This window comes from Rattus rattus, chromosome 5, assembly GCF_011064425.1.
Source record: "Rattus rattus isolate New Zealand chromosome 5, Rrattus_CSIRO_v1, whole genome shotgun sequence".
In the NCBI taxonomy this organism is placed as follows: Eukaryota; Metazoa; Chordata; class Mammalia; order Rodentia; family Muridae; genus Rattus; species Rattus rattus.
Window position 1 is genome coordinate 105727517 of NC_046158.1, and position 72089 is coordinate 105799605.

The following is a 72089-nucleotide window of genomic DNA, read 5'->3' on the forward strand; positions in this document are numbered from 1 at the left end:
GTCTACAGAGCAAGTTTCAGAACAGCCAGGGCTACACGGAGAAACTCTGTCTCGGGAAAGACGGGGAGGGGAGAACAATAGACTTTTATGATTTGGGCTTTGAATACTTCATCGAAGCATAAAATTTTAAGAAACGAAGAGAGCCACAGGGATCTAGGTTGAGGGGCAAAATTCTCCCTCCTCCTATGCTCCAGCCATCTCTCGCTCTCTCTAAAGTACACATATCCTTCCAGATAGATGGACTAGTGGGATGAGGTTCCTCCATATCGGGGCATACCTGCAAGAAATGAATTTCTTCATCATCCTAAGACTACAGGCTTCTTAACATCTGAGCCATTCCTTCAGCCCTGAGCTGAGATACTTTCTTAAAGCATCAAATCAAACCAGACAAACAAGCAGAAGTGCCCAAGGCTGCCCAACGTGATGGCATACGCCTGAAACCTCAGTACTTGGAAGGTGAGGGGCTGTGAGATCCAGAGTTCAAAACCAGGCCCAGCCACAGAGCAAGTTTCAGGCCACACTGGGCTACGGAATGAGACACTCGGGACAGTAACTACTAAAAGATCTTGCTGGGTGTGGTAGTGCAAGCCTGTCATCTCAGCAGTTCAGGGGCCGAGACACCAGCATCTAGGGTTACAGACCAGCCTAGGTTAAATAGCAAGCTCCTGTCTCAAAAGGAGTCAGGTGCTATTAGGCATCAATATAACTTTCTAGTAAGTATCACATTCCCAATCTGGGTTTTAAAAGGTAAATTGCCAAAGTTAAATAACAGGAAAATCCCATGCTGGTCCTTTGTGTGGGCATGATGTGTGGGCTAGTTTGTTGTCCATTCATTTTCAATGATTTTTTTTTGCCATACAAAATAAAACAAATTCATTTTTATTTTAAAATAGAATTTATTGAACACAGCAGTAAATTTAATACACTGGAAGGTCTTTTTGTTGTTGTTTTTCTTGTCAGAATTGGCACATGATAAAAAGATCTTTACTTACTGCTAAATTAACACTCCAAAAATTTAAGTTTTAAATCATGTTCCATAAAAATTCTAATAGTGTTATAAAAATATTAATTTACACTAACTTACCTAGAAAAGTGTTAGAAAAAGAATCTCATATTCAAACCAATCATCTAAGAAGTAAAAATACAATTATGCATTCTTAAAAAGGTACTAATTTGAATACAATGTAGAAGGGAGAAAAGTGGACAAAAGCTACTGAATTTACACTCACTGTCCTATGGGGAAGTTGAAGACAAACCAGATGTACACTAGGCATTTTTTAATGTATATTTTAAAGGAATAGGAAAGCTGTTTATAGTATTTTTACTGTCTAGTCAAACCCACTATGTGGTGAACTGATCATCCACTACAACCTTGAGTTGATCCAACCTACCTTTCTCATTTATAGAAAACTACAAAAGCTTCTTTAACTAGTGTACTCTACCCATCAGGAGTACACCTGCCATCTCTGAAGGGTCACTGACAGGAATCAAAGCGAGTTCTAGAGAATCCGTTGAATAGACTAGATGTATTCTCACCCAATGTAAAGGAAATCCTACCTCTGCCTGGAGTAGAACTTGAGGAAAATAGTTTTAGAAATGTAGACATTAAAAGAGCAAAGGAATTTAGAAAGCTCACACTGATAGTTATTACAAACATGCCACTCTACTCAAACCTGTATGCACATGTAAATAAAATACGTGAATGCCAGTAGCATATGGGAGAAAAGTATTTCCTTCAAAAGGGCATTAAATCACACTCTAGTAAAAAGTATAATCGTGAATCAAAGGTAGCTACAAGCTAGAAGAAAATAAAAATGCATTTATGATTAATGATTTCGCCAGGCGTCGGTGGCACACACCTTTAATCCCGGCACAGAGGCAGGTGGATCTCTGAGTTGGAGGACAGCCTGGTCTATAGAGTGAGTTCCAGGACAGCCAGGGCTACATGGAGAGACCCTGTCTTAAAAACAAACAGACAAACAAACAGATCAGTGATTTCTATTCGATAAGCCACAAGTGTGGAACTTTCTAGAAAGTATTTTATTTTGCAATAAGTACTAATAAATACAATATACTTTGTTTTAAAATCATGTTCAAGGGGGAAAAATTCCATCTTCTCTACCTCTTAAAAGTTATTGGTGTTAGGTTAACAAGAAAGGAAGAGATAACACATTTTCAGAGCCAAATTTTCAACTCTGGTATCTATTCATTTTGATTTCCAAGACAAAGTATTTCTGTATTATATTTTCTCTATGAAGATCTTTTCAACTGTGTTGCTAGGAGGGAAATTCTTTCTGTTTTTATTTATTTATTTATTTATTATTTATTTTTTTGGAAATTGGCTGGGGTGAGGGTAGAGGTAGAAGCTAAGAGCCCCTTTCTGTTATTTATAGTTACTTAGTAAGTTGTTTCAATGGCAGTGCTGGGGAAGGCAATTTGAAGATGGCAGGCAAGTACTCAAACACTGAGCTACACTCCAGCCCACATATAAGACTTTAATTACAACAATATGATGGTTGGGTAAAATAGAAAGTGTTTCAAATAAGTCAGAATTCAGATTTGCAGATGTGTTCATGTTTTCCTGGAGCAGAAGTTTAGATTAGATAATTAAGAATTAGCTACAGATTAATAAAACCAAATTATTTTGAGAAATTGTTTTATTTCAATGTGGTTTTAGAAAGAATAATTTCCATTAGCGTTCTTTGTAAGATTGTAACTGGTGCTTTTGAACATCGACTTGAAGAGAATGCAGATGTTTTCCTAACAGCTGTGTCTGGCAGGTGTTTACTGACATTTTAAGTGAAAGCACAGTTAGAAGTGTAAATGGCACTTATCTCCTCCAGACAGATCTTTTCTGTAAACAAAAGACCCCACACCTGTACCTAGAAGAATGAAGGGGCTGGCAGTCCCTCTTATTTGTCACTTACTTGGTAAAAGTTAACAATTAAACAAGAAGCATTTAATGTGAACTTTAGTTCAAATCTCAAAGGTCTAACCCATTTCAATACTCCTTTTACTTTGAAAAGCTGAATCAGCCTTAACATGGAAGGCTGGACTTGCTCACATCTCCTGTGCAGCAAGATTTACACAGAAATACAAAATCCTGAACTTCTGCAATGACTTGTCACCTGGTACTTTCTTTAGAGAAATTAAAAAAGAAAAAAACTGAAAAATAATTTTCACCTCTAATTTCTAGAAAAACACCTGAGATTTTGCAAAGAACCAGAAGGAAATATTTTTTTTCCAGGTTGCAAGCTAGCAAAGTGATTAACTGCTCTGACCACTCATCTTGGAGGTGAGACAAGGGATGAAAAAAGTATGCTTGCTTTTGGCAGCGCTCACTTATACAAATGTGCTGGAACTCAGGGGTCAGTGGTGATGTGGGGATTGTCAGGATGGCAAGGCAAGTAATACGCTATATCTGGTCACATAAGAAAAACATTCAAAAGAAGAAATCTTACCTAATCAATGGAATCAAAGATCAGAAAAAAAATGAAACTTAAAAGTAAATGCAGAAGTTTAATGAGTATCTTCATATAAACCATGTACCGGCAGAAACTAGGTTCAGCTTTTGTGTCCTCCTATCTAAAAATTAGTCTAACGATATGTGTATGCAGATGAAGTAATTTAGGTCCTCAGGTTTAAAAGGGAGTTACAAGTTTTTAAAAACTTAGACTAATGTTCACTGCTGAACTGCCTTCTTGCAGTCTTAAGTATTTATTTCTGTAGAGGGGTTAAGAATTGCATAAATCGGGGTTGGGATTTAGCTCAGTGGTAGAGCGCTTGCCTAGGAAGTGCAAGGCCCTGGGTTCGGTCCCCAGCTCCGAAAAAAAAGAACCAAAAAAAAAAAAAATTGCATAAATCTTTAACAAAAACAGAAACTTGCTATGACAATTACATGATCTATCCTTAGAATTTGGAGAAATATTTCAGTAAGAAAAGTACAAAGGAAGGTCAGGGTAGCTTTTTTTTTTCTTTTTTAGAAAAATATAATGTATATAATACATTTTGGAAACTACATAAACCCTATGTTTTTAACTGATTGTGAAGGCACAACTTTAACATAATTAAAAGAAAATGCATTTCACTATGTAGCATGGGATTTCACCAGCTCATAAAAATATACGGGTTTGCAAACATCGCTGTAAATGTTCCCAGTTTTCAATCCAAACTTTGACTCAAATCTTGCTGGGTGTGGTGTTACCCAGCTATAGTCCCAAACCTTTGGGAGGCAGAGGCAGGGGATTGAACTCCAGTCCTGACTCTTGTCACCAAGAGCAAAAAAGAAAAAGAAAAAAAGACAAAAAAGGCCAAAATCTATTTGTAGAAAATCAAAAACACATCATTGTAAGTCCACGTATTACTGTTGTACAATCTGCTCGTCAGTAGCTGCTGGGTTTTCTTCATTTGTTGAATAGTCCAGGTAGTCCATCACCTAGGCATGAATAAAAGATATCAGAAAATGCAAACTGTAAACTGGTCTCCCAGTCTTCATTAATTTAGCACAAGTATTCTGTTTTTTGTGATGCCTGTGTGTATGTGTGGATGCACATGTGTATGGCTATCTCCCTCGGCTGCCTCCCACCCTAGTTTTTGAGACACTCACTGCTGCTGAGGTGGGAGCTTACCTGGAGCTTGCTAACCAAGAGAGTGCTATGGGCCCTCCTATCTCTGCAGACCATCTGCCACCTTCCCCAGTACTGGGGTCAAGATAGACCCCACTGAACTTAGACTTCTTCTTTTACTTTATTTTATTAAGACAGTCTGATTTATGTAGAGCTGGGTAGCCTGAAACTGACAGAGATCTACATGCCACTGCCTCCAGAGTGCTGGGATGAAAAGCAAGTCAAGCCTCAGCCCTTCCACATGGCTTTTTTAAGTGAGTGCTGGACATCTGAGCTCAAACCTATTTTTGTTCAGGAATCACTTTACCAACTGAGCCATTTCCCCCTCCTCACCTCACCTTCTTTTCCCCTTTTATTGAAAATAGATTCTTTTCTCATACAACATATTCTGATTATAGTGTCCTTTCCCTCTACTTTTCCCAGTTCCTCCCCAAATCCCCTCTCCTCAGAATCCAACTGAGCACCACCTCAGCAGCCACCACCACCCCTATTTTTTTTTTTTCCCCCGGAGCTGGGGACCGAACCCAGGGCCTTGTGCTTGCTAGGCAAGCGCTCTACCACTGAGCTAAATCCCCAGCCCACCACCCCTATTTTTAACTCCAACACTCAGGAGGCAGAAGCAGGCCAGTCTCTGAGTTCAAAGCCAGCCTGACCTAAATGGTATGGGACAGGACAGCCAGAGTTACAAAGAGAGATCTTAATGCAAAACTAAAGTAAGAGCAGCCTTGGGACTAGAGAGAGATGGCTCAGAAATTAAGATTGCTTGCTCTCAATCTGGTCCCCAACACCGCCTTTGGTGAGATCAAAGTTGCCTGTAACTCTAGTCCTAGGGGGATGGCTTGCCTCACATTACCGACCCTGTACTAATGTGCACACATCCATATACATACACATGACTTAAAAATAGTAAAAATAAGCCTTAAAAAAAGAATGACCTCACAGAACCAAGCATTTCTTTTACAACACTGTCTAGGTCAACATCATCTTTAACTATTTTTTTTTTTCTTTTTTTCGGAGCTGGGGACAGAACCCAGGGCCTTGCGCTTGCTAACCACTGAGCTAAATCCCCAACCCCATCTTTAACTATTCAAAAGGATGAATTATAGGTCTTATGGCCTATATGAATTCATTTTCCAGCTCTCCCATTAATTCTACTTCTCAGTGTGAATACTGGCCTTTGTAGCAGTTGAAATTCCATTTCAAAAGAAGACTGTATGAGGCAGTGTGCACTTTTGTGCTGGAAAGCTAAAAATGGTTCCCGAAGTTAGTGTGAAAACACCTGCTGGCTCTGCACCATTGTAACCTAAGAAGACAAGTAAGACTAATACACGAGGCTGCCTTTAACTCCAGCACTTGAGAGACAGAGGAAGTCAGCTCTCTATATGAGTTCCAGACTAGCCAGGACTTGCAAGTTCAAGGCAAGCCAGGGAGGGCTACATAGTGAATCTATCTCAAGACACACACAAGTGCACACACACACCCACATATGCAGACATGCAGACATGCACACACTCACATTCCTCTCACAAGAAGCAAACAGGAGATGGCTCAGTGGTTAAGAGCAGTGACTGCTCTTCCAGAGGTCCTGAGTTCAATTCCCAGCAACCACATGGTGGCTCACAACCATCTGTAATGGGCATCTGGTGTGTCTGAAGACAGCGACAGTATACCCACATACATGAACTAAATAAATATTTAAAAAAAGAAGTAAACAAGAACAAAACAACAAAACCCCACCATTGCCACTCAAGCAAGTCAAAGAATGATAATGAAAGTTTAGAATTATTACATAACAAAAAAACTCCTAATAAAAATATAAACAACAGAGCACTTAAAACCTCTGAAAACAAATCAAAATGCATTTGCTAACAGGGCATTTTAAAGGCATTATTAGTGAATTTTTTTCTCACTTCAATTCTATATGTTTTTTTTTCCAAAAAATATTTGGGAATTAAGAAAAAAGGAAGTGCTTACATATTTAAAATATTGTTATCCTGTTCTTCAGATAAAACTATATTAAAACAGAAAAATGTAATATCTTTGTAAAGATTGTCAAAGACTTTCGGACCGATAAATGATTAGATTTCAGTATTATGTATGTTCTTTCTTTGTTATTGAGAAGTCCAGCAATATAAACATCTCTATTTTTTTTTAAAATAAAAGTTCTAAACATTTCAGTTTTTTTATTTTTTAAGAGATTGTTCGACATGGAATTTCTGGACTTGCCAGACAGCAGTGCCTCTGAGTTGAGGCTTTCAGGTGGCAGGCACCCTCAACCAATGGGGACACTTACAGTAAAGCCCACCTGTCAGCAACCACAGTTATAAAGGCCCAGGTTATGTATTTAGCCCTTTATCTGCCAAAGATAACACATAGATTAAAGCAGTTTCATGTTCATAACAGTTCTACGAGAGAAAAATTCAAGGGATTGCTTAGCATATGGGAACCCTGAGTTCCTTTTCTAACAACATAAAAATACACAGTAAACTTCAATACATTTAAAAACAGTTAAAAGCTGATCAGGATAGGTAGTATTAAGTATTCTACAACATGAGACACAGGGTGAAGCTGTGGAATATGTTAATCACACTTAAAATTATGCACAAGCACATATAGAGAGAGTTAGGACCCCTTTGTCTGACAAAAGGCTGGAGCTGTGAGGAGCCCGCAGTAGCCTGGAAGGGTGATAGCAGGCGGGGTAGACATGGTGCTTTTCTTCTCTGTGATCTGTGTACCCTGGCAACCGCCCTGAATAGTAAGAGCTATGTGCCCAGCGTTATAACAGGCTTCTGCTCTTCTAATTCTTAGGTACCACACTGGGCACTATAATCCCAGCCCTAAATATAGATATATTAATTAACCAGTCATGGTAGTACCCGGCTGTGATCCTGGCCTGCAGGAAGTTGAGGCAGGAGTCTGAATTTCAGCCAGCCAGGACTACACAGTGAGACATGCACCTGTGTCCCAAAAACAAAACCAAAGCAAACAAAACAATTTCAAGGTCCGCTAATTGAAAAGTTACCATCACTACTTCCTGTTCTCCATGCTTCCGGTAAAAACAACATAGCAGTACACAACAAACATGAAGGTCAAGTATATAAAACTGGGTCAACACAGCCAAGAAAAATTAACTGGCAAAATTGGTATTTCACATCTGTAACTAGGCAGTCTGTTGGAAAGATGTCCTTTGAAAGGGGGCAGGCTACCCTGGCATTTCTGAAGCTCTCCTTGTTTAGAGCTGATCGCCAGAAGCTTTCCAATAAATCAAGCTGAGTAACAAGTTCTCAGTCTTTAGTCCATTTAAGTAGCTTTGAACCCTAACTTGTGACTCAAAGCTTGTGACTTCTAAAAATAATTACGAGTACTAGTGAAATTAGCAGACACTGTTCGCTGGATGCCAACAAGCTGAGAGACTGTTTCCCATTCAAGTAAACAGCCTGTTCAAGCTACTGCATGAACCTCACTGCACTTGATTTACTATTAGGAACTCAAAAGCCCTCTGTCCTCAAACCGTTATGCTCTCTAGGGAAAAAAAAGCCACTTATTAACTCAATATTAATTAGAACTGTGGCTTCAACTAAAGTCAAATCATAAATGGAACTGAGAACTGTAGCCTTAGAAGTGTCCAGAAATGTCAAAGGGAACTGGCCTTGGAGTTACATAAAAGATTTGTAACTGATTTTTCTAAATTTAATTTATTCTAATGCAACTGTAGAAAAATCCACCTTCTTTTCATAAGAAATTTACAGAGAGGGTGAGAAAGACCCAGTCAGGTACTATAGCGCTTATGTGATGACACCTGCACCTTATGTCAGCAGGACTACCAGGGCCATTAAACAAAGAGACAGCTGAATGTACAGAGCCTACTTGGCATGTGTGAGACCTCAGGTTCAATCCCTGGACACTCGCTCCCATCACCTCCTGGAACAGGTCTCCAGTGGAAAGTTCTACACCACCTCGTTAATTAAACTACAAGTTAAGATTCTCTCATCTGAAATACTTGGGTCTGAAAGTGTTTTAAAATTTGAAATTTTTGGTATATTTGCCTATTCATAAAGAGACATTTTGAGGATAGGATCCAAACATGAAATTAACTTAAATTTCACATACAGCTCATACAGAGAGCCAGAGTCCATGATGACAGAGCAAACTGATCCACAAGTAGGAGGCAGAGAGAGCTAACTGGGAATGGGTCCCCTCAAAGTCTGCCACCAGTGACACACATCCCCCAACAAAGCCACACCTCCTAATCCTTCCCAAACAGTTCAATCGACTGGCCGTCAAGCATTCAAGCATACTGACCTATGAGGGCCATTCTCATTCAAACCACCATACCTCTGAATCTCAGATCTGAAAGCATTTTGAATTTTGGAATAGAGATGTTTTAACCTCTGTCACTATCCTTGTACACAGATATCTGACATTATAATGAACCAAAGCATTAAGATCAATAGATTCCATTTTATTTTACTTTATTTCTAAACAGCTAAAAAATTTTGGCACATACAAAAATGACTGTGTATAAAGATTATAGAGATTATTTAAAAGTTAATGGTGATAAGGGTGGTGGTGGTGTATGTCTGATCCCAGCACTCAGGAAGCAGAGGCAGGCAGTTCTTATTGAGTTCCAGGCCAATCAGAGCTATACAGAGAACCCTGTCTCAAAAACAAAAACAAAAACAAAAACAGGCACAAACACAAGTTAATAATGTATGACAGTTATGATAATTTTATGAGGGCTACTGAAACACACACAAAATTCAAAGTTTTAAAATGAAAACCAGAGGGTTGGGGATTTAGCTCAGTGGTAGAGCGCTTGCCCTAGCAAGCACACATGGCCCTGGGTTCGGTCCCCAGCTCAAAAAAAAAAAAAAAAAAAAAAAAAAAAAAAAAAAAAAACCAGAAAAAAAAAAAAAAGAAAATCTAGATAGTGAACCATAAAAATACAAACCAACGAAACAAAATTTTAAAGCTCCCAACTCCTTTAAATAGTAACATATTTGTGGTTAATGGTATGCTGTGACACTGTTTTAAGAAGCTGGCATATACCAATATATTCAATGGTTAACAGTTAAATGCGCTTCTCAGAAGTAAGTTGTTGCCCTACTTCATACTGGAAGAATCTGAGTCACCAAGAGCAAGGTGAACTTCCCAAGGTCAGAGCTAGAAGGACTAAACCAGTTTTCAGGTTAACCCTGCCCCCAGACTCATGCTTTTTACTAGGTGTTAGACTGTATTCTGAAGTCCACGTTATTGTGGAATAAAATAATGATGCCACCTTGCACAAACAAGAAGTAATCTTTGTTTCCAGATACCTTAAAATGGATTTTCCTACAATTAACTGTTTTATTTAGCTGCTGTGTCACGTAGGGAGGTCCTTTATAATGGTCAGTTTTAATGCGAACTTTGACACAACCTACAACAAGCCAGGGAAGGGGTCTCATGAGAAACTGTCCAGAACAGGTTGCCCTGTGAACATGTCTGTGAAGGACCATCCTGATTGGCAAGCCTGCCCACTTTGGCTGGCACCATTCCCTAGACAGGAGACCTTCAACTGAATGAGTGGAGAATGACACTGAGCACTGGCTCCTGGTGTATTCGCTTTCTCCTTGTTTTAACTGTCGAGGTGACTAGCTGCTTCAAGTTTCTGCTACCTTGACTCCCTGCATGATGGGCTATAGCCTGAAATTGTGAGGGAAAATAAGCCATTTTTCCCTTAGCGGATTTTGTCAGGGTATTTTATTATACCAATAGGAAGTTAAACTGAAGCCCTGAAGCCTGCCTCAGGGATTATTACTACTCTGCGTCTAGCTGCTGTGAAACAGAAACATCTACTTTTAAATACCAGAATTACTAAGAATGAAGCTTGGGTGGTCCAGGGAAGAACACTGCTCGTGACAAACATGAATACTCACTGGTGGGATTCCTTCCATGTCCTCCCATCATTCCCTCTCTCAATAAACATAGAAAGGGAAAAGAAGAAAACTCTAGAAGAAACCACAGAAACATACAAAGGGTAGATCTCTAAAGAAATGCAGCATTAATGCTTTTAGGTATATAGTAACTCTAAAATAATCAGCTATTTCCAGTGTGGGGAAGCCCAGAAAGAACTGGCAGCCACACACACACGCTCAAGGTGGCTGTCCCTCCTGAAGGAGTGTGAGAAGGATAGGACAGTTTAAAGGGGGCCCTTCACTTCCACCTGAGACACTTGTTTCTCTTTTTAAAAATATTTATTTCCTTTCATTTTATGTGCATGAGTATTTTACCTGCACACAGTGTCTTCGTGCTGATCCCTGGAACTGGAGTTAAGCATGATTGTAAGGCCCATATGGGTGCTGGGAACTGAATCCAGGTCTTCTGTAAGAACAGCACGTGTTCCCAGCCACAAGCCATCTCTCTAGCCCTGGATTTTTTTTTAACATTTATTCTACTCTATCTATTTAATAATGTATCTCTATATGGATATGTGCATGTGAGTGCAGGAAGCCTCTGAGGTTTGTAGGAACCCCTGGAATGAGAGCTACTGGCAGTTGTGAGCTGCTTGGATGTCGATCAATGCTGGGAACTGAACTGTGGTCCTTTAGAAGAGCAATCTACACTCTGAACCCTCTCCCCAGCCTCGTTTTTGTACTTCTTGTTTAAAGAATAAAAATATGAAGGCTGGAAAGATGGCTCAGTGGTCATGAGCACTTGCTACTCTTGCAGAGGACCAGAGTTTGGTTCCTGGTATATGAACCTGTAACTCCCCCTTCCAGGAACCTCCTGGTCTCTGCAGGCGACTCCCCACTGAGCATAAATACATCTTAAATGTTTTAATTAAAATCACAAATTCGAGCTGAGGAATGGTGCCAGACTCTTATAATCCCAGCATGCAGGAGGGTAAGACGGAGGAATGCTGAAAGCCCAAGGCTATCAGGGACTACATTTGAGCTCAATACAGCCCAGACTACAGTGGGAGGCCCTGCCCCAAGAGTCAAAACCTAAACACAAACCAACCAAGAAACACATATATACATATATAAATATAAATATATATATATATAACTTTGTAATTAAAACACACAGAAAAATTACTGCAGTAAAAACAGTCAACAGATGTTTAGAACACTAATTGCCAATAACATTAACTTATTCACTAAGCAGAGGAAAGGCCAGATGTGCCATAGTGAACATCTTTTCAGATAGTTTTACCATTTCCCAGAAAATCCGTCAGAAGAAATGTCTGGATAAAAATAAACGATAAAGAACGGCAGCATGTGTAATAGAATATCAATATACAGCCAGTAAAAAAAAAAATTTACAAGAAATTATATATGAAATACATGAAAATAGAAAAAGCAAGTGAGGATCCACTGATAGGACCATTTCACAGCATAGCCATCCCTTTACAGAAGGAAGTGCAGTACTCCAGTTATATCTGGTGGCAGGGTTCTTCTTTTATTTTTAATACCTCAAAATTTTCCATAGCAAATATTTTTATAATAAAATATGTAAGAGCTGGAAAGATGGCTCAGCAGTTACGAATGTTCTTGCAGAGGACATATCTGACAGTCTATTCTGATTTCTGAAGGCACCCACAGTTCATATATATACTCCCACCAATACACATAATCAAAAATAATAAAAATAAATCTATAAAAATACTTAAAGCTGCATTGAAGGGAGGGCTTCCTTGCCAGTAAAAATGCTGGTGATGAAAATAACTGACATGTATTGTTTAAGATAGTGTTTGCATTCAATATCGATTTTAAATTCTACCCTAAACAAGGGTTTGGTACCTGTCAGGGTATTTTATCTGTATGTGTTTTCTGACTTCTTTGGTGTGATTTGCCTCACACTTAGTTGAGTGCTCTGAGCAGTGGAAGCCTCTTCTCCTTAGGAGTGTCTGAGGTTTTCTGTTCTTATTCAGTGCTTTGTACGCTGGAGCCACTCAGACACTGCATCTGGATTGGCTCTGACTCCTGCCAGTCAGACCTAAGTACTAAGCCTTCAATCCCTTTCTGGTCCGAAAGGCACTCATGCTGGATCCCCAAGCCTATGCTCTCCTTCAGAAAACTTGAGTCTTCCTCTTCCTTTTCCTCTCCCCACCCTGAATGCATCCTCAGACCATATTAATTATTTCTAAATTTCTCTTCACATCTACCACTTCATGGAACATGGTTTCTAAGACCCTACATGCTTTCACTTCCACTTTTCACTTCCCTCAGGTCCTTTATCCAAACTCAACACTAGAGCTCCCGAATCTCCAGTCAGTTCCCAGAATGTACCAGCTCCTTCCCTGGGAGTGTCTGAAGACATGGTTCCTCTAAGATGACCAGACAGCCCAGTTCCAAATGAGATTTGACACTTTGCCCTGAATCCTTGCCATGGATGCCCCATCCATCCCCAGGTACCATGACACTTTGTCATTATCAGTACATTCACTCGGTACACTTCATTGCTATGACTCTGTCTGCATTTCCTAGTAACTTTCACCAAGTCGCAGGAGGAATTTTGCTTGTAACTTGTTCATCCTACAGAGTCAATATCTGAAATCATACTTACCTCGTGCTTAATAAATGTTCACTAAATGCAGAAATATAAAATTATTAAAGAGGATAAAAAGCCATTTTGAAGATAACTCAAAAGTTAGTAGTAGTTTAGGATGCTTTTTTTGTGTGTGCATTTGGTGTTTTGACTATGTGACAGGAGGAGTTTTAGGACACATTTTTATCTTATTAATTGATTGAAATAGTGTCTCTAATTTGCTACGTTTGAGGTCAGCCTTGAACTCCCATCTTCCAGCCTCTGCCTCCCAAGAGTTGGAATTGTAGATGTGGGACACTATGATACTCTTTTACTTAAATTAAAAAAAAAATCTAAGCCAGGTGGTGCACACTTTTAATTCCAGCGTTTGATAGGTAGAGGCAGGTGGATCTCTGAGTTCAGTCAGGTCTACAGAGTAAATTCCAAGATAGTCAGGGATACACAGAGAAACCCTATCTCAGAAAACAAAACAAATCAAACAAATAAAAATCTAAAGTTGCCTACCATGTGGGAGATTTAGGTTTGCTCTCCAACATTAGGGAGAAAACCAATGTAGGTGTCACCTCCATATCAAAATTATCAGCTACTTTAATAGTTTAGTGAAGGACTTTGGCCACAGATACTCTTCGTATTCATTTATGCGGGCTCACCCAATAGCACTGATAAGTGGTCAAGGTAGGTATTATTATTATTTTATTTAAATCTCAAAAGGAAATTATATTTACCAGAAAGAATTCCAGTTATGAAAGCTTGTAATATAACGTTGGCTGTCTCTTCTTAAACACTACCGCAGATGCTGTGAGACATCTGAACTGCTTCTCTAGTAAGAACGACTACAGACACCTACTCCAGGGCGATGACTGTGGTCAGGTGACTACTGACATATGTGGGGGCTGAACTGGGGGCGGAATGAGGGGCAGTTCACTTTACTAGCACAAATCAGAAATAATTGCTTTAAAAAATGCCTCTAGGAAGGGGTCAGTGTAGCAGCCTGAACTGAGCAGGTGAGGGTTTCTCTCTTCTATTTCAAAGCAAAACAACTCTTCTGGAATTCTAAAGACATGTAGGGGATTGGGGGAGAGACAGAGACAGACAGGGACAGACAGGGACAGACAGAAAGATAGAGACAGGAGCTTTTACCTCTGCAAAAAAATAACTCAAACAACAGTTTCTGAAATTATGATTTTCCTTGTTATATGGACTTTAAAGAGCAATCTTGATATTGAAGTTAGTTTGGTTCATTCAAATGCTGAATAGAATCTGTATGTTTCTATAAAGTTTTGTTTTGTTTTGGTTTGGTTCTTTGGTTTTTTGAGACAGGGTCTCTGTGTAGCTTTGGCTGTCCTAAGACTTGCTCTGCAAATGCTGGGTTTGAAGGCTTGCACAGCCACTGCCTGGCTTCACTATCAATTTCTATCGTCAGTTTCAAAACCCAGTGCCTATTTTTGTGGTTGCACCTTGCATGTTACTTATGTGGACTTGAATGCACATTGCAACGCTGTGTTCTCCAATGTCCTCCCATAGGAACTTCACAGGGCTTTCTGTACTCACAATGGGCACCAAGACCCACTGCTGCACAAGTAGACGCCAACGGGACTGAAGAGGAAGTCAGGGCATCCTGGGGAACACTAAACTTCTGACACATAAAGACTTGCTGTAGCATAACAGCTGGCGATTTATAAGCACATACCTGGTAGCTGCTACCTTTCCAGAACTTTTTCATTTCCTTACGACTCCAGGCAACGACTGAGGCAGTAATAAGTGTACAAGGTACTAAATAGAGGAGAGCGGGCTGTCCTGTCTTCATCACCATTAGGACCACAAAGGTAATTATCATGCCAACACCATAGGCTGCAGGAAAACAGAAGCACAGGTCAGTTTTACATGCTTCCAGGAATGGAATTTCCCCACTAAAACATTAGTTTTCAAGTACTTCTGAAGACATCTTTAATAAAACTTATTTTTTAAATTATGTGTTTGTATCTGTGTGTGGAGTTGAGACTGGGTGCAGGCTCCTGAGGTTAGAGGTGTCAGATGCCCTAGGTGTTAAAAATAGATGTGTCACTTAACATGGGCGCTGGGTTTACAACTGCCTGTGACTCCAGCTCCAGCCAGGTCTGATGCCCCTGGCCTCTTCAGGAACCTGTGCTTCCCTGTATGTGTATATTCACACAGAGGCACAAACAGACACATAACTAAAAATAAACCAAATCTTAAGTTTGTCCTAATACATACTACAGACTTCCTTAACTATTGCACAGCAAACATCATTCGGATGCTTCCTGCTGACCTGGAATAGTATATGAATGTAGGATCTCAGCCAATTTAGTCTAGCTACATAAAGATGAGGTGATGGAAGATTAGGGGGGTTGAGTGAGCTGCCCAAAGTCACACAACACAACTGACAAGTACCCCAGCGCTGCCTTGTGAGTGCTCTTGACTTAATCATGAAGGCTGGTATGGGTGTTACTGCCCTTAGAGGATGCTGTATTCAACACCTCAAGCTGCTTTCCTTGTTTCTATATGGAGTCTGTTTCCCCCTCCGTCTCCTCCCTCTTCTCTCTCTGCTTACTTCTCTCAGGCTCTCTGCACTTCCTCCTCTTCCCTCTCTTAGCTTTCCTTCACGCTGTCGGGGTGACATTTCTAGTGACAGCGTTCTCCAACCCCACAACACAGATTTAACTCCACACAGACTAGAAAGTCTTGCAGGAGCATCTGCGGCTGTGGTGCAGGATATTTGTCTAAGTACTCAGAACTCTGGATATTGAAATATCTATGCAGAATATTCAGAGGTATCAGAGCTTTTTCTTTTAAATTTCCTATTATTAACATTTTTTAAAAGATTTATTTATTTATTATACATAAGTACACTGTAGCTGTCTTCAGACACACCAGAAGAGGGTATCTGATCTCATTACAGATGGTTGTGAGCCACCATGTGGTTGCTGGGATTTGAACTCAGGACCTCCGGAAGAGCAGTCAGTGCTCTTAACCACTGAGCCATCTCTCCAGCCCATTATTAACATTTCAATAAAAGAAACAGAAGTAATGACTGCCTGCTATACCAGATAACTAACAAAACATTCATTTATTTACATAAATATTCATGGTTATCTATATGTGATGCTAAAAAAAAATCAAGCAATAAACATTTACTACTTGTGTTCCAGGTATTTAATAAAATTATAAAACTATATATAAAACCTCAACTTGTTTTTTGAGACAAGGTCACACTATGTAGCTCAGTTTGTCCTCGAATGCTATATAGACCAGGCTAGCTATATAGACCAGGCTGGCCTCAAACTCACAAGAGATCTGCTTGTCTCTGAGTGCTGGAATTAAAGGTGAGCTCCAACACACCCAGTAGAACCTCAACTTTTAATTTAAAGCCTCTAAAATCTTGCGATATAAAGTATGATTATCTCACTTATTTATTTTTGTTTCTGAATCAGGGTTTTATGCAACGCAAGGCCTTAAACTTAATACACAGTCAAGAAAAACCTTGAACTTCTGATCTTCCAGAGTCCTGGAATTACAAGTGCATACCCACCAATCCTGATTTTAATTATCCCCTTTTTTTGCAGCACTGTAGGGTGGGGCCAGTAGGATGGGTGTGTCTAAGACAGGGTTTCTTGGAACTCAACTCAGTAGATCTGGCTGGCCTCAAACTCACAGACCTACCTTCCTCTGCTTCTGAGTGCTGGGCTTACAGGTGTGCACCATGTTTAGATTTATTTTATGATTTTATGTGTATGAGTATTTTGCCTGCATGTGCACCATATGCATGCCTAGGGCCCTAAGAGATCAAAAAAGGTTGTCAGATTCCCTGGGACTGAAGTTACAGAAGCCACCATAGAGAACCTGGAATTTGAACCCAGATCCTCTGCAAGAGAAATATATCCTCTTAACTGCGCCAACCCTACGGCCAAACATTTCACTACTTAAACTCATAAAATCGTTGGGTAGTGGTAACGGATGTCTTTAATCCCAGGCAGAGGCAGGCAGATCTCTGGGACTGAGGTCAGCCTTCTCTAGACTGAGTTCCAGAACAGCAGGGCTACACAGAGAAACCCTGTCTCTAAAAAACAATAAACAAAAGACCACAAAAATGTTTTAGGTCAAGTGTGGTGGCACACAACTTTAATCCCAGTACTTGGGAGTCAGAGGCAGGTGGATCTCTATGAGTTTGAGCACAGCCTAATCTAGAGCCAAAGAAACCTGTCTTGAAAGCAAGCAAACGAATCAAAATAATTTGACTATCCTTTATAGATTATTTGAATGAGCTTTGGTTTACATAAAGAAAGTGCTCTACTAACTTTTACTAGATTTGCTGTTTAATCTACCTCCATATTTCTTTTTCAAAAACACTACTTACCTCCTCACCAAAATTTAGCTGTTTAGACCAATGCTTGCACTGTTAGTAACTATTTTGGGAGACATTTGTATGGAACCTTTGACATTAACTATTTGGTTTTTTTTATTTATTACTTATTGAGTCAGGGTCTCATGTATTCCAGGATGGTCTCAGACTCCTATAATTGAGATTTTTAAAATATTTTTATAATAAAATATTTTTATTATAAAAATATTTTTAATATTTTTAATATTTATTTATTATATATACACTGTAGCTATCTTCAGACACACCAGAAGAGGGCATTAGGTCTTGTTACAGATGGTTGTGAGCCATCATCTGGTTTCTGGGATTTGAACTTAGGACCTCTGGAGAGCAGATGCTGCTCTTAACTGCTGAGCGTCCCTCTGGCCCAGCTGAGGAGTCTTTAACTCCTAGTCCTCCCAGTCCTATCTCCCGCATGGTGGGATTACAGGTGTGTGTCATCACACTAGCGTATGTGGATCTGGGGACCAAGCCAAAGATGTTGTGTGCTGGGTAAGCATTCCACTAACCAAGCTCTACGCCAGCCTGATGTAAGCTGACATTTCAACACTTTTTAGAGCTTTCTGCCTAGGGCTATGCACAAGATCTCCTACAGTGCTTCCTGTGAAAGTCATAAGAGCGGACAGACTACTGCTTCTAGCCCTTTGGCTTTTTCTCCAGACAATATAACACGACATAATAAAAAGAAACAATTTTTACCAATTATAGATGATATATAGTATATAGAAGAACCAGTCTGAACATCAAATCTTCTACAATATGCAATCAACAGACCTAAAAGAAAATCCACATTATTTTCTTAAAACAATAACAACATTACAGATCCAACTGCTAGAATGGATGGCAATATAGGTTGTTGTATTTCACATTTCTTTTTTGAATTATGAAAGCATTTAAGTATCTTAAATCATGAATGAAATTTCATATGTTGATTTTTTAAAAAATTTGATACTTTAGACGACATTTTCCCCAAGCCAAGCAACAGTAGTTGAAAAACAAAAACTTTATTAGGTGCTCAAGACTCCATGTTAGAGAGAAAGTGTTTTCATCCTTCGTTAAAACACACACACACACACACACACACACACACACACACACACACACACACACACACACACACACACACACACACACACACACACACACACACACACACACACACACACACACACACACACACACACACACACACACACACACACACACACACACAACACACACACACACACACACACACACACACACACACACACACACACAAACACACACACACACACACACACACACACACACACACACACACACACACACACACACACACACACACACACACACACACACACACACACACACACACACACACACACACACACACACACACACACACACACACACACTCACACCAAATGGAATTACATGAAATCTTCCACACAGCAAAGGAAGCAAACAATAGAAGAGACAACTTATACGGTGAGATTATCTATTATCTGCAAAACAAATCTAACAAGGGCTGATACCCAACACATGTGAGGATCCCAAACAAGCCAACACGTAAGAAAAAAACATAACCCAATGAGAAAATGGGCAAAGGATTGATCAGCATTTCTTGGGTTTGCTCAGTAAGGCCAAGTACTTGACGATAAATAGCAAAAAATTTAAAAACAGACCAGGTCCAGTGACATTAGCTTGTAATTCAAGGATTTGGGAGACTGAGACAGCCTGGGCTACATATCAAGGAATCCTTAAACAAACAAACCTAAGATGTGACTCGGCAATTCCAATGAAGTTAGTATGTTAAAGAGATACATTCCATATTCAGAAGAGCCAAGATATAAAACCAATCTCTGTACTTATTAATGAACGAATGGTTAAAGAAATGTAGCATGTATACAAAACCAAGTAATGGTCATCTTTTAAAAAGGAAACTGGCCTGCAAGGATGGCTCTGTGGATGAAGCTTGCAGCCCGCACTGCCCGGAGTTTGGATTCCCAGCACCCACATGTGATAGTACCTGTTGATGGTGTCAGTGCTAAGGGGAGGCAGACAGGTGGATTTTAACGGCTGCCCAACCTACTTGAATCAGCAAGCTCCATATTCAGTGAGGATCCTGAATAACGTTGAGCTGGACATTGGACAGATGGCTCCACAGTTAAGGGTGCTGGCTACTTTTCTTGGGGAGTGGGTTTACCAGCACCCACTTGGTGGCTCACAACCATCTGTAACTCCAATTCCAAGAATCTGATGCTCTCTTCTGGCTTCCATAGGCACAGCACACACACAGAGTATAGAAACATACAGGCAGGCAAAACACCCAAATACACAATGAAGAGATAAAATAAGGAAATAATATTTTTAAAGAGCCAGATATGGTGTGGTACAAAACTTTAATTCTAGCACTCAGGAGATTGAGGCAGAAGAATCTCTAAGTTCAAAGCCAGCCTGGCCTACAAGCAAGTTCCCCTAATACCTAGGACTATGTAGAAAGACCCTGTCTCAAAAGAGGAGGAAGAGGAGGAGGAGGAGGAGGAGGAGGAGGAGGGGAAGGGGAAGGGGAAGGGGAAGAAGGAGAAGGGGAAGGGGAAGGGGAAGGGGAAGGGGAAGGGGAAGAAGGAGAAGGAGAAGGAGAAGACGACGACACAAAGACAGAAATAAATAAGGTGGAGAGAGAGGGACATCAATCAGTCTCTAGCCTCCATGCACATCAACACACACACACACACACACACACACACACAGAAACAGGTTGGGGGATGTGAAGGACAGTGGAGTAGAGTAGTAGGGAGAGAGAAGAGCAGATAGGATGGAAATCCTGTCATTGGTGGTAACAGCACTGTGATCAATCTGGAGGACACTCTGTTAAGCAAGAAGCAGCCAGCCATAGAAAAGCAAATACTGTATTATCTCACGTGTAAATAAAACTTCAAAGACTTGACCTCATGGAAGCAGAGTGAAACAGTGGGACTGGCAAGCATTTAGGGAAGGAAATACTGATCAAAAGATACAAAGTTCACTCAGATAGAAATAAGTTCCAGAGACTCATCCAACAGCACATCGATGGTAGTTATGAGCAGTGCATTAGCCCGGAAACCTGCTGAGTGGATTTCAAGTGTTCTCGTGATAAAAGAAGGTGAGGTAACCTCTGCCAATAAACTTGTTATTCCACATTTCATACATACTTCAAAACTATATTGCATATAAAAATACACATTTTTTCTTTTTTTACAAGTGTGCCACCATTTTTCTCAATTTATATAAATGAACAAATATATGAGGGTAAAAAAATACATTGATAATATATCAAGAAAGTAACTTTAGTTCTTTTTTTTTTTTTTTGGAGCTGGGGACCGAACCCAGAAGAAAGTAACTTTAAATTACATTTAGAACAATGACTTAAATTTTAATACAAAGAATTGCATTTTAAAAATGTTTTTTTTTTTTTTTTTTTTTGGTTCCTTTTTTTCGGAGCTGGGGACCGAACCCAGGGCCTTGCACTTCCTAGGTAAGCGCTCTACCGCTGAGCTAAATCCCCAGCCCCAAAAATGTTTATTTATAAGAATGGAAACCAGGGTCTGGAGAGATGGCTTAGTGGTTAAGAGCACTGGCTATTCTTCCAGAGTGGTCCTGAGTTCAATTCCCAGCAACCACATGGGATCTCACAACCATCTGTAATGGGATCTAATGCTCTCTTCTGGTGTGTCTGAAGACAGCTACAGTGTACTCACATACATCAAATAAATAAATAAATAAATCTAAAAGAAAATGGTAATGGGCAACCTTCGGGGGGGGTAGAAGGTGGGGGGAAGGTAGGAGGTGGGGGGACCTTCTAGAATGTACCAGAGACCTGGGAGGCGAGAGACTCTCAGGACTCAAAGGGAGGAACCTTAGATGAAATGCCCAACAGTGGGAAGAGGGAATTTGTAGAACCCACTTCCAGCAGAAAGACAGGGCATCAAGTGAGGGATGATCATCCCACAGTCAAAAACTCTGACCCAGAATTGTTCCTGTCTAAAAGAGCTGCAGGGGCAAAATGGAGAAGAACCTAAGGAATAGGAGGTCCAGTGACAGGCCCAAAGTGGGATCCAGCTCAAGGGGAGACCCCAGGGCTTGACACTATTACTAAGCTATGGTGTGCTCACAAAAAGGGACCTATCATGACTGCCCTCCAAAAGACCCAACAAGCAGCTCAAAGAGTCAGATGCAGCTATTTGCATCCAACAAACGAACAGAAGCTGCTGACCCCTGTGGTTGAATTAGGGAAAGCTGGATGAAGCTGAGGAGGAAGGCCACCCTGTACAAGGACCAGCAGCCTTAGTTAACCTGGACCCCTGAGATCTCTCAGATACTGGACCACCAACCAGGCAGCACCACCAGCTACTGTGAGGCCCCCTAACACATATACAGTAGAGGACTGCCAGGTCTAGGTACAGTCAGAGAAGATACACCTAACCCTCAAGAGACTGGAGGCCCCAGGGAGTGGGGAGGTGTGGTGGTGGTGGTGAATCCTCATGGAGACAGGGGTGGGGGTGGTATGAGATGTGGACAGAGGGTAGATGAAGATAAAATATGAAGTGTAAAAATAAAAGATTAAAAATTTTTTAAAAGTTTATTTATTTTACGGGCTTGAACATTGATTGTACCTGTATGTATGTGCATGTATGCATATGCACCATGTGTGTGCCTAGTGCCTGTCAAAAGAGGCATGAGATCCCCTAGAATTGAACTTGCAGAGTTTGGATCACTGGGTGAGTGCCAGGAATTGAACCTGGGACCTCTACAAGAGCAAGTCTGGTAACGGCTGAGCCATCTCTCCAGCCCCAATACTAAGAATTTTAAAAAATGAAATGCAAGCTGATATATGCAAATATATAAGCAAAAACAAAAAACCCTCAATACCCATTTTTAGAAAAAATTTGTTGAACATCACCGAAGAAGAAATCTCATGTTATATGCATTAAATACATACTTTAGATGTGCATCTCCAGTGTCTAGCCAGGTAACTCTCCTTGACCCTCCCTTCCACAATTTCCCCATATCTAGCCTGAGTCTCACATCCAGTGTCCTAGCCTCGTCTGGTCCCTTGTCTTGAAACCTCTAGTCTTCCAGCAGGTGTCTGCCTACCCCAACCTACAGACTAGTGTGACTGGTTCCCCACTGGATTGTCTTTTATTATAAGGCCATGTAAGCTGGGGTTCTCTTCCTTTTCTTCTTCAACCCTACCTTGCTGACATCCCTAAAGCACTCCCTAAAATATCACTACTGCTATCAAATAGGAGGAAATGAAACATGTTCTTCTGGAAAAGGATAAATCGATCCTTGCTGTCCCAAGGCACCTTTTAGCAGCAGACATTTTTCCTTGGCTGTCCCGAGGGTTGATTTCTTTTACCCTTCACAGTGCATTTTTTTAAACCTCTGTCATTGATCTCAGTTCTAATAACAGCCAAAAATTATAGAGCTGTGTAACTTTTACCAGACACTGTGAACATCATTCTTGAAGCTGTAAGTATGCTTCTGCTAAAGTCACTACATTCACTCACCTGGAACAATGATATCTCCGAACCCCAGCACTGAAACGGGCACTGAGCACACACTCATGACTGAGTAACCCATGAGCTTTGGCACCCTGATAACTACTGGCAACTGTAAGAAAGAAAAACAAGAGAGGAGGGGGAGGGCAGCAGGGAGAAGGAAAGGGAAGGAGGAAGAGAGAGGGAGAGAAGGAGAGAATGAACCAGTAACTCTCTTCCCAATCTCTCTTTTAGGAAGAGAAATACTGACACTGTAATAATCGTTTTGATGTTTTTAGAATGATTATTTGAAAAAAATCAAACTAAAGATGACATAAACATACACATACATAATACGTACTGAAACTGATTGTACAAAAAACTTGAAGGAATAAGACGTAGTTTTTAGGAACTACATCCAACACATGGAGGATGAACAGTATGCACATACTCCCCCCACAGCTAACCTTTACATTTTTATTTTCTTTTTACCAAGAATAGGACTCGGATCTTGACGAGTTTTGTTGTTGTTTTGTTTTGGTCAGTCTACATTTTTCCCCACCCAAAGAAGAGCTTCCTCACAGAGGATATGATTTAAAGTCCAATGAACTTATCCGAAATACAATTCTTACTTTCTCATGGGGAGCTGAGTGCAGAGCAGTGGCTTCCACAAAGTTTCCATCATTCTAGGATGAAACCCAAGTCAATAGGTATTTAATAATTTAGAATAACTAAGAAAATGGCTATCTTTGTGAGAAATAAGTTTGATAACACCTTAGCATGCACCCATGACCAATGAGCTACAGTAGGAAGCAGACAGGCAGACAGCAACTGGATGAGCATTGCTGTTCACACCATCCCCACCTTTTCAGCATTCTCGAAAGGCCCAGCAGCAAGTTCCACCATGATGCTCTCTCCATTCTAAAGGGAGGAAGAGATGTTGTTCAGTCATCTAAAGAGAATAACCTAGCACAACCCAAGGATGACTGACAGCGCCTGGCACACAGCCTACTGCCAACTGAACATGGGCTATCAACTGCCTCTTCCACAGACTCTACAAACAGTAGACATTGAATCTGAAACAAAACACAGCTCGCACACCACTACACTTTTCTAGAGCTCAGTAATTATCAGATGGGCATATTATCCAAGTACACCTGGAGATCTGGATTATACTGACATCTAACATGTTAATAGGTGGTGAACTTCAAGTATTTTAATATTTTAACTATGTGTATTATGGCTCTTAGTCATTTTCAGCATCAGAAAAGAAGACACTAGAATTCTTTAAATTTAGCTTTCTACCAAATATAAGTAACCTTATTTGAATAAAAATGCACTTGATCTTCTGGTATTTCCTACAACAAAATCATAAAGCCAAATTTGAAAAGACCCAACGTTATAGAATATGACAACTTTCTTCAGCCTGATTCCCATTCGGGGTCAACCCTGCCTCCTTCCTTTGATCAACCCTAGCATCCTCCTGAGTGGAAGCTTCCTCCTGTCTGCTGAAGTCTTTTCTGTGGGTAGACAAGGTGTTCACAAACAAGTTTTCTCCTGTAACCCTGTCTGCCTGGAGGTGAAGCTTTGAGGCTAAAAGTATACAAAGTGACCTTTCCGTTGTTGTTTTCATCTAGCCAAGGGTGACCCTGAACTCCTGAGCTGCCTGCCTCTGCAGCCAAGCTCTGGGATACAGGTGTGCACCACCACACTCTGTGTGAGGCATCTGCTTTTATGCTTCATAGGAAAAAATGCATCAGCAGACCAGGGAGAAGACATACAAACTGGATTTTGAAAATCATAAAAACCAGGAATGAGCAGCATCTGACATACGTTTTTCATGACCTACTAAGATAAAGCACAGAGTCACAAGGCAGGCAAAGGGTCAAACCGAGAAGGTACTAATGGACATTTACAACAGTGAGTCCCAACAGCACCTCCAGCCTCTTGTACTACAACAGATTTGCTAGAAATCACAGGCCTGAGGTTAAAGAAAGTGAAAAATGTACTAATCACACAAAATGTAAGACTCAAATGATTCATCCTTTAGAAGGCCTGTGCCTTTAAAACTCCACCTGACATTAAACCGACACCAAGTTTAAGATGGCTGAGGGGAGGGTACCTCAGAACCTGGCTCCCCTTTCCTGCTGCACTTCCAGTGCACACTGAGGACTGTCTGCTTTGTGAGGACAATGGAGAGGGTTTGGGGTTTTTGTTTTGTTTGAAACAGGGTTTCTCTATAAAGCTTGGCTCTCCTGGAACTCACTCTGTGGACCGGACTTGCCCTGAACTCATGGTGATCCACTCCTCTGCGTCCCGAGTGCTGGGTTAGAGGTGTGTTCGAAATCAACAGTGTTTCCTTTTGATTAACTGCCTCTGACAGAGGATTCTACAGGACTGTTTTGCTTTGCACCAAATAAAATTAAAACTAGCTTGGACAGCTTTGTTTTGGCTTCGGGATCTCACTATACAGCCCTGAGTGGCCTGGGATGTGATTTTTAAACTAGGCTGGCTGAAAATTGGCAATCCTCCTGCCTCTGCCTCCCCACCCCCACCCCAGAATACTATGATTATAGGCATGTTCTGTCTTGCCTGGCTTGAAAACACTCTTTTTAAAAACTCCCAGTTACAGTTACAATTCACACTTGCTGGTTTGGTGCTTTTCACCTTTTCATTGCTGCAAAGAGCTGACCTTAAGATGGGGGGTGGGGGAGGCAAGTGCTTGTGAAACAGTCTGAGTAGGAATACTTTGGGATAGTTTCAAATCTTTATTTCCTAGTTGCAATTTTAGCTCCTCCCCAGGGTAGATGTTTGTCTATATGGCTGGCAGTAAATGTCAGAAGTGTAGGTTTTTGCAGTGTTTTAATAGATGATATAGTGCCTGAAGAAAGGATAAAAGCCCAGTGAAGGGGCTAAGGAGGTGGTTCTGTGGTAGAGCGCATGGCTAAAATACACAGGTCCTGGGTTCTACCCTGAGTACAGCACTAACAATAACAAAAGCCAATGGGAAAAAAAATAGTCATCATCAAACATGAAGTAGCTAAGAGACACAAAGAATGGAGGGCCAACAGAAAGTTACAAGGCAAGGTAATTAGTACTATGCTCCTGATATGAAAAGGCCACGACGGGAGGGAAACTGAACAGATAATGGAAGACAACTGGCTCGCTTATTCCGCACCTTTTCCCACCTTGTTAAGGAGCTGGCGGTAAACTGAGAAACGTATGACTTAGGAGCTTACAGACATAGAACCAGAGGACAGACAGAATGCACAGAAAGGAAAGTGAATTCTCGAGCCCTGGATTGAATTTTTACTGAGGTCAGCCTCAACCCTGGCCTCAATGAGCAGCCTGGATACAGGAGACCTTGTTGGTATAGAAAGATCAAGTTGGGCCTGGCTGTGGTGGCACACCCCTTTAATTCCAGCACTCAGAAAACAGAGGCAGGTGGATCTCTATGAGTTCAAGGCCAGACTGGTCTACAGAGTGAGTTCCAGGACAGCCAGAACTGCACAGAGAAAACTTATTTTAAAAAACCAATAATGGGGTTGGGGATTTAGCTCCAGTGGTAGAGCGCTTGCCTAGCAAGCGCAAGGCCCTGGGTTCGGTCCCCAGCTCCGAAAAATAGAAAAGAAAAAAAAAAACCAATAATAATAATAACAACAGTTTTTTTCTGAAAGAAAGATCAAGTTGAGTTCTTCAGCCAAAGGAACTCTAATGACGTCGAAAGCTGGCATTGCTTCTCGCAGTAGACTGGGACCTAAAGCACCGGAGGGGCTGCCAGGGTACACAGTACATTCCAGGCCTGCAGAGTTGGTGTGCTAGTCTGTTCTTCTCAGATTAGTTCTCAGAAATGAGGGTATCAATGACACACTCTCTCCCTTCTTCCCTCCCTCTCTAAACTGTCCACAGTAGACACTGATCGTAAAAAAGACTTTTAAAAGGAAAGAAAAATTACAGACATTCTCCCTTTATACTAATCAGAAATTCCTTATTTTCTCTAATAAGCAACTGAAAGCTTGCTTATTAAAATACCCTCTAATGAAAGACCAATTTCAAAGGCAGTTTCCTTCAGGAAATTAAAGTTCACTCCGGAATACAAAATCTGCAAAACCAACAATCTATGAGGACTCCCTTCCTGAGACTGGCAGGATGGCTCAGCATTAATAGTACCCACTGCTCTGGCAGAGGACCTGGATTCAAATACCTACAATGGGTGGCATCTGAAGGTCTGGAACAACAGTCTCAGGGACAAGAACGCCCTGTGAGCCTCTGTGAGCACCAGGCATGCATGGGGTAACATAAATACATGTAGGCACTTACTCATATACATGAAATAAAAATAAACACTTAAAATATTTAAGGAGCTGCATGTGGCAGTGCAGGGAGTGGTGTCACATGTCTTTAATCTAGAGGCAGGCAGATCTCTGTGAGTTCAAGGCCAGCCTGCTATACATAGAGAGCTCTCTATCTGCCAGGGCTATGCTGAGTCAAAGCAAAAAGATTTAAAAGAAGAGTTTCATTGCTTTGAAGGCTTTGTTATGAATTTAAAATGGTCATACCTTTGTGATGAATGGTGTTATGAAGACAAAGAACACGTCGTAGATGAGGAGAAGGCCTAGCAGTATCACACATGACTGTCAGAGAAAAAAGGAATTTAAAAGATCAAACTTCCCACATCTAAACTAACACATTAGCTTACTTTGCAAATACAAGTTAAATATACATTTAAACACCATTTAAAATGTGTTTTATAGTTATCTCCATGTATAATTTTATTTCATATGTCATTTAAAAACCCTTTACTTCCTGTATCCCGTTTGCTTAGGATCATCACTGAAGGAAAGAATGGTCTTCCCGACTTTAGTCTCGTGCGGCTTTAAGGAATGAACATGACTAACAGCAACACTCAGCAGCTGCCCTGGCCTGGGTCACAAGTGAGCACAATCAGGCAGAACGGACCCTCTGAAGCCTGGGGAGTGGTCTGCAGCTCAAGTGCATGGGAGTGACAAAAGTCATATAGACATTCGCGACATTTCGAGAGTGTAATTAAAATGAGCTTGTCTTTCTATCTATTGAAGTATTTACACCTCAATCATATTGTTTTAAAGTGGAAAAATCATTGCAGCTTTATAAAATAACATATTTTACCATGAAATTGGGTAACTTCATTGTTTTAATTAAGTTGAGACAGAAAGCAATTCCTAAGATATCCTGTAAAATCCAAGCCCACCTAAAATAAAAGAGAGAGAGAGAGAGAGATCAACCTATTATTTCATTCCATTATCTTCAGATGAAAGCTGTTATGGTTATGCCAATACGGGTATGGCTATGAACTGTCTCCTCATGCCCTCCTGCTAAGCCAGTTACTGTCCTGGCAGAAGAATGACTGCCAAGGCTACCTCAGAAGAATGTCAGATACAAGTACACATTCACCTTAACCTTTGCAGCTTTGCCTGTCTCCTCCTACAAAGACAGCTGCCAATAAAATCCTCAGTTTATATCTAGTCAGGTTAAACACAAAGGGAAAGCTAATTTAGTTATTAGAACTAATATGCATAACTAGCAAGCAATGATAAACTCAATAACTTTGGTAAATATATAAAAAGATTTCTAGTTCAACAATTTTATTAATAAGCAATTAACCATAAGTTATATATTTTTCCAGGTTTCCCTTCCTGCTGTGGATAGACCCTGGGCTGGCAAGATGGCTCAGCAGTAGAGACACCTGTGATCAAGCTGATGACCTGAGCTAAACTCCTTAGACCCCCTGGTGGATGGCGAGAACTGACTCAAATGTCCGGGACTGTCGAATACTGTCCAGTTATACGATGGTATGTACACACGTGAGACATAAACACAATATGCTTGAAATGATTTTTTTAAAAGAGGTGCTGTTGGTCTCAGCAAATGGACAGACACCTTGCATAAAGTCTTTTTTCTAATATGAAAGGCAAAACATTCCATATATTCTTCTACACACTGCTTTTATGGTGGTTAGTTTTGTCAATCTTACACCAACAGAATCATCTGGGAAGAGAATCTCGAAGAGGTTCTCGGGGTTGTATTGACCTCTAGGTTTATCTGTGAGGCACTTTTGTAACTGGGTTAACCGAGGTGAAAACACCCTGGATGTGGGCAGCACCGATCCCTGGTTGGGTTTGAACTGGATACAGGGAGAGATGGGTGGGGACAAGACAGCACCTGTGCATGCGTTTCCCTCTGCTCTTGGCTGTGGGTGTGACGTGACCACTGCATCAAGCTCCTGCCACCTCACCTTCTCAGCAGTAACAGACTGTCACCCGGAACTGTGAGCTAAAATGAACCCTTTCGCCCCTACATTGCTTTTTGGCAGGGTTTTAGATTGCAATAACAAGAATTAAAATATGACAGCTTTTTTCATTTAAAAACCCATTCTGGAAATCAGTGCGGACACCATCTGTTAAGGTTACAAGACACTACACTGAAACACATCGTAACTGAGCATATTTTAAGTCTAGGTGTTTAAGGCATAACCCGATTTCCTTCCCCACATGAGCTCAGATCCTTAGCCTAAGATCTCTTCATTTGCTGGGCTTGGTATCTTATGCCTGTAACCTCTGCATACAGGAGACAGAGTCACTGTACACTTAAGGCTAGAGTTACAAGTTAGCAATGGGGCTCATACAGAGATCCTGTTATATGACTTACTCGTTAAAAAATAAATCACCTGGTTTTAATATATGTTCTTAAATAAAAACAAAAAAATCCACAGTAACCATAATGAATACGATTCAGGAAAAGATGTAACACTGCTCATCCTTAAATTTAAAGTAAACTAGGGTTGCCATACCTGTCCTCATTTCGAAACACAGCCCACACAACAGCAACTGAGATGCACAGTCCAGAAAGGAAAATCAGGCTCACTTTAATGTTTTTGCCACAACACAAAATCCTAAAAATAAATAAAATAGTTAATTTGTGCTGCAGATAAAAAATAATGTCCACTTGATACAAAAAAAAAAAAGTGCCAAACACTAACAAGAAGTGATTGAAATATTAATCTTGCTGTCATGATTTTTTTTTCTTTTTCTTTTTTTCAGAGCTGGGGACTGAACCCAGGGCCTTGTGTTTGCTAGGCAAGCGCTCTACCACTGAGCTAAATCCCCAACCCTGCTGTCATGATTTTAATAAAACCATTGAGGCATAATAACTGGCTCAACAAAACCCCGTGTGGTAGTGGAAACGGTCCCAGTGCTTCCAGGGTTGATGGCCACCAACCACATGTGGCTACTGAACACTTGACTATGTCTCAGGATCCCAAACATAACCGGGCATGGTGGCACACACCTTTAGTCCTAGCCCTAAGGTAGTGCACACCTTGTCCCAGCACTTAGGAGGCAGAGGCAGACAGATCTCTGTGAGTTCGAGGCCAGACTGGTCTACAGAGACAGTTCCAGGACAAGGAGGCTACTGAGAAACCCTGTCTCATAAAACAAAACAAACAAAGGAACAAAAAAAATCTCAAACACATGGTTGACTTTAAACTCAGACAGGCATAAATACAATGTATATTGAATATACAGGCTTAAAGCAACAGCTGGCTTTTTCCTGTACTAAGTGGAAATACTAATTACATCATTTGCTATAGATACCTACGTGCACTGTCCACATGGCATCCGATGAATCAATGCAGCGAGACAGTTGTACAAGCTCATTGCTGATGCTATGCAGAAAATTGCTATCATAACATAAACTAGAAAAAAGCAAGAGAGATGTTAATTCTTTAGCTCTCTATCAGATCATATTTTCAACATGGTAACTATATCATTATCTGAAGTAGTTGCTAAGGTGCAAATGTGAATACCTAGAGTTTTAAAACTTGTAGTTTTATTTCCTTTAAACACTACCAGGGTTGCTTTATGTGGCTGAAGATGGTTCTAGATTTTCTATTATTTAATAATTCAAAGTCATGTGTTCATTACAAATATTTATAAATACGTAATTCAAGTGTAAGAACAGAAGGGTGTAAGAACCTTTGTCATACATGTTTGTGTGTACATAGGTATGCACATGTAGGCAGGTATGTGTAGAGACCAGAAGACAAACATGGTATTATTCCTCAGATGTCTTGTTTTTCTTTTAATTGTTTGAAACAGGGTGAGTCACTGGCCTGGAGGTTTGCCAAGCAGACCACTCTGACTGGCTAGCAAGCTCCAGGGACTAACCTGCTTCTACCCAGTACTAGAATTAAGAGACTGGAGGCAGGGGTGGGTGGGGCTTTCTGTGGGCCCTAGGATGGAACTCTAGTCTCCTTTACACAGTAAGCACTTCACCAACTGAGCTACTGCTCCTATTCCCCTTTTTGTGCCTCATGTAATTCACACTGGCCTTGAACTTGCTGGACAGCCAAGAATAACCATGAAAACTTTGATCTTCTGATCCTTCTCTCTCAGCTTCTGGAGTTCTGGCATTACAGGTGTGCACCACCACATCCACCTACTTTGACGCCTGGGATTGAACCAGGACTTTGTGTATATTAGGCAAGTACTCTATCAACTGACTTATACTCTCAGTGATTAAGAAACAACTTTTGTGGTAGCCTTGGCTGGCCTAGAACTTGCTGTGTAGATCAGGCTTGAATTTATAGAGATCTGCCTGCCTCCGAGCCTCCCTAGTGCTGTGATTAAAGGTGAGTGCCACTGGGCCTGGCTTTGGATTAATAAACTATTAATACGAATTTTTAGAAATGCAACTTAGGGATGAACACAAATATCTGTCCTGGGTATCAACCAACCATCTTATCCATGCGTTACTATGGAGAATTTATCTATAACAATTTGACCTATATTCAAACCAAATCTAGCTAGGCATGGTAGCCACCAACTCAAGATGAGCTTTGGCTGTACAGAAAGTTACCAGTCTAGCCACAGCTACACAGAATAATATTGGCTCAAGGGGGGTGGGGGAGAAGCACAAACAAAACCCACTCAAATCCATTTAAAGAAACTTCTTTGTTGCCATAAGATACCAAGGTAGCAAAATATGACAGGCATTATATACTATCCAGGTTTATCTGAAAATTATTTTAAGACATTTTAGTACTGTGTTGCCATTAAAGGGGAAGGAGTTATCATACTTTACAATATTCCTTTTCTGAACTTTCTAGAAAATATTGTGATAGAAATACAAGCTGTTCCTCCATTTTCAAGGCCTATTTGATTTTAGAAGACGTGTAGCTCAGGGATGGGGGTGAGGAACAGAGGCTGATATGAACACAGTAAATTTGGGGTGGTTTGGGTTTGGGCGAAGCTGGATAAGCCATTCTAAGTTCCCGCCCGAGTGCTCATATCTAACAGGTCAGGTCCATGAGATGAATACTGGGTTGTCGTAAGGACTGGATAAGCTAATCTATGTTGTCATGGACACTGCAGGAGTTCCTGTGATCACTGGCTGTGTGTGGTAAAAGAGCAGCGCATAGACACTCCATGGTCTGTCAACTGCATTTTGGTCTATCCTTGGCCAAGTTGCTTAACCAGAGCTGTAACAGTCTGGTAGAGATCATGTTTCCTGAGGCCATTCTGGAGCTTTAGTGCCTCGACCAACAGTGTGTTACCACTCTGGAAAGGATCCCACATGAGGAAAACTTTATTGTTCTAACTTGGTTCCAGCTAGTTTGGTTTTAGATGTAAGGAGTTTACCAGAAAGCACTCTCAAGATCAACATCAGTTACTTCAAGTATATCTTAATCACAAAATGGCAAGGACATTTCTAGGACAGCCAAGGCTACACAGAGAAAGCCTGTTTCCAGACAAACAAGCAAAAAGGTGAGGAAAGCCTTAGCAATTCAGTACGATTCTGTCAAGTTATCATGTACTGGAAAATAGCAGGCATCTTAACCATGAAGACTCGTTTAGGGTAAACAAAATCTTGCAATACCACATAAAGCATTGGCCAATCATAATTTAATACTATGTCCTGGGATAATTACGAGGTTGAATGATTTTCTTCCCACATTAAAAACCCCACTTGTAAGCTGAGCAGTGATGTACACCTTCAGTTCCAGCTTTTAGGAGGCAGAGGCAGGTCAATATCTGAGTTCAAGGCCAGCCTGGTCTACAGAGCAAGTTTCAGGAAAGCCGGAGCTACACTGAGAAATCTTATATTGAAAAAAATTCACTTGCAATTCTCACTAAAAATCAAAATATGCTTTAGGGTAGAATAGATGTCTTTTTAAAAATTATTTTTATTTTAATTATGTGTATACACTTGTATAAATGTGTATATGTGCATGTACCTAAGGAAGCCTGAGGCACTGGAACTCACTGGAGCTGGAGTTACAGGTGCTTGTGAGCACCTGACATGGAAACTGGGATTCTTCACAAGAGCAGTACGTGCTCTTAACAGCTGAACCATCTCTCCAGTCCCAAAATTTTAGGTTTTGAGACAGGGTCTTACTGCACAGTTCTGTGGCCTAGGCTGGCCTAGAGATTACTATGTGTCCCAGGCTGGCCTCAGTCTCTAGAGAAGATATATATGGAAATACATTCAAAGCAGCATACATAAAATCCAGGTTCTTACCAAGCCACTTGTAGAAGAAATACAGTAAGACAATCATTACACAGCAGATGACCACGAACAGGACAACCGTGAGAGGACTGAATGTTAAGTAGTCTTCCTTCTTTTTCCTTGCCTCTCTATCTTCAGCATCTTCCACTGCCTTCATGTTTTCCCTGTATAAACACATACAGGAAAACATCAGTAAGCTTTTACCAAGTACGGTTACACTTAAAAATCTTTCTAGCACCAATTGAAGGTTAATCACAAAGGTAATGTACTTAAAGAATAAGGACCAGAAAGAAATATTTAATCTGGAAACTAAAACATCCTATATTCCTACTCTCCAGAGATAATCTGTCATTACATGACTTTGAAAATAAGATTTTTTTTTTAGTGAAAACAAAACTGTTAGAAGAGATGACGTTTATTTTTTTTTTTTTTTTGGTTCTTTTTTTCGGAGCTGGGGACCGAACGAACCCAGGGCCTTGTGCTTCCTGGGCAAGTGCTCTACCACTGAGCTAAATCCCCAACCCCAAGAGATGACGTTTATTATATTAACAAATTAATGTTTGCAGATGCTCATAGTTGGGAGAACTATTTATGTTGACATAGTTAAGTTTTTGGTTTTTTTTTTTTTTGGTTCTTTTTTTTCGGAGCTGGGGACCGACATAGTTAAGTTTTAAGATAAAACTTACAACTAACATTATCAATCTACAGACAATAGGGTATTTCTAAAATTAGTTTCTCTCAACTGTAAACATAAAATTCTCCTATGAGCAGACTCGGTATTTACTATATGTCTATTCTGTGCTCAGTAATGTATTTGGAAGAATTGTTTTAATTATCAGATACAGTCCTGTCCTACCTTCGTTACTTTCCATGAATTCTCCCATGAGTAGTCTCTGCTGTCAGCCTCATCGCCTCTTCCCAGTGTCATGGAACCTACTCTATCTTCCCAGCCCCCATTCCTCACCTCTGTCCAGTAAAAATTCCTGTCATGCATCTTCTGACCCGGAACATTAAGTCTGGGTTCATTGCAGATTATGGCTAAATAAAACTTTATGTCTAAACATTTGCACATTTGTAACTGTTAAGCACACACTACTTTCTCACTGAGACACCAGCGCTTTCCTTAGAACTCTAGATCAGGATGTCAAGGCATTCACACAAGTGTTACTAATGTGGTACCTAAGTGGGAAAGGTGCCAACCTTTGCTATCTGTCATTGAAAATAAACTTAAAAAATTTACAGTAGTACACATGGAGGTCATAACAACTCACATATTCATAGTCCATGTATTAAGAAGCACAAGGCACCCCCCCCTTCTGAAACAGTCTTGTGATGTGGCAGAAGCTGGACCTAGGCTTAACATGTAACCAAGGAGACTTCCAAACTCATGGTCCTCCTGAGTAGTGGGTTATGGGTGTGTACACACGTAAAGCACTTCACTAGAGGAAGGGGGGCTGCATTAGGCAGGGTCATAAGTGGCCTAGAACTCAGTATGAAGCGAAGGGTGACCTCCACCTCTCACATGCTATGATTATAGGCTTGAATCACACATAGCCTTCATAAACAATTTCTTGAAAGAGAACCAACTACCAGATTTATACATCAAATACCACTATTAATTGTATTCTTTTTGGAGTGTCATGGTTCAAACAACAAGGCAAATGTTCAAAACACTAAGTAAAAGCTCCTACCACTGAGCTATATTCCCAGAGCCTGCTATGAAATTGTAGTGTGTGTGTGTGTGTGTGTGTGTGTGTGTGTGTGTGTCTTCCAGAATACACGTCTGGATGTTGAGAGACAGCCTCAGGCATCACCCTTGGTCCTTGTTTTCTACCCTGTTGTAGACAGGTCTACCTGTCCTTCAGCTCCCACAAACTCCTATCTCTGACTCCCACAGTGTTGCAGGTGCACTTGGATGCCAGACATACACAACTGTGTCCAGCTTCAAATGGGCTCTAGGGCTTTGAACTCAGGTCCTCACACTTGTACGGTGTACACTTTATCCACTGAGGCTTCCATGAACATTTGATGTGCGATAAGTGTTTCCCTATTAACAAATAATGCAGGTGCCTACAATGTTCCTATTTAAAAAAAAAAAAAAAAAAGACAATCCCACAATCTGGTCTTAATGGCACTCAATATGCTGAGGTCAGAAAAAAATTAAATATTCTTATTATTAGGACTATCATGAAACATTATTTAAAACCATTTATCAGGAAGCCATAAAAAGTTTAATTAAACTTACAATTCAATAAGTCCACTCCAGTATCCTCCTAATGCCACAGTGAACACAGCAATTACAAAAATGACCACCAGAGTATAGTCAAAGTTAGGCCAGGATGGAGAATACATTTTCACGGTAATGTCATCTCCAAGAGTCTGAAGGGCAAGGTGACAGTTAAACACAGGAATGAATCTCTTCTACTAGAGTATGGCAGCAACATCTACACTTCATCACACAGCCGAGAAGACCGAACAACTGAAGGCTTGTTCAGCCCCTCAAGCTTCTTGTGAGCAAATGGAGAATGAATAATAGTCAAAGTAACTATAGCAATGGGAGCCTGGTGGTAGCGCACACCTTTAATCCTGGCACTTGGGAGGCAACGGCAGGTGGATCTCTGAGTTCAAGGCCAGCTTGGTCTACAGAGCAAGTTCCAGGACAGGCAGGGCTAGCCAGAGAAACCCCGTCAAACAAACAAACAAACAAACGAATCATAGTGATTAGATGCAAACAACTGTAACTCATAAACATCTAGTATGCAATGATTAACTTACCTCTTTCATATCATTAAAGTCTTTTTGGATTATAACTGCAATTAGTATAGTCACATTTTGAAATGCAGATTTGTTCCTTGAGGAAGGAATCTAGAAGAAAAAAATATGAAATGTGATTATTTACAGAATAAAAAAACATACATACTGGGCTGGAGAGATGGCTCAGTGATTAACAGCACTGACTATTCTTCCAGAGGTCCTGAGTTCAATTCCCAGCAACCACACAGTGGCTCACAACCATCTGTAATGGGATTCAATGCCCTCTTCGGGTGTCTGAAGATAGCTATAGTGTACTCATATACATAAAATAAATAAAATAAAACTTAAAAAAATACTACTACACTAAGTGCAAATATTATGTCAAACTATGAAAACAAAGCTTCATTATTCTTTCTTAATAATAACATAAATTCTCAAAATGAAATACTTTTAACATGAACTTCAACTGATATATACTATATATAACATTGTGCAGTTTAGACACTATTAGACACTATATAAACATATATTATATACATATGTTTCCAACCAAGTCATCTCAACTCTACAGCAAAAACTATAAAACTTTCCAATTAGAATGGTTTATTAATAAATCTAGAATGTTTACTTTTAGAATGTTTATTAATAAAAATTAATCTATAATATTATTAAAGCTTCAGCTTCTAGAATATGCAGAAGAGTTAACTCAGTTCCTGGGAGACTTGATGTTATAGGCTCAGTAGAAGCTACTCGGTTTTAGGACTTACTAGGACACTGTTGTTGGCAATCAGCAACGCTGCAGCACCACCTTCCTGTGCAATTTTGGCTTTTTCAAGAAAATGGCAGGGTCCCCAGTGTACCACCACTGCCTTGTTCTTTATGCCATCAGGAGGAATATCAGAAAGGTGGCACAGTGGTGTGCCAGTCAGATTCATCAAGCTAAGAGAAGTCTGAAAAGAAGAAATGTTTTTGATAAGAAGATACCTTATTCTGCCCAATAGTATTCATCGATGAGACTCCAACACTGCTTTGGTACAATGTTTTTTAGAGGCTGGGTGTGTAGCTCAGGGGTACAGCATGTACTTATGCCTGAGTTAACTAACAAAAACAACTTTATGACAAATAACAAGAATTCGAGGTACAAATTTTAAAATATCCTCAATCTGGGATTGGAGAGACGACTCAGCAGTTTAGAATATTGACTGTTCTTCTAGAGAACCCATGTTCAATTCCCAGCTCCCACGTGTCAGCTCCCAACCATCTGAAACTGCAGACATCTGACATCCTCTGTGGCCTCTGCAGGCACCAGGCATGCATGTGGTATAGAGACAGGCAGGCAGGTAAAACACCTACACACCTAAAGAAAAAATAAATAAAAACTTCCCTCAATCAAGCCAGTACAGTGGCACATGCCTTTAATGCTAGCACTCTATAAGCAGAGACAAGCAGATCTCTAAGACTTTGAGGCCAGTCTGGTTGACATAGTGAGTTCCAGGCTAGTCAAGTCTATTTAGTGAGTCTCACTTGTCTCACTAAAACAAACAAAAAATTCCCTAAGTCATTTCTTTTATGGAGAAAACTTGAAGTCAATGAAGTATTTATTAATTATCAAATATCATAACTGACCCATATCCTAAAAGTTATTACTCACAGTCAATATTTCTATTATTATGACTAATTGTGATGTTATTTACTTACTGCATTTTCTAGGGAACTTGGAAGCCGTGTCCAGTTGTTGTTATAATACATGCAGTAGTCCTTGGAAAGTGAAGATACGCCATTTGCAGATGCATGAAGGATGGCTTCCTGAGCAGTTGTCTGAGACACAAACAATTTTCATGGTGATAGTCATAATTAGGCTTGTGGGCAACTAAAGATTTTAATGATATTATTTATATTCAGAGTTGATCGCTTTTCCTAAAGACAGCAAGTCCTTCAATGAGCTTATTTACTCCTATTTAGCTCAGGAATATGGAAACTATACCCACTTGTCTAAACTCATTCTTTGGGGAAAATGGATCACTTTCCTACAAGATTAAACACGGCCCCAGTTTTGTTTTGTTTTTTTTTAATATTTATTTATTTATTTATTTATTTTTTATAAGTACACTGTAGCTGTCTTCAGACACACCAGAAGAGGGCATGGGATCTCATTACGGATGGTTGTGAGTCACCATGTGGTTGCTGGGATTTGAACTCAGGACCTCTGGAAGAGCAGTCAGTGGTCTTAACCACTGAGCCATCTCTCCAGCCCAACATGGCCCCAGTTTTAAGGGCCTCATCCCTGAGAGGAGTCTTGCTGTGATGTAACAATGCCTGTCTGCCCTCTAAGGCTGACACTTTCCTCCTCTTTTATGAGTTATGACTTCACTGTGTACATTCATGCAGAAAGAGATACTCAAAACCTCTCAGCTTGTCCCATGTCGCTTTTTGACTAGTACTTTTACCAAGGATTAAAGAGATATGGGATTATTTCTAAGTATTATCTGTATAACCACCTGACATTTAAATGAATTTTTGCTCAAGTCTTCAAGAGCCTTCAACTGCCTATCCAAATACACCAAGGCAGAGTTTAAGATAAAAACTGCCTGCCAGGTGGGGGTAGGGAGTAGCACTCGACTTTGATGGCAGCTCATGGGAGCCTAAGGCAGGCTGATCCTTATGAGTTTAAGGCCTGCCTGGTCTACAGATCAAATTCCAGGACAGCCAGGGCTACACAAAGAAACCCTGTCTCAAAACAAAATAACAAATGAACAAAATATTGCCAAGCATAGTCCACATGCCTTCAATCCTAGCTGTCAGGTATCAGAGGCAAGTGGATCTTTGTGAGTCCTAGGACAGCTAGGGTTACATAGAGAGGCCCTGTCTCTAAATAATCGTAAGTAAATAAGAAGTAAGTAAATAAAATAGAGAGCTAGCAGGGCTGGCAAGATAGCTCAGTTGGTAACAGCACTTGTCACCAAGGCTGACCATCTGAGTTTGATCCCAGGAATCAGATTGGGAGGAAGAGAAATAATCCCATCTTGTCCTCAGAGATCACAACACAAATGCATCCCCCTCAATAAATAAATAAAATAATAAAAATAACTTTTAGAAAAGAGCTAGAATACTTTCTCTTGTCTTCCTTCCCATTGCCTAGAAAGATAGGGATACAAGGTGACAGTAGTATACACAAAGGTGAGAGGTGGGACACGTGCAGATACCCTCAAACATTCAGAATACTGCTCCCTCCTTCAGTAGGGGCTCTTCCCATCTTCTCTGTGTCTCTAACCCCACAAGGAAGAATGTGAGTTCAGGGGGATGGGTCAGCAGGTGAAAACACAAGCAGCCACAACTAATGACCAGGATCCACATGGTGGAAGGAAACTGGAATCCTGCAAGCTGAACTGTGACCTTCCATACAGGCTGTGCCCCAGGTAGGCATGTGTAGACAGACAGACAGACAGACAGACAGACAGACACTGAACAAAATGGAAAAGCACACACAGAGCTGAGTCAAGGGAAGCTGCAGAGGTTTGTTTTGGTTTTTTGCCTGTTTGTTCATTTGTTCTGAGACATGGTCTCACCCTGTTGCCCTAGCTGGCATGGAGCTCACTTTGTAGAGGAGGCTGCCCCTCAGCTCATAGAGCTCTACCTGCCCCAGCTTCCCAAAACATCTGGTGAAATTGCAGTCATTTGGCTACTATTTTTTAATTTTAAAAAATATGTATTATTTTTTATGTGAATGATGTTGGGTTTTGTTTATTTGTCTTGAGACAGGGTTTCCCTTTATGCAACCCTGGCTGTCCTGGAACTCAATCTGTAGAGTAGGCTAGCCTCAAACTCACAAAGATGATGGCACATCCCCTGGAACTGGAGTTACGGTTGGCTGTGAGCTGCCATGCGGGTGCCAAGGATATAACCTGGGTCCTCTGGAGGAGCAGCCAGTGCTTCTAAACACCGAGCAATCTCTGTAGCATGCGATTAGGAGATGTGCTGAACCATACTCTTCCACCTCAAATATCCTTTGAAAAGGGGAGGAAATAGCTCTCTGGCATACTCAAGGCTTTTACGTGAGCAAATGTAGGGAATGCAGAAGCTATGAAACCAAATTACACCTGAGAGTTTACAAACGGGGCCCTAAGACAGAGAGCTAGCATGGCCCACCTGAGGTCATTCGGTGTATCTATGACTTTATCTACAGAGAGAATCCTGGTGATACAGCCAGGTTATTAGATTTAGGTTAAACATCTTTAGAGAGAGTAATCTAAGAAAATTGGGCACTTTTTACTGCATTCAACAAAATGTTAACACTAGGTTTTCCCCACGATTGGTGAGGATGCTAAGCCTGCCCATGTGCTTGGGGGTAACTGACTGCAGCATCTCTACAGTGTAAAGCTGACGTGGTTGTTGTTGTTGTTTTGATTTTTGTTTGGTTGGCTTTGTTTTTTTGTTGGTGGTGGTTTTTTCCTACCTCTGGTTGGTAAGCAATTAATTGACATCTGCAAGCGGTCCAACGATCTCTTGGTGGGTTCGAGCTTCCCTGTTGCTCCACAGTTCACATTAAGGTTCACTCTCGGTGTTATTCATTTTTATGGTTTGGATCTTAAGTGCTCCACCCCCACCCAAAGGCCAGTATACTAATGGCTTGTTTCACAGCCTGTGACAAAACTGGGAGGTGGTAGAACCTTTAGATGAGCTCAGTGAAAGAAGTCGTTGGGGGAAGGGAGAGGCACAGACCCTTGAAGAGGACATTAGTGTCTTGGTCCTCCCTCCCCCATCTCCTTCTCCCCCCCCCACGCCCCTCCTCCTCACTTCCTGGCAGAAGTATGTTAGTATTTCTGTATGGTCTCTCTACTATGTTGTACCCTTTGCCACAAAGCCCAAAGGCATCCAGGTCAAGAGACTAAGGACTGAAACTACGAACTCAAATGCATCATTCCTCTCAGTTCACTCATGGCCATGCCTTTAATTCCAGCACTTGGGAGGCAGAGGCAGGTGGATCTCTGGGTTCAAGGCTAGCCTGATCTATAGAGCAAGTTCCAGGATCAAAAAAGAGAAAAAAAGAAAAAGAAAGAATACACACACACACACACACACACACACACACACACACACACACACACTGTTGTTATTTGTTTTTCAAGGCAGGGTTTCTCTGTGTAACAGTCCTGCCTGTCGTGGAATTTGATTTGTAGACCAGGCTGGCCTTGAACTAACTCACAGAGATCTGCCTGCCTCCAGAGTGCTGGGATTGAAGAAGTGACCACCACAGCTGGCTATGTCATTCCTCTTTTTAAGGTGATTTTCTCAGACATTTTGTCATAGTGACAGAACTCGATAACTGACTGAGAAAAGTGGTACCACAATGGTAGACTGTGGCTTATGGCAGACTCTAGCTGATGATGTAGCTCGTAGGCCTTTGACAGTAGTCTGCAGGCCAAGTTTGGAGGTTTGGAAGAGCAGTTTAGAGAAAGCCTACCGTGCTGTAAAAAGAGCTTATCAAGGCCATTCTGGGACGAGAAGAGAATAGCAGAATGCTGCCCTCATGCAGTCAGTAAAAAGGCAGGCTCATGAACATACAGACGGAATGATGACTCTATCTGGAATTAGGCTAAATGCACCACACTATACATTCTGGCAAAGCACTTGTCTTCATTTTGTCCAAACTCTGACCCTGTGGGAAGCTGAGTTTAAAGGACTAGCCTGAAAGAGGCAATGTCCGGGTAGCACAGTGTTCAAACTATCTCATACAGGTATTAATAGATGCTTTCAATTAAGATTTATGATGAGAACCAAGAGCAAAGCCACTACAAATATATTTGGAGATCTTAGTTTGTTCAGAAAAGGGACATGTTTAATGTTGAAACCAAGGAAACCTATTACCGACTACCCCAACCTTAAAACAAAAAACAAAAACAAATAAACAAAACAAACGACAACAAAGCCCTTACTCCTCAGCAGGCTAGGGCTTTAGCTCTGTTGGTTGAGCACTTGCCTACTATTAAGGAAGCCACCTGAGCATGGCGGCCCATGCCTACCATCCCCACACTAAAGACAACCAGAAATCCACTGTCATTCTTGGGGACCTCAAGGTTGGCCTGTTTCAGACCCTGTTGGGGGGGCGGGTGGGGAAGGCCAAGTACTTTACAGGGTCAGTATCTAAAAATAGCGTGCTAAACTGTTCAGTGGTGGCACAAGCCTTCAATCTTAGCACTTAGGAGGTAGAGGCAGGGGGATCTCTGTGTGTTTGAAGTCAGCCTGGTCTACAGTGTGAGTTCCAAGACAGCCAGGGCTACAGAGGAAAAAAAAATGTCTGAAAAAAACAATAAACCAACAACAACAAAAGCTAAATATGTAACTCATCATTACCCACCTATCCATGCCAGCCATTAGGTCTTCTGAGCTCTTTAATAACAATCACAGTGTGGACTTAATACTTTGTTTGCTTGTTTTGTTTTCTTGAGACAAGATTTCTCTCTGTAGGCTGTCCTAGAACTCTCTGTAGACCAGACTGACAAAGATCACAACTCACAAAGATCCACAGGCTTCAGCTTCCTGAGTGCTGGGATTAAATGCAGGTGCCACCACTGCTCAAAAATGTGGTTTATCAAGAGTAGATGTATTACTGTGCTAAATATTGATTTACCTTGAGAAAGGGTTAGTGGAACTATGGTATAAGTACATAAACATCATTTTGTATTAGTCATCTTAAGAGGTCACTAAAATGAATATTAAGCTTGATGAGTAAGTTATAAGTTCACAACATTTATGTACCTGCTGAGTTTTCTTTGAACTTAAATGATACTTGTCTGGTTACTCAGTTCATATTCCAAAGATACAAAGTAATGCTACTGTGTTGTCATTCTCTCCTCAAAACACTTTTTGTATGAGTTCTCTCCTAATGCTGTCCAGCAAAGTTCCTAGAACGCCAAAGTCTACTTTAAAAAAAAAACAAAAAAACAAAAAACGTTTGGGCTTTGTCGGTGACCTTTTAAAGCCCAGAGTGACAAAGCAGTCTTTCAGAGAAGTGATGGTTTCTAAGTAATAACTGCATACACTGTTTACACAACAGTGTGCAAACAACACCTACAAAAAGTTCCCATCATCAAAGGCCAGAAAAGAAAGTGAACAGAAACGAAATCTAAAACACCGAATGCTACCTTCTTGGTCACACATTGGAGTTCAAATAACCTGATGCCGAATATTAAAATATTACTTCAGCAGATGTGGGCATGTGTGCACATATTCGTTGTTTTTTCTTAACCAGACTTTGACCCTTTTAGACTTCAAACTATTCAAACCTCTACTTTCCCCTTTAAAGGTATTTTAAAGTATACCTATAAGAAAACAAAAGCATAAAACAAATCCCCACAGTATAATCTTATGTACCTTACATAGAAGGCACTATATGGGAATGGAAGGAAAGAATATAAATATTAATATGGCCATAGATTGAAATGTATGTGAGAGCGGTTAACTAAAGAGAAGGCCAGAACGCTAACACCTGGAACCCTGTTCACATCTGCCCCTCCACCCGCCTTTTTGCGGGCAAAATGCAGCAGTGAGAAGGGCTACACAGATAAGCCCACAGAAGTGAATTCTTTGAATTAAGAAAAAAACAGGGCTGGGGATTTAGCTCAGTGGTAGAGCGCTTACCTAGGGAAGCGCAAGGCCCTGGGTTGGATACCCAGCCACGAAAAAAAGAAACAAAAAAAAAAAAAAGAAAAAAAAAAAAAAAAAAAAAAGAAAAACATGCCAGCAGGGTAAAATTATAGAGAGGGTTCCAGGACCAAGGAGGAGGAAGCTCCCCACCCACACCATCCACTCCTACCCCCGCCCCACGGGTTTCTTCCAGGGGTTGGGCACTTCGCGGGATTTCGGGAGCTGGGGGCGGGTGTGGAAGGCTGGGACTCAAAGACCAACAGAGTTAACCGGGCCAGGGCAATGGGAGAATGGGAAGCTGAGTTGGAATGAGAGAAGCGGGGAGGAGGGGAAGGAGGAGGGATGAGGGAAGTCGGGAGGGGTGGGGGAAGAGGGAGAGGAAGGCATGGAGGGGGAGGGGGAGGAAGACGGAAGAAGGGGAGGGAAAAGCGGAGGGGAGGGGAGTCCGGCTCTCACCAGTCCGAGCAGGCAGCTCCACAGCAGGGCAGCAGCGGGAGCGTGCAGCGAGTGCAGCAACCCCATCCCACCGGCGGGCAGCTAGGCGCAGGCTGCGCTGGCGGCACCCGGACCTCTAGGGTGCAGCCCCGACTTCCTCTTCCGGTTCCTCCCGCGGAACACTGGGCCGGGACTCTGTGGGGACTGTCAGTTCCTGGCAGTCTTTCTAGCTGCGTAAACCCCGGGTTCTCGTTCGGTTCCCCTTAACTGCAGCCGCCGCCCATTCCAAGCCACTGGAGCTTCAGGTTTCAGTTTCCTTTCAGGCCTCTGGCACGTAGCCACGAGACTTTCGTAAAGACATAAACCAGACAAAGCCCCTCTCCACATTTGCAGCACAAATCAAAACTCTTCCTCTGCTGCAAAATTTACGTCATCTCACCCCTGTCTTCTCTGTCCTTAGCGTCTCTACTTTCCCACGTGTTAAGATCCACGGACCCTCTAGGTGGGCAGTCTCTGGGGAATACACTCTTGGTGTTCCCTTATCGGCTAACTTAATACTTCCTCCCTAAAGAGTGTTTCCTAAGACACCTAATCTTAAGTGGCCTTCCATACTATGATTTATTTGTTCTCTTCATAGCTTGTTGTTGTTGTTGCTGCTGCTGCTGCTTTTTTGAGACATATCCTTGACTAATACTCTGAACTCACTATGTAGATCATGGCCTAGAACTCAGAGATCTGCCTGTATCCGTCTCCCAAGGGCTGAGACTAAAGGCATAAGCCACCATGCCTGATTTTTACCCCCATCTTCTTATATTCATCTCTGTGTCTCACCTGCTGCTATCCAGTTAATGGGAGGGTCCCTCTTTGTTGACTGCTGTGTCCTTACACATAAAATAGCCAGTGTATACTAGGTCGTCAAATATTTGTTGGATGACTGTTTAATACCAACCACTGAATAGGACAGTGTTCTGTTACCCTAAGGGAGGGACATAGGAAAAAATACAGACGTGTGAGCAAACACTGTTACAAAGTGACCTTTCACAAGGTACTGTACAAGGAGCAAAGGGAGGTGGAAATAGGGCACAAGGAAGGAAAACAAAAAAAAAGAAAAAGAAAGGAAACACCAGCCCTAGCCGAGTATAACTGACTCGTAAGTTAATTTCAGCTAGGCAAAGAGGGAGTTCACTTCCAGAAAGGAAGCTTTAGTCTCAAAACCAAGGGAGGCAACTACAGAACTGGACCTTGGCTGAAGGTAGGAGAGGTGGAAAGGAAGAAGAGGCAGAAGGTGAGATGGAAATGAATCACACAGCTTGGAACCTGAGACTTCATCATCTGCGTCTCTGCGTGGCGGGGATTCCTGAAGGAAATGCTCCTACAGTTCTGCGTGGGTTGTTTCTGAAGTTGTCTGTCCCCTGGCTTCCCCTTGTGGCCCAGTTTCAATCTATTTGTAAACCTACCAGCCCTCAAGAGCTCCCCAGACAGAAACTGCCAGTCATGACATTGTCGTATTTACTCTCAGCCACTTTTAGAGACTGTCTAGGACACTGATGTTTGAGCTAGTCTCCTCTTTCCCCTGGGATCCCACATACTTGCTCATCTGGATTAGACCAATATATCTGCATTTTAACTTTTATTAAACCGCATTTCCAGGTTTAATATACAGCCAAGCTTGAAAAACCTTTCGTTATTTAGTGTTTCAGAGTGTGGGCCTGGACCACGGCCCCTGATTCTGCCGTTTCAGCATCACCATTCAAACCCACTGAATCAGAGAATCAGAGAATGGACCCTCAACATGCCAGAGACCTCACACTGTTATATAAATGTAACTCAAAATAGATCTTACTCTTAAATATAAGACCTGACCTTCAAAGTTGTCTCAGGGAAACATTTGTAAAGATTTAATAGCTTTTTTTTGGGGAGGGGGGGAATGGAGATTTCTAAAACAGGACACTAAAAGGGAAAACTATAGAACAATAAAATCAACAAATTGACTTCACCAAATAAAAACCTCTATTCTTTGGAAGATATTCTTTTTATTTATTTATTTGTGTGTGTGTACTTGCACAGACACCTACATGAGCTTATGTCTACCATATGTCTACAGATGTCTACAGAGGTCATAAGAGGGCACCAGACCCCAGAACCAGAGTTACAGGTGATTATAAGCAGCCATGTGGGTGCTGGGAATTGAACCCAGGTCCATCTCCCCAAGAGCAGCCAGTGCTCAGAGCCATCTCTCCAGCCCCTGGAAGATATTCTTAAAGGAATGAAGACCACTGTAGATTGGGAGAAGACATATGCATGTGTGTTTACATATACATATATATGTTTACATACATACAGAGATATAAAGAACTCTTATTATTCAATAAAAAGACCAAAAACCGAAAAAGGAATGAACAAGTACCATGTACCTACGAGAACGGATGGAATGAAAATTATGTCACCAAATAGCAGTTGGGATGTGGAGGAACCAGAATCCTGGTGGAGATGTAAAGTGGTACAACCAGTTTCACAAGCAGGCATTTCCTGGTATAGTTAACCATACCCTACTATACAGCACAGCCATTCCTCTTCTAGTTATGTACCCAAGAGAAATGAAAGCAAATGTTTGTGAAGACAGTCCACCTCCATGATGGTCTAAGTGGCCCTGTAATGGTCCCAAACTATAAGTAACCCACTGTGGTTGGACGTAATTTGTCCCTGCAAGGCTCATGTGCTTGAATGTTTGGTCCTCAACAGCTAGGGGTGAGATGACAACATCTGAAAGAGGAGGCACGGTAATGTCTTCTATGTTCATCCATGAGGTCAATGACGAGTTTCCTCTTTGTAAAGGCTGAATCAATTTCGAATGTGTGTGTATCATATTTCAAAATCCAATAATTTGGTATATGCAATATGCATTTGTTTCTCATTGTTTATATACATAATGCATAAGTGTGTATAATATATATATATGAATAATTTTAAATCCAGGTTGTGTGAGAAAATATTCAGTATTTGTCTTTCTGCATCTGGCTTATTTCACTTAATATAATGATTTCCCAGCAAATGGATGATTTTTATAATACAAAAAATTCCATCTCACATATATATATATATATATATATATATATATATCATAATCTTTATCTGTTCTTCCTTGATGAACATTTCCTGACTGTTAGTGGTATGTCGACTTAGACTCCCTTGGGCATATACCCCAGTGTGGTACACCTACATGGTAGGATAGACCCACTCTCAGTTTTTGAGTAACATCACCCATGACTTTAACGGTGATTATACAAATTTACATTCCTACCAATAATGAATAATCAATAATCCCATCCCCACCCCCAGCATTTGTTATTGTTTGTTTTCCTGAAGGCAGCCATCTGACTGGGGTGAAACAGAATCTTTGAGACAGTCTCATTCTGTAGCTCTGGCTCTCCTAGAACTCACTTTGTAGACCAGATTAGTTTTTAACTCACAGAGGTCCACCTGCCTCTGCCTCCTGAGTGCTGGGGTTAAAGTCTATGCCACTACACCTGGCTCAAAGACTCTCAAAGAAGTTTTGGGATGTTGAACACTTTCAAGTATCAGCTGGACTTGTCTGCCTCTTCAGTCTAGCCATTCATTGTATAGTCTGGCTTCTTGGTATTTAATGTTTAAGCTCTTTATATATCCTGGATATTAATTCTCTATGTGATGTATAGTTGGCAAAAAAAATTCCCCAATCTATAGGGCCTATAGTATAGGCTGACTACTCACTGGTGGCTGTTTCTTAAATTCCTATAAGTCCTTTAGTCAATTCTTCAGATTATTTCCTGTGTTGATGGAGCCCTGTCCAGAAAATGCATGCCTATGCTGATACAGACATTTTGGTTGTTTCCAGTTCTTGGCTATTGAGAATAATGCTTCGGTGAAAATGGGAGTCCAAGCATCTCTTTGATACACTGACTTCAACTTGGCTCTGTGCCCAGACATGGGGCTGCCAAATCTCCCCAACTGCACTATGGTGACTCTTGTTGGGGTTTTGTGTGTGTGTGTGTGTGTGTGTGTGTGTGTGTGTGTGTGTCTTTATCGCTGAATACAACTTTCACAAGACAAAGCAGAGCATCATGGTTTCCATGATTACGTAGTACTCAGACCCAGTCATTATCTTGCTGCCTGGTAAAATAGCAACTCAGAGCTTCCCAGTACTCCTTTGTGGCAGAGCTTGTCTGGCTTTGGTCAAGTACTTTCCTCTCTGACACTCATCTGTGAGGCATAAATTCTCCCTGAGCTGAGCACATGACGTGGATGCTTCCTGATTCACAGGCATGACCAGACATGATGACAAGCTGCCAGTGGTGCTTTTGTCACTGTGAGGCCAATTTTCCTACTCACACAGACTCATTGCTCCATGGAAAGAGCCATTTTCTTCCCTGGGGGATTATATCAATGAAATAGTAGACGCTTCCTCCATTAGAGGTAGGTTGAAATGTTCAGTCAGTCACAAAGAATTCTAAAAAGAAGTATTCAATAGACAGAAAAGAGAAAGATGTTGACATGCCACATGGGTGAAAGTAGCAGGGTACCCAAGGAGATAGGACAGATTCGGGATTCCATCACCCCTGCCCAGGAATCTTTGGTTAGTTGGTTGGGTTTGTTTCTTTGTCTTTTTAAGTTTTATTTTTTTTAATTTATGGGTATGAATATGAGTCTATCAGTGTGTGCCATTTGTGTGTGTGTCCAAGGAAGCCAGAAAAAGGTGTCACAACCTCTAGGGATAGAGTCACAAGCAGTTGTAAGCCGCCCAAAACAGGAATCAAACTCTTAACCACTGAGACGTCTCTCCAGTCTTTTCTTAGGAATCTTTACACTCTTAACAAAGGAGCTCCCCTCTCTGACCACTTTAAGGCATAGTATATATCTCAAGCTGTTTTCCAACTTGTTATGAAGCCAAGAATAACCTTGAATTTATGGTCCTCCTTCCTCTGTCTCTTGAGTACTGAGATTTCTGGCCAGTGGAAGCCACCTTGCCAGGTTTTACGTCCTGCTTGGGATCCAGCCCAGGGTTTCATTCATGCTAGACAAGAATGCTACCAATTGAAATTTGTTCCCAGTAGATAAATGAGGCCCCTTAATGAAACACTTAACAGAGTCTTACCAGCTGGTTTTTGGTTTAGTTTGGTTTTTGAGTCAGGGTCTCACTCTGTAGCCTGGGCTAGGCTGGAACTTAGAGCCATTCTCCTGCTTGGCTTCCTAAACGGATTTACAGCTACAAGCTCCATGTCTGGCTGATTTCCTTTTCTTTTCTTTTGATTTAAGCTTGTGTCCACTGCTTTTTTTGGTTAAGAATTTTTATATGTTAGCTGGTTTAATACATTTAAAACAATTTCATGAGGTAAATCATTACTCTTATTTTTTAGGGTAATTTTTCATTTATATTATGCATATGGGTGTGGAGAGTGGATGAAGTCCCCAGTCAGTGTGTATAGTTGACATGAGCACAGCCATGTTACAGAGTCCAGTGCCTCAGGCCAGAGAAATTGCAAGGCCCTCCCTGATCTGAGCACGGATGTGTAACATTTATCTTTTTAACTAATATTTATAGCAATAAAGACATGGGAGGCAGGAGCTGAAGTGAAAACCTGCTAGCCTTGTGATGTCATTTTATTTTCTTAGCTATATACAAAATATCTATTTACAAGACTAATTTGGCAACTAAACTGCTAGGTCTTTAGGAATCTCTTTCTTTCTGTGTCATTTACTGTGCTAGTTTACATTTCTCTCGAGCTCCTAAAAGAGCCCGAGAGAGCTTCTTAGCTCTTTCCTAGAATACTGTTTTACCTGTGTCCTGCCAGCTACCTGTCTGTGGTTCTTGCAAGCACAAAGAAAGGATCCCTAACTCTTATCTGGAGCTCCTTCCATAAAGATCTTCCGATCCAAAAGAGAGAGCTCTTAAATGTCAAAGAGGTCTCCTCCCTTAGATCCTTGGCAGGCTGAACTGGGCAGGAACTGTCCAAGACAAGTCAGGAGGGGCTAAACCTTTTCATCTTTGCGGTCTGGTAGCTCAAAGCCATCCAGCTGACTTTGCCTGGGCTCACAGAACAAAGATCACAAGAGCTCTCCCAAGCAACTCGCCTTAAAATAGGTAGGAACTTTCCGTCCTTTGGCATCTTCTCTATGGAGGCTTTGAGAGGCACACCCAAACATCTACCTTCAGGACACGGCTAACTGCCTCCGACAAACGCAGGGTCTAGGCTTTCATGTTTTGTTAATGATTAGGTTTTCTATGTACAATAATCAAATATCCTGTAGCACAGATGTTGAGAGGTTGTGTAGGAGGTACCAAGCAAAGTTTCTTCCCAGGAGATGACTATAGCCTGAGACTGCTCCCCTACAGAGACCCACTAGGGAGGTTTGGTAACCCGTGTCTACTTCAGCTGTACAGAATAAACACCGAGTTTTCCAGTGGCTGGTTAACCTCCATCAAAGCACACCGCCCACCCAGCCCCAGATTTTCCGGGTGTGTATCTTGTGTCTGTTGGTCCTTGGCTCCCTGTTGCCCGAGCCAGGTCAATCCAAAACTGTGCAGTTTGAAGTAATATGGGTGTTATGTCTGCTTGTATGTCTGTGTACCACATGCATGACTGGTGTCCATGAAGATGAGAAAAGGTTGTTGAATGCTGGGAGGTTGTAGAGTTATAGATGAACCACTATGATCACAGTGAGCCACCATGTTGGTGCTGGGAGTCCAGCTGGGCTCCCGCAGGAGAGCAGCCAGTGCTCTAAATCACCGCTTCACCTCTTCAGTGTCTACTCTCCCTCCCCCTTTTGTCAGATGAGAAAATTGAGTGGGAAATTATGCATGTGAACTCTCAGAGCAAGACATGGAGAAGGAACTAAAATTATAGTCACTTCTAGTCCTATGTCTGTTATAGATTCTCAATGAACCAGCAAATTAAAAGTTTTGATTAATGAGTATTGTAGATTTCAGAACGTTTGAATTTGACAAAATTACCTCTGAAGTATCTTCTAAAGCATAGGTAGGGTAAACTTTCTCTGGTATAGCTGGATTTAATCCCAAACAAAATTGGTTTGAATATTTTTTTTCCTTGCTCTTTACTCGCCCTCCAGTTTGGACTTTACTTTGGAAGTCCAAAAGTTGAGCTGGAGATGAAGTTAAACCTGTATAGCAAGCACAAGGTCCTGTATTTGAGTATTTGATCCCCAGTACCCCAACACACACACACACACACACACACACACACACACACACACACACACACACACCCCTCTCTTTATAACAAGGATAAAGCTGCGATTTTCTGATTCAATGTTAAGAAGAATTTTCAGTCCTCAGGACAAGTTAGACAGCCTTCAAAGAGTTTTAAGTCACCAAGTAAGTCCTTCTGGGATAGACTTTTATACTAGTTATAAATATAACCTGATTCATGCATAAGACAATGCTATAAAGATTTGTGTAGACACTTATATCTTGTTTTCTATGAATGGATTGTTCTATTTTTTAAAAAGATTTTTAGTAGGGGTTGGGGATTTAGCTCAGTGGTAGAGCGCTTGCCTAGGAAGCACAAGGCCCTGGGTTCGGTCCCCAGCTCCGAAAAAAAGAAAAAAAAAAAGATTTTTAGTTTATGTGTATAAATATTTCCTGTACAATGTATATATACATACAACACATGCATACTGTTGCCTGCAAAAGTCAGAGAAGGGCATCCTAGAACTGGAATTACAGATGGTAATTACACATGTAAGTTGCCATGTGGTTGCTGGGAACCAAACCTGGGGCCTCTGTAATAATGGTAAGTTCTCTTACCTGCTGACCATCTCGCCAGCTCTTGAATCAATGACTTTAAGATGGGCATAATCTACTGCAAGCTGGAGTTCTGCTGATCTTATATCATCAAGGCATATAACCAGAGGTGTTACTGTCTGCATGGATCAGGATGGCTGCAAGGTGCATTGATTGGCTTTTAGTGTAGAAATCAAAGTCCCAAACTTCTCAGGCATAGCAGATTGACTTCAGTGTTGCCCAAATGCCTCTCTGGCTCCAAGTGCATTAACATAGTTTTCTGGGTGGGTATTGAAGTCCTGTCTCTTGGTTGTGTTAAGGACCACTCCAAGCTTCTAAAACTCATTTCATAGTGATAAGAACTTCCAAATTAATAAGCTATTACTCAATGCACATAAAGGCAGACGAGTGTCTTTTGAAGAATGTAGATACCTTTTTTTAAATTTCATTTTCAAGACAGGATAGTTCTGTGTAGCCCTGGCTGTCCTGGAACTCACTCTAGACCAGGCTGGCTGGAAGTCACAAAGATCTACCTCATTTCCTCCTGAGTGCTGGGATTAAAGGCATGTGCCACCATGACCAGGTGAATGAAGATATTTTAAAGTATAATTGTTGTACAGTAACTTACCACCCGAGACACTTCTGTTCTATATTACTAACACTCAATGAACTGTTGCTTGCTCAAGGTAGACTCAGATTTGACTACCAGTGCAGTTCACATAACAGCTCCAATCACACATGGAGTGGATGAGATATGTGTTTGGTGCTATTTTCACTTGGGTCTATATTATCACCATCTCATAGAATTAAGTAACATTATTTTGTGATTGAGTTAGGGTCTTCTTCGATAGCTCAGACTAGAATTCACTATGAAGCCCTGGTCTGGGAGCTAACAATCCTCCTACTCCAGCCTCCCAAGGTCTGCGATAAATTAAATTAAATCAGTATTATCAATTGTCTAATTTGGCCAGAATATGACCTTCATAACAATGTATAGGCCGGCCCCTTCCTGGACTTCTTTATTGAAATATAGAACATATACATCTATTTCCTCAGTAACAAGCCTTGACATTACCAGCCATCCCTTCCTTTTTCTCATTTATCATTAACTTACACCTGCCATTCTCTGTCAGGTGGGCATGCCAGAGGTCACGACACAATAGGGCTATATGATATAACTGCTTAGCACAGGCATTGTTGAGCACCTGGGTCAGTGAGTACAGCTGCTTGTCAGCTAAGATAGGAACATCAATCTAAGTGAAAAAAAAGGGTTGTTTTTTTTTTTTTTTGAGGTGACTCAGTGTCATGAGATGTAGATTTAAAGTTTACAATGGGTAGTTCCAAACCCACGGTCACAAAGGCCATGGTTGAACTCAAAACGAAAGAGAATCGATGAGGGAAAGACGCTTGACAGGCACGGGAGGGAGGTGAGAGACAGTGGGGTGTGAGAGGAACCAGCATGCACTTCATGTATGAAATTATGGAAAGACACATTTAAGTAGTTAAAACATGTAAAAGTAAATCAGTAATGAAAGAGTGACTCTCAAGTAAGGGGTGGGAGGTGCATCTGGCCACTAATCAACAGTATTTACATATTTAAAGACAGGAGGTCTGTATAGTGTTGTGGTGAGTGTTCAGAAACTGAGCAGACCCTCACAAGAATATCTCAGCTGTAAAGCAGGTTTGGGTGAGGGCCCGGGCTCAGCTGCTATCGACAAAGAGTAAAAGGGGAGATCAAATGAAAGGAAGAAAGAAAAGAACCCGAATCCTTTGCCAATATTTGCCTCCCCGAGCAGTTTCCCGACTTCCCTCAGCACCAGTTTTGTCTCTTACACTCCAAAATAGCCGGGACATCCACGTTGTGTTCTTGCTCTCTCTCTCTCAATGCATCTGTGAAATTCACCCACATGGTTGCACAGGGCTCTAGACCAGCAATCTTCACTATTCTGTTTTATAAATATACTACATTTATGAATATACTTTAGTTATTTAAAATGAAAAGCTTTGGGATTTGCTTCTGTTTGTTTGTTTGTTTGTTTGTTTGTCTTTTTGTTTTGTCTTTCCAGCCAGGGTTTCTTTGTGTATTCCTGGGCCCTGGTTGTCCTGGAACTCACTCTGTAGACCAGGCTGGCCTCCACCTCAGAGATCCCCCTGCCTCTGCCTTCTGAGTGCTGGTACATAAAGGTGTGACCACCATTGCTCTGCCTAAAAGCACATTTTTCTTATTGTTACTGTTCAGGGTCTTACTATGTAGTACTTGGTTGGTCTGGAACTAGGGATATAGACTAGATTGACCACCAATTGCCTGCCTCTCCCTCCTGAGTACTGAGAGTAAAGGTGTGGATCTCCTTGCTCAGTCCCAAAAGCATCTAAAACAAATAACAAAGTTTATTGTTGAGCCAGCAGCTGTCTCTGTCTTCTAAACATAGCATCACCTTTCTGCCTGGAACACCTTGTTTTCACTACTTATTTCTTTTCTTTTTCCAAATTTTAATTTTTAAATTGTTTTAAATTAATTTTATGTGAATGGGTATCTTGCCTATGTGTACATATGTATAAGAAGGCATTGGCTGCCCTGGAATTGGAGTTAAGAGACAGTTGTGAGCTGCCATGTAGGCTCTAGGAATCAAACTTGAGACCTCTGGAGGTCATGAGTTCAATTCCCAGCAATCACATGATGGCTCACAACCATCTGTAATTGGATCCAACGCTCTCTTCTGGTGTGTCAGTGACAGCATGCTCATATACATAAAATAAACAAATCTTTAAAAAATAGAATGCAGTTATAAATTGCACTGGTTTAGGAAGTGGCAGTAGGGTTTATGACATCATTAGCTGTGGGTAGCAAGCTAGGTTTACAGTACCAAGAATGAATTTCTTCCTATTAAGCAGGCCTTGAGTCCAGTTAGAAAGCGGTTACCCCTAGAATATAAGTGTTACTAGTGCACTTCCCCATGCTATGAAAGTCAGTCCTCAGGGAAGTGGCTTCAAGATCAGATGCAGCTCAATTCCTCCAAGTCCTGTGTGAAGTATGTGGTGTCTTCAAATACAGGGCTTTACTTTCAATCTCTGGAAGGCACCAAGTGTTGGCATTTTTTCTAGGTTCCGCCCCACAGTGAGTTACCTTGTAAAAGCCAGGTGTGCCTGGCTCACTATAAAAGGGGCTACTGACCCCGTCCTCACTCTCTTGCTCTTACCAGCATACCCTCTTCCCCCTCTGTCTCCTCTATCCTCATTCCCCTCCTCCCTCTCCACATACTCATGGCCAGTCTCTCCTCCTCCTCCCCTCCTCCTCCTCCTCTCTCTCTCTCTCTCTCTCTCTCCCTCTCTCTCTCTCTCTCTCTCCTTCCTGTCTCTGTCTCTAAATAAACTCCCTCCCCATCCCTAAATAAACTCTATTCTATATCTATTCTATACTATACTGTTGCTTGGCTGGTCCCTCAGGGGGAAGGGATGCCTCAACATGGGCCCACAAAGGCACCCCTTCCCCTTCACCATACCACGCCTCCACCAAACATATCCCGGCTCCTCTCTCTCTCTCCCTCCCTCTCTCTCTCTCTCTCTCTCTCTCTCTCTCTCCCCCCCTCTGACTTGTTTGTTTGTTTTGTTTTTTAAGACATGGTCCCACTGAATAGCTTTGGGTAGGCTGTAACTCCTTGTATAGACCAGGCTGTCTTAGAACTCACAGAGATCTGCCTGCCTCTGCCTCTGCCTCTCTGCCTCTCTGCCTCTCTGCCTCTGACTGCTAAGAGTAGCGCTGTACAGGACTACACCTGAAACCATCATCTATTTTCTAATCTAGATAATTCTCACTGCTCCTTTGGACACTCAGGCAGCGGGTCCTCTGGGAAGCACTCACACCCACTGAGGGGCAAGCACTGCCTCTGAATTCTCAGGAGACTGCAGGAGAGGATGTGTCTCCCTCACCGTTTATATTATCCTCAGTACTCAACACAGTGTAGACATAGTTATGTTTTAATACATTTTTACATACTCTCCTATGTATTATGTTATTTTAAGGTTATTTTTATGTGTTGGATTAAAGAATTGATACTATTGTGAAGTCATATTAAATACAGGTCTTCCAGATACAGACACCCACAGCCAGTGGATGGAGCTTGGGTACTCTTATGGAAGAATAGGAAGGATTGCAGGCCCTGAAGGGGACGGGAACTGCATTAGAAGATCAACAGAATCAACTAACCTGGATCCTTAGACTCTCGGCATCTGAACCATCAACTACAGAACATACATGGGCTGGACCCAGACTTCTCTGCACATATGTAGCAGATGTACAGTTTGGTCTTCATGTGGAGCCTAGACAACTTGAGCAGGGATGGGGGGCTATTTCAAAAGCTGTAAGTGAGCTATATTCTACTAGCTGGGCTGCCTTGTCTGTACTCAATGGGAGAGGAAGCACCTAGCCTCGTAGAGACTTGAAGTGCCAGGGTGGAGGATACCTAGGAGGAGGCACCTGCTCAGAGGAGAAGGGAGGGGAATGAGGGAAGAACTGAGAGAGGGGGTGACCGGGAGGGAGGCAGTGAGTGGGATGTAAAGTGAATAAGTTAAAAAAAATTAAATTAAAAATAAATAAATAAATACAGGTCTTCACTTAGTGCTAAACTGTAGACTTAGCGTTAAACTCTTCAGGAACACGTGCGAAGCTCTGAGCCTCCTCATCCCCCACCCCCTCTTCTTCTTCTTCTTCCTCCTCCTCCTCCTCCTCATCATCATCATCGTCATCACCAGCAGCAGCAGCATAAAGGAGCAAAACAACACACACAAACAACACGTACAACACACACACTAAAACAGGCTCACATCAAGAACATATTTCTTTGTTATTTGGGAAGAGATAAAGAATGATGGATACAAGGGTCCTTGGTTTTTCTTCTACCTAAATCTCTTTGCCTTCATTTGCCTAATAGGTTGATGTCTTTTTTTTTCCTCTGACCCTAGATGTTGTTCAGGTTTAGAGAAGGAAGGGGGTCAAATGGAGTGGGTGGGTTGGGAGGGGGCTACATTGCTGTTAACAATTACTTAGAATCTTAGTGAAACAAAAAAAGAAGCATTTTTCCATGCCCACTTCAGACCCTCTGTGGTCTAGCCTGTGCAAGAGCCTCTCAGTTCAGTTACTAGAGTGAGAAGAAGGGAATACCAGACAGACCAAATACGCCACACAAATCTTCCCTCAGAGAGCAATGTCCCAACATGTAATTGGTACAATAAAAGCATTTAGGTTTTGCATTCTTGGAAAGTGATGTGGTTAAAAATACAGCAGAGAAATGTCCTGAAAATCACCCTATTTGAGGACGGTTGGACACCATGTCATTGCTGGTTACTGATTGACTTTGAGTCTGTAAAGTCATTGGGCTGCTATCAGGACAGCAAAGGATTAAAGTCTTAACCTAGTAGCTTTCCCCTGAAACTGCCCTTTTCTTCTCAACAAAATATAGTCCCTAGAAATTTAGGGCTTGGGGTTAGAGGCAACTAAAAAAAAAAAAAATCCAGAAAGATTTCTTTACTGGGACTGAGTGAGAAAGAAGAGAGTGGAAGGAACTCAGGTCTTAGAGATGATGCTTGAAGGCAGGAAGGAGAGAAAGGCAGCTCTGGAAGGGCCTGAAAGGCCTCTGTGAACACTGAAGTCACTCTTAGTCAGGCTTGTATTCTTAGCTGCTCAGGAGAAAGAGGCAGGGAACTGCCAAATTCAAGGCCTGCCTGGGCTATGGAGTAAGTTTAAGGCCAGCCTAGGACCAGTCTTAGCATGAAGAGGGGTTCTGAGAAAAGGAGTACCTAGGGACAGAGAAAAGAACGATTCGAAGTCAAATCGTGAATCCAAGCTAACAACTTGTGTTCTGCTTGATACAGCTTTTCCAGTCATCTTCTCTCTATGTTCTACTTTGTCTCTCGTCTGCATGCTTCTGTTCTAAGAGAGCTCTGTCCATGCCCTGCTTGCTTGTGTGTGCTGGTGTGTGTGTCTTTCTGTCTGTCTGCCTATGTCTGTCTGTCCCTGTGTCTGTCTCTGTGTCTGTGTGTTTGTCTCTGTGTCTAAGTGTGTGCAAGTCTCTGTGTTTGTCAGTTTTCCAAGCAGTTCTCTCTTTTTATCCTATAAAATTCTCTGGATAGCTCATCTCTTGCAGAATACAGGTCCAGTCTTTTAGTTTACATATCAATCCAGTCATTTACTCTAGGTTTATTTTTTATTATCTTATGATCCCATGCCCTTTGATTCTTAGGAGACAGAAAGTTTTTCTTTTTCCTTTTTTTTTTTTTTAAAAAAAGATTTATTTATTTCATTTATGTGAGTACACTGTCGCTGACTTCAGACACACCAGAAGAGGGCTCAGGTCCCATTACAGATGGTTGTGAGCCACCATGTGGTTGCTGGGAATTGAACTCTGGAAGAGCATCAGTGTTCTTAACGCTGAGACATCTATCAACCTACATTTTTTCTCTTAACATTGCAAAAGATTTCAGAGATCCGTCTGCCTTTTGGTGGGACCCTACCCTAAAATTATCATCTCTACCACACCTGGGCCTAACCCTGCTGTGTCATAGGCTGACCTTGAACTCAGGAATCTGCCTGCTTTTGTATCTTCCTGACAAACTGGCTCATGGCGTAGCTGCCTTTGTTCCTTTAGATTCCTGAAGCCCCTCATAATTCATATTGCCTCCTTATATTTTTGCATAGTTCAGAAATTATATATTTTTTTCTTCTTTTTTTTTTCTTTTTTTCGGAGCTGGGGACCGAACCCAGGGCCTTGTGCTCGCTAGGCAAGTGCTCTACCGCTGAGCTAAATCCCCAACCCCGAAATTATATATTTTTAAATTCAGGTATCTAGAGCTTTCCCCCAGCCTTAAGGGCTGTCCTTGAAGGTCCCAAAGTTTACCATTTTTGCTGAGACATTAGTCATACCTTCACCTCCTGAATTTGTGCTGTCAGATTATCATGGAGTCGTTAATGTTAACAGAGAGGACATTCCTCCGAGTAATGTGACCAAAAATATGTATATCACACAAACAAGCCTTCTACCCACAGCAGCCATCCACACTCATGGAGGCTCACACCCGGGCCCTGTCCCAGGGGCAGGAACCATGTCACCCTGTCCCCACTCGGGCCACATCCGGCTCAGCAGACTCTCTCAAATTTTCAATTAAGAAATTAAAAAGGGATAGGGAGAGAGTTCGATGATTATCACTTGCCTAGCATGTGAGAGTTCCTAGGTTCAATCCTGAGTAATATATACACGTAGACACATACACAGACACACACATACACAGTTATCAAATGTTGCCAAATTCCTTACTGAATCAAACATGATTGTTTTCCTTCTGTTGCCTTAGCATTTATATTATGCTGTCCAATCAAGTAGTCTTTGAATTTAAGCTAACTGAAGTTAAAATTTTAAATTTGGTTCTTCTGCTATACTGGTGGAATTCTAAGCACTCAAAAGCTTGGAGAGGAGCTTCTGTGTTGGACAGCATGGACACAGAGCACTGCCAACCGCTCTGCTACACAGAATGCCCTGCTGGGGCTGACTGTAAGCCGACACTCTCTCCCTCTGTGGAGCAGAGAGAGCTCTGAGCAAGGACACCTTGTGCATGACTCCTGGAGCCTCTGATTTCTGCTCAGATTGCAAGGTTCTAGTCCGTGCCTTATTTTTGAAAGCAGCTGTACATAAAACCTGTAATCTTCTCTAGGGCCATGGTTTAGATTGACTCCTAAAATGTGAGCGGACACCGATTGTTACCTCGTTCGCCCACACTGCCGGGAAGCAAGCGTGGGGTTGATGGAGACTAGTGGGCTAAGGTGTTTGTTCATTTATTTACTCCGTGGTTTTGATACATTTTAATACATTTCACATTAAACCTGAGATGTATTTGCTCAGAGGAAAAAAAATTAAAAGCTTCTTCCCAGTAGACTTGTCCAAGAAAAAAAAATTCTATGTCTAAAAACATTCAGACCCTTGGCACACTAAGGACACAGGAAAGTGATCTGTAAAACAGCTGTTTCTCTCAGGAAGCTCAATGTGCTGTTCCTTAAAATGGAAAACCCTGTTGCAACCCTTACACTTTTCTGTTCTTACTTCCTCATCTTTGTTCTGCCTGGTGATCTATTACATAGAACCTGCTATTCCTTGTAAACATCGTTTAGTGCCTGTATGGTAGCTTGTAAACATAAGTTTAGTGCCTGTATGGTATCTTTGCACGCAATTGCCTCATAAAAACTCGGCCACTGAAGACACTGCGGATGCTTAGAGCCTCACACATGTTCATGCTACCCAGCCTCCCCTTCTGAAAACTCACATGCCAGACTCCAGTCTTGTTTCATGGACAGAGCTCCATTTTCTATAGCATGGCATTCTAATTATTCATGTAAACTAGGATACTTTGTAAGGTTAACTGTGGGTTTTTCGTCTAATATTTCCTAACGGTACCACAGTGAGTGGGGCGTGAGACCGTTGAAGCCCAGTAGTCTGACACAGACGCTTGCAGCTGGTTCTGCAAGGGCAAGAAAATCAGTGGCTAAGCTGTGTTATACAAGCAGTTGTCCCGCCTGAAGTCAATGATGACCTTAAACTCCGGATCATATTACCTCTCCCTCTGGAGCGCTGGGGTTTTTGACACGAGGAAACACACCTGGCTACCCGTGAGCCTCTGGGCTACTCGTGAGCCTCTAGGCTTGCTCACTTGGAGGACAATGACTTGGGAGCAGCTAAGAGCTCTGTCACGATGGGGAATGGTTTGGACATGATACTTTTATTTTTTATTTAATCAAAATGTACTCACATCATTTCTTCCACTCCCTCCTTTTCTTCTGAACCCTTCCACACATCCCCCAAATTCATAATCTATTTTCTTTAATTATTATTGTGACATATGTATTGTAGTAAAGATAATTGCAACCTGCCGAGTGTATTTAGTGTGGCCTATATGTTTTTTTTTTTTTTTTTTTTTTTTTTTTCTTTTTTTTTTCGGAGCTGGGGACCGAACCCAGGGCCTTGTGCTCTTGCTAAATCCCAAGCCAGCATAATCAATTAAAATAAGATAAATAAATTTTGTAATTCCTTCATCCCATTTTTTGTCCACTGAGCTAAAGTGCTCTACCACTAAATCCCCCCCTTTTTTTTTTTTTTTTAAAGAATTATTTATTAATTTCATGTATGAGTAAACTGTAGATGTCTTCATAAGAGGGCATCAGATCCCATTACAGATGGTTGTGAGCCACCATGTGGTCATTGGGAATTGAACTCAGGACCTCTGGAAGAACAGTCAGTGCTCTTAACCACTGAGCCATCTCTCCAGCCCCTAATGTCTATGCTTTTCCAACTAACCACGTGGCACTGGTTAGGGAGGGGGTACTCCCTGGAGAAGATTAATTATCCCTCTCTTGATAGTCATTAATTGCCTGTAGCTCTTGTCTTGGGGTGGGACCCCATGAGATTTCTCCCTTCTGCTTAGCATGTCACCTGGTGTTGTTCAGGTCTTGTTGAAGCAGCCATATTGGTGAGGTTCCATGGCTATAGCTTCCCTGTCACGTATTGAAGACTCGTATCTGGCAGCAGACATCCTGAGTCTATGACTCTTACAGTCTTTCCACCCTCTCTATGTCAATGTTCACTGAGCCTCAGGTACAGGGGTTGTGTTGTAAATGTGACACTGGGACTGGGGACGAGCAGTCAGTTGTTCACTGAGTTTTGACCTGTTGTGACTCTTCTTACATTGTAGACAGAAGTTTCTTTGATGAGTGGGAAGACCTACTCTTCTCTGTGGGTATAAGGATAAGTATTTAGATGAAGTTAAGAGTTATATTGGTTTAGGAAGGTGTCAGTGGTGCATTCTCCTCTAAGGTACATAACCTCATAGTCACAGGTAGCTGGCTAGCTTTACAGTATCAGACCTGATTCATTTCCCTCCGGTTGAGCAAACATTAAATACAATTTACACAGCTTTGGTTACTGCCGAGATAGAAGAGTCACTATGGTATCTTTAGTCTATGGTGTCATTCTGGTCACTGCTGTGGTGCATAGGCATCACCTGCTAAGTAGGACTATCGACTCCTTTTCACCCTTGAGAGCTAGTCCTCAGGGAGGAAGTTTCCAGGACAGATGCACCTTGCAATCTCCAAATCCTGTGTCCAAACAGGGTGGTTTCTTCAGCCATTAAGAGGTCACCAAGGGTAAGAGCAGTAGTCTATGTTGTTTGGGGAGTTTCTAGGACTGCCCAGAACAAGTCAAAAGGAAGTATCTCAGGCCACACACAGCTTTTTTTTTTTTCTTAGTCTATAGCTTTTAGAGGAGGCATTATCATCCCAAGTGGCATAACTATACTTTAAAATATATATCACCTGTAATTTTAGATAAATACAAAATAATATAACTGCCAATGGATATTTCAAACATCTTTAGTGTTATTTACCACTCTCCCTCTCCTTCTTCATTGTCTGTCCTCCCCAATCCTAACTAAGCCCCTTCCCCTTCCTTTCTGCCATTCCTTGCTCTGCAGTTCCCACTACCCATGACCCCTTTTTACGTTGCTGGTCTATATAGTTACTTCAGACTATGTACTCACACATGAGAATTGGAGGGAGGAACCACACATGAGCAAGAATGTGTCTTTCTGAGTCTGAATTACTTCACTCAATAGAATCTTTTCTAGTTCTATCCTATTAGCTACAATTTTATAATTCCATTTTTTTTGCATCTGAATAATGTTTGGTTGTATATGTGTACCACATTCTCATCACCCGTTCATAATTTCAATGACAGTTAAGTTATTTCCTTCTGCTAACTATTGTGAGAACACTGATGGACACAGCTGAGCAAATATCTGTAAAATAGGATTCTGAATCCTCCAGGAATACATCAAGGAGTGGTACAATGCAAAATGGTGCAAAATCAATGGGAGATTCACTCTTAGTCTTTTGAGAATTCTCCAAACTGATTTCCTGGGGTAGGACTGGAGTTGTGGTTGCAGGCAGTGCAGGGTCAGGCAGACTCACAAGCTATGCAGAAGCCTGGGTTGTGCAGGCTAGGGTGGGCCTGATGCATCCGGTGCAATCAGTCACAGGCCAGGGAGACTAGCCAGGGAGGGCTGGTATGTTATGTGTATCTCAATGTAGGTATAATGGTTTTGTGTGCTGCGTAAGAGATTATCCTTATATTATTCAAATGCTGACTTCTCTGTCCTCATGTCTTATTGCAGTCTGGGCATGACATTTTAATGGTTATTCCAAGTATCTCCTGTTTCAAGTTAGTGTAAACATTGCTCCCCATTTATTCTCTGACTTGTCAATAAAAGCTGACCAGCCAATGGCTGAGAAGAAAGAGAATAGGGCTAGGATTCCACCAGCCAGGGGAAAGGGTGGGGCAGGGGGAATTGCCACAAGAAAGGGGTCCAGAGAGACATCCGTGGAAAAACATCTAAGCCCAGAGAGCCAGACCAATATTAAGATGCAATTGTCTTAGGGATTCTTGACTGGGAGGTAGCCAGATCAGTTTAAAGGATTAGAATAGATCAATGACTGCCCAGTTACTGTTTGTAAAGCTAATTAAATATATTTTATAGTCCCAGTCTCATTTATTTGGGAGCTAGCCAGGATAAAGAAAAAACCAGCTACCTTTAACAATACATTTACATCTCAGTGCCATACAGGCTAGCTGGAGAGTCACTGGAGGGGAAGGTTCTGTTATCTGGTGAGCCCCAGAGAGAGGGGGAGAGGTGGGGAGGAGGTTACAGTACCTGGCAAGCAGCCGTGGGGTGACCCGAATTCAAGCGACTGAGGTTGTGCTCAGGAGTGCAAATAGGTTATTTGTGTCTCTATGCCAATCAGTAGGCAATGAGTGGAATTTTAGGGGAACACGTTTAAACCCTGGGTGTAGATGAACATAGGTCCTTTGGGTTGAGAAAGCTTAGCTGTCACCTGTGGGCATCTTCAGACCTTTCCAGCTTCTCTAGCTCGACGCCCTGGTCCTTGTCTCCTTAATTTAAAAAAAAAAATGCAGCTTTACCGACTTTACAATTCCCCCAACCTTGGTTTCTGAGAAGACTCAGAATACTTTCAGGCTAAAATATAAATGAATGTTGTGGAAGCTGAGGTGAGGAGCTCCTCAGCTTCGGTGCCAGAGGCCGACCTTATTTATATCGGCTCACCGTATACAGCTATCAGCAGATTTCCCCTCACTCTCAAAATATCCACCTGATAATTAAAGATTCTCCATATTATGGGCCTTGCCCTGCCTGTAGCTTACATAATGGGCGCAGCTAAAATCTTCTCAAGTCTGCCTTCTGCAGTTCCGTTCTGTAACCGTCTCTGTGTTTCTCTCTCCTTTTGAAAATGTCACCCCCCAACCTGGAAACCACCAAATTACAAATAAAAGTACCTAGAAAAAATTTTCCCTAGCAATGAGTTAAACAATATGCTGTTTCGATCCTTAGAGGAAACAAAGGAGCCGGTCTTCCCAGGCCAACTCTTACGGATTTAGGACTCTTGCTTTTAAATGCTCCCTCACTCGTTGTTGAGGAAAAAACTTCCTTTATCGGTTCGTTTCTCCGTCCTGGAGTAATGCTTGGACTGATCTCATTGTCTACACTGCAGCGCTTGCTCGTGGGTTTTTGTCTGTGTCAAGCAATTAGAGCTCGTTCTAGTGTTACCCTCGGGCGCTAGATCTTATAGCAGATAAGGCTGAGTACCTGGAACCCGAGAGTTTGTTCCCTGTTAGTCGAGCCCAGAGGCAGAACAGAACACCATTATCTCACAAGAGGCAACACCTGTATGCATATAAATGACGTTTAAAGAGGAAGAAACCATAAAAACACAAAGTCCTAACATTCTTCTGCAGCTTGACTGCTGCTATAAAACACACATAATTTAGATACATTTTTGGCCTGCTCTAAGCTCCTTGTTGGTACTGTCTGTATATATTCCTTTGGGTTTCTATCCGGTAGATATGTCGTTGCGTCTCCCCAGTTGCTGCTGCCCTTGTAAGTATATTAGTTGCTTGTCTCCCAACTGACCTCAACGGAGAGCCATAGCAGAAGGATTTGCTGTGCATTTTGAATTGTAGAAATTTCAAATTCAAGCTAAGCTAAGGATTTCATAACTTTGCTTCTATTACTAGATTCAAGATGGTTAGAAATTAACCCATTTAATGTACCTGGAGAAAAAAGGTTAAATACTAGCATGAAGGTTAATGTCAAAACAGTAGTTGTCTAACTGTGCAAACATTCTCTTCCATTTATGGGCACACTCCCATTTTTTTTATAAATAGCTATTTATAAGTCAGTGATCCAGTGAGGGTTTTTGATTGGTTGGTTTCGGTTTGGCCTTTTGTTCTTTTGAGACAGGATTTCTTTGTGTAGCCTTGAATACTGGAATTACCTTACCCCTTAGTGGCCAATATTAAGGGTTCTTTCTAAAACACATGCACTCAAAGGTTATCTATTTATATATGAAAAAGCTACATTAGTAAAGAAAAGTATCTACAATAGTAAAATGTATGCTGCCTGCAATGATGCATACCTTTGATCCCAGCACTCAGAAGGCAGAGGCCAGCATGGACTACACAGTAAGTTCTAGCACAGCCAGGGCTACGTAGAAAGAAGTGAACTACAGAATGTGGGTGCTGGGGGCCAAACTTAAAATTCTGGCTCCCTCATTTTGTTTTTGTTTTTTTTTTTTTTTTTTTTTTTTTTTTGAACTGGGGACCAACAGGGCCTTATGCTTCCTAGGCAAGCTCTACCACTGAGCTAAATCCCCAACCCCGTGTTTTTAAAATATATTTTAAAATTTGGGAAACTAGGGAAATGTCTCAGAGGGTAAAGTGCTTTGTCACAAAACATGAGGACTTCAGTTTGGATCCTTAGGACCTTTTTTTTTTTTTTAATTTATGTTCATATACATTTATAACTCTAGTGCAAAGGGACTAAAAGAGAGGGAGTAGAGAGAGGCAGATTCCCAGCGCTCAGTGGTTAGCCAGTCTAGCTAATCAGTAAGTTCCAGGTTTAGTGAGAGCCCTGCTTACAAAACAGAATCGGTAGATGGGTGGTGGTGGCAGCGGCAGGCTGAGCATGCCTTTGATCCTAGCACTCCAGAGGCAGAGGCTTGCGGATCTCTCTGAGTTCGAGGACAGCTACAGACAGGATGCATGGCTGTGGGTCCCAGCATCACCAGCTGGGAACCAAGGATTCCAATGCCCAAGACTATGGGAGACATTTACCACTCAAGCCACTGCAGAGAGAGTCACTTTGAGAGTGTGGCCACAGATAGCTTCGCTATGGTCTGAAGTGCATATGGTCAGCGCTCATTGAACTTAGGAACCTATTTATAATAATTTAAAAAGAGGGCATGAAGTGGGAAGTGAGTTAGTAGGTCCTGGGTGTGGGTGAGGTTGGAGATGGGAGAGGAGGGATGTGATAAAAATATATTGAAGGTTGGGTTTGGTGACCCATGCTTTAATCCCAGCATTCAGGAAGCAGGACACCTGTCTACATAGTGAGACTCTGTTTCAAAAACAAAGAGCATGTACTGCAGAAGCATGAAAACCTGTGGTCAGATCCAAGCACCCAATAAAAAGCTGGGGGTGACTGCTTCATAGGCACCTGTAACCAGTAGTAAGAGGTCCTGTCTCAAAGGAGAAAAGAAGAATGTGATAGAGCAGAGCAGCTGATGGCCTCTGAGGTCTGTGAGTTCCAACCTGTACACACGTGCATATACATCACACACATATACTCACTCATATATACACATTCATATATACCCACCCTCACATATACACACTCCCACATATGCACACACTCACATGTACACACACTCACATATACACACATATATACACACATATATACACACACCCACATATACACACTCCCACATATGCACACACCCACATGTACACACACTCACATATATACACACTCACATATACACATATATACACACTCATATATACCCACACATATATATACACACATATACCCACACACACCCACATATACCCACCCTCACATATACACACTCCCACATATGCACACACTCACATGTATACACTCACATATATACACACTCATATGTACCCACATATACCCACACATATATACACACTCACATATACCCACCTATATAATACACACTCATATATACCCACACTCACATCCACACACACTCACATATACACATACTAAATGAATAAATACAAAGAATGGCTCTCTGCTGAAGCAGAATCACTGTAATAGAAGTACTTATGTGGGCCTTTGCGTCCAGGTTTCAAACAGACCGATTTCCTTTTTTATAGTTTGTTCATTTTTCAAGCCGGGATAGAGCAAATCACAGAGAGTGTTGCTAAGATTCCGTTAAACCACCTGGGCTGTTCTTAACACATGGCAGGAGAGAGAGTTTTGAACACAGATTGGTCCTAGCAGTTTCTCAGCTCTGGCAGACACTGTACTGCCTACCTGCCAGCTTCAGTGTTTTTCATCCTCCACTTCTACCTCCATTTCCATCCCTCCTGTCTCTTGCTTGATGCTTTGTTAGCTGGGGATGTGTCCAGTCTCAGGATGAATCGTGTTTGTGAGCAAACCCTATATAATGGCTCGGAGCACAGTGACCATTTTGTGCCTGAAGAAACAGCCCAAGTTCAGAGGAAGCTTCTTGTGATGCACATTAGAAAGATGAAAAGCATCCTCGTCCAGAGGAAATTGTGGAGCTGCTGAGTCAATCCTGGAACCACCTGCTTTCAAGTCTGCCATTAGGAGAGCGTTCCCGTGGCTTAGGCAGTTGCTTCTCAAAGGATGGTCTGCAAACACAGACAATGTGCTTGGTTGCTTATAATGCAGAACCTTTCCCCCTCTTCCCCTGGTGAATTAGAATCTGTGGATCCAATAACTCCAAGTGTTTTGGGTTTTGTTTTGTTTTGTTTCATTAACTCTCTAGAAGCTTAGCCAATTGCAGTAAGTTTTCATTTCTTGTAATTGGATCCATCCCAAATGATACTGTTATTGGCCAGATTCCTAAAAGCATAAGATCTCAGTTTCCTATTCTGAAAAAAAAAAGCTTTAAGTAAGTATATAAAATGTATACCCACAATGTCCAGGATGTAGTAAACACACTCTGTGTTAACTATTGTTACTGGACAGTGCAGGCATCCTTAGTTTGATTCTAGTTTCTAACTTCCTTAAATTCAATAAGTTTATTTATTTGAGACAAGAGATCTACACATATCTCTGGCTGTTCTGGAACTCACTTTGTAGACCAGGCTGACCTCAAGCTCACATAGATCCTTCTGCCTCTGCCTCCCAAGCACTGGAATAAAAAGCATGTACCGACATGCCCTGCTGAAGAAAACATTTAAAACTTGATCACAGAGATTGCTGTGCTTTTTAAAACCTCCAAATGAGGGAAGGGGCCCTTCCAGGCATCTTCCTAAAAGAATCAAGTCATGTGTCAGGCCTAATATAAAAGGAAGTTTATTTGGGACCTGAAGGAGAGATAGAGGCAGAGGAAGGAGGAAGACACAAAGGACAGAAAGAGAGAGAAGAAAGGAAGAGAGAAAGAAGGGAAGAAGTCAGCCAGGGACATGTGGGGAGAGAGAGGAAGAGAGAGAGAGAAAGAGAGAAGAGAGAGAGAGAGAGAGAGAGAGAGAGAGAGAGAGAGAGAGAGAGAGGAACAGTCCTTCTTAAACATGAGCTAGGCTCATACCTGGCTGTTGTTAGGTAACTGTTGGGCAGAGCCTAGAAAAAATACTAACAAAGACCTTTATACATTGGGGCATTTGAAAATGTGAACACTGAGTCTTCAGAACTTTAAGGTATTTGAAGTCTTGATTTATTAGCACAATAGAAAAAATGTGCACATGCAAACCAAAGGCAGTACTACATATAACCATATTTGATAAAATATAAGGTCTGAAAACCTATATTGGAAGGTAAAGCAAATTCTTTTCTTTTTTTTTCTTCTTTTTTCTTTTTTTTCGGAGCTGGGAACCGAACCCAGGACCTTGCGGTTGCTAGGCAAGCGCTCTACCACTGAGCTAAATCCCCAACCCCGGTAAAGCAAATTCTTACTCCTAGAAACTGTAGGCACAATCAAGCTGAACTCTATAAAATCAGGACTAATCTTTGCACACGGAAATGGAACTCAGACTTGGGAAAAAGTACCCTGTACTAGGTAGGACAAGACACCTCAAGGGCTTAAGAAGCTATGATTCCATAATCTTCTCATGGATAACGCTGTGCATGCCCCAGTTTGGGTCAATGTCAGGAGGAAGTGTGAACTGCAGGAGCCCAATGGTCAGCACCTGCTCCTTCTAGACTAGCCCTTGTAAATTAGAGGTATCCTCCTCTCTTTCCTTTCTCTCCTCTTCCCACCACTCTCTCCTCTACCCTATGGTACATACTCTCCTCTCCTTCCCTCACCTTCTCTTCCCTTCTGTTCTCTTCCTTTCTCTTTGAAAAGAGTTTTGCTTTGTAACTCAGGTAGGCCTTGAACTCATGGTCCTCCTGCCTCAACCTCCCAAGGCATTTCAGGCTAAGATTACAGTCATGTATCACCATGTCTGACTATAACTAACTCTTATTCATATACTACAATATGCATTTGCTGTGAGGGACTGTCCCACTGAGCCTAGGGAAGGGACTATACCACAGAATTTGGGGCATTCAGCTGTGTCCCCTTTCAAAAAGATCATCTTAGCTGTGGTTGTTATGGTTTATACCCCCATTGTGGTGGTTTGAATAGAAAGGACCCTTATAGACTCCTATTTGGATGCTTGACCCATAGAAAATGGCACTATTAGGCGATATGGCCTCGTTGGAGGAAGTGTGTCACTGTGGGGGCGGATTTTGAGGTCCCCTATGTTCAAGTTACACCCAGTGTCTTCAGACCAAGATGTGGAACTCTCAGCTCTTTCTCCAGGACCACATCTGCCTAGACACTGCCATGCTTCTGAAACTGTAAGCCAGCCCCAATTAAATGTTTTCCATATAAGAATTGTCTTGTTCATGGCTCCTCTTCATAGCAAGAAAGGCCTAAGATGCCCACTGCACCCCACTCATCACCCCTGATAGAGAGGGGTAAAGTAAGGCAAGAGATTCTTGCCTGAGTATCCAGCTGCTGCCTTCCACTTGGCAAGTCTGCATGTGGCCTAGGGAAGGGCTAGAGTTTATAAAGGCAGGGAAAGATTGGGTTGAGAGCTCCATCTTCAAGGCTCCAGTGAACCCCTCACAACCTGTGGGGTAAGGCTTTTTGGCTGCTGCCAACTGGGGGAGGCTTAACCTAAGCAGGTGTCAGCTAGATTTTGAAAAAAAAAAAAAAAAAAAAAAAAAAGCCAGTAAATTCAATGATATCCCAGGGTTAGCATAGGCAGAGCTGTGCCTCGGTTGTCACTGGGGTATTAGATGATGAGGCCAATGATTCTTAGTCTACCTTTGGGAAGAAATTTTAGCAACAGCATTGACTGATGAAGTGGGAGGGGATTTATGGACCCAATGGCTACGTGTCTTCTATCTGATGGTTCCAGTGTCACGTAAATATGATTTTTATCTTTTTGGCTGCATAAAAATTCCACTAATACGAGCACTACGTCTCGTTTCTCCATTCATCTGCTGATAGACCTCCTGGCTGGTTCCACATCTTGGCTATTGTGAGTAACGCAGCAGTAAGATAGGTGTGGGGGAGGGCGGATCTTAGGTGATGTATGGTTGACCCGATGATAGCTTTGTCATTTCTTCCTCTGTTCCTTTGGTGGGAACTGGTCAAGAGGTCCTTCCTGGATGAAGAGCAACAGAAGTTTCCCATAGGAATGCTAAGGAGAGTACAAAGGTCAAGCTGGAATGATGGCTCCTCTACTAAAGGCTGGGCTCACAACCAAGAATCTAAGACAACAGAGGTCAACAAATCTGTGAGAAGAAAAGATTAATGGTGGGGTCATGGGCATTTTCACTGTTTACAATTTAGCTCAGTTATGGGGAAAGACAAGCTATAATCAATATACTCATTCATTGACTTATTAATCGCTTTATTTGATAAATAAAAGGTTTTGAGGACAAGTTTCTGAGTATGTAATGAATTTTGACAAATTGTGGTATTATACATGATTTCTTAGAATTTATATCCATATATTTGGTATTCATACTGTTGTCTTTTTTGTTATAGATTTATTTATTTATTATATATGAGTACGCTGCAGCTGTTTTCAGACACACCAGAAGAGGGCATCATTACAGATCTCATTACAGATGGCTGTGAGCCACCATGTGGTTGCTGGGAATTGAACTCAGGACCTCTGTAAGAGCAGTCAGTGCTCTTAACCTCTGAGCCATCTCTCCAGCCCTCATCTGTTTTCTAGTATAAGACCCTTAAAACCTTTGGAATATCTCAAGCTTTGAGTATCTTTTTATGCTACTGACCTGGCTGGTAGACTTCAAAATAGTATGAGGATGGTACTGGTCACCGGAAGGACCAAGGCAACTACTAGATGACTGGTTGGGACTTGAAGCCCTACTTCAAAACCATTTGTGAGTTAATCATCAATGGCCAAGGACTCAGTCATGCCTGTGGAATGAAGCCTTCACAGAAGAGCCTCTGAGAGCTGAACATATGAGAGTTCTTGGAGGGTCGTGCTCCAGAGAACACGTGAAAACTGTGCCAGCCCCACAGCCTGGCTTATTTACCTTCCCATCTGGCTGCTCATTTGTATCTTTTGTGGTTAAATGGAGAGATGGGAATGTGGCAGCTAATCTTGGTTCTTAACAGGGGACAGCATCTGGAATGAAGTAGATGCAAGCCTCTGGGCAGGCCTGCGAGAGCTTCCTTGATTAGATTATTTGAGGTGAGAGATGACTCAGGGGTTAAGAGCACTGACTGCTCTTCCAGAGGTCCT

The 72089-nt window shown here is 41.6% G+C and overlaps 1 protein-coding gene across 2 annotated transcripts; it reads right to left on the bottom strand.

Moving 5' to 3' along the window:
- Positions 1-876: 876 nt before the first annotated feature.
- Positions 877-44738, bottom strand: Sppl2a (signal peptide peptidase like 2A). Of its 2 annotated transcripts, XM_032904144.1 has the most exons (16): positions 44457-44610; positions 38055-38174; positions 37124-37306; positions 36378-36467; positions 35848-35981; positions 33615-33766; positions 30693-30789; positions 29887-29988; positions 28206-28287; positions 27617-27691; positions 23922-23978; positions 23690-23743; positions 23088-23190; positions 18253-18327; positions 14845-15005; positions 877-4435 (listed from the first exon to the last, which is right to left on the bottom strand). In XM_032904144.1, the coding sequence occupies exons 1-16, from the start codon at positions 44520-44522 to the stop codon at positions 4361-4363; spliced, it is 1626 nt and encodes a 541-aa protein (XP_032760035.1). In that variant the 5' UTR covers positions 44523-44610; the 3' UTR covers positions 877-4360. The 2 variants fall into 2 exon arrangements, with proteins under 2 accessions (XP_032760035.1, XP_032760036.1); XM_032904145.1 differs by lacking the exon at positions 23690-23743 and having other exon boundaries at positions 44457-44738.
- Positions 44739-72089: the final 27351 nt, after the last annotated feature.

Excerpts from the sequence above, each read along its gene's own strand:
- Sppl2a (XM_032904144.1), bottom strand. The coding sequence starts at position 44,522 with ATGGGGTTGCTGCACTCGCTGCACGCTCCCGCTGCTGCCCTGCTGTGG. Across the intron at positions 38,175-44,456 it reads GGAGCTGCCTGCTCGGACTG|ACAACTGCTCAGGAAGCCAT; the intron begins GTGAGAGCCGGA and ends TTTGTGTCTCAG. Across the intron at positions 23,979-27,616 it reads TAACACCATTCATCACAAAG|AATGGAGAGAGCATCATGGT; the intron begins GTATGACCATTT and ends TCCTCCCTTTAG.